The sequence below is a fragment of the Erpetoichthys calabaricus genome, chromosome 1 (assembly GCF_900747795.2).
Source record: "Erpetoichthys calabaricus chromosome 1, fErpCal1.3, whole genome shotgun sequence".
Classification (NCBI taxonomy): Eukaryota; Metazoa; Chordata; class Cladistia; order Polypteriformes; family Polypteridae; genus Erpetoichthys; species Erpetoichthys calabaricus.
Genome location: NC_041394.2, coordinates 184,880,073 through 184,932,175, shown reverse-complemented (window position 1 = coordinate 184,932,175; position 52,103 = coordinate 184,880,073). Strand labels below are relative to the sequence as shown.

At 39.7% G+C, this 52,103-nt stretch overlaps 1 protein-coding gene and 1 long non-coding RNA gene across 2 annotated transcripts; both read right to left on the bottom strand.

The window, feature by feature from the left end:
• Positions 1-21,691: 21,691 nt before the first annotated feature.
• Positions 21,692-24,367, bottom strand: LOC127526729 (uncharacterized). Its single transcript, XR_007934168.1, has 2 exons — positions 22,430-24,367; positions 21,692-22,359 (listed from the first exon to the last, which is right to left on the bottom strand). It is a non-coding gene; the product is annotated as an uncharacterized LOC127526729 (long non-coding RNA).
• A 7-nt stretch (positions 24,368-24,374) lies between these two features.
• Positions 24,375-35,148, bottom strand: LOC114646339 (microtubule-associated proteins 1A/1B light chain 3C-like). Its single transcript, XM_028794497.2, has 4 exons — positions 34,922-35,148; positions 30,642-30,697; positions 29,055-29,161; positions 24,375-25,013 (listed from the first exon to the last, which is right to left on the bottom strand). The coding sequence occupies exons 1-4, from the start codon at positions 35,004-35,006 to the stop codon at positions 24,851-24,853; spliced, it is 411 nt and encodes a 136-aa protein (XP_028650330.1). The 5' UTR covers positions 35,007-35,148; the 3' UTR covers positions 24,375-24,850.
• Between the last annotated feature and the right edge of the window lie 16,955 nt (positions 35,149-52,103).

Sequence of the window (52,103 nt, the reverse complement as noted above, 5' to 3'; positions counted from 1 at the left end):
GGATTCTAGAATGTCCAACCCCAAAGAGACTAGTTTCCCAAACCCAAACATGTGTAAATGTATAGGTCACCTTCCTACTGTAGCACCAAAGAGAATGAAGAGATGCACACACTTAGTTTTAAGTATAAATGGAGACTCTACTAAATGAAAGAGTTCACTTCCAGTTAAAGTGCACGAGTATGTCCATCAGAGTCAGCTAAAGTTCACTTACAACTGTAAGATGAGTGTGGTGTTTTAGGAGCCTCTTTGGTCTGTAGTTATGTCATCTCCTCATTAAGACTTTTGGTTAACAGATGAGATTGAGAGACAAGCAGACAAAATATTGACTAACAGTGGAAAAGCAGAATCGGTCAGTCAGTCAGTTTAGTATACTCCGGGAATGCTGGCAGAGTACAGATAGTTGGCTTTCTTCATCTCTGTCAAGTCTGTGCTTTCAGATGAGACGTGAAAGACCTAACATGATCCACAGAGACACAAACATCCAATCAACGCACATTATAGGAAGAACAGCACAGCAGGTGGCACATTCCAGAGAAGTACTTCAAAAAGAGAGCTACATCTAAGAGTTTCATACATCTCCATGTCACTAAGTGCCAGTAAAGTTTGTACCTCACTGGTCATTTAGAGTAGTAGTAGTTATAGTATACTCGTCAGTCATTTTCCAACCCGCTATATCCTAACACAAGGTCACGGAGGTCTGCTGGATAGACAGGGTGCAAGGCAGGAACAAACCCCGCAGGGCACATACACACCCACACACCAAGTGCACACACTAGGGACAATTTAGGATCACCAATCCACCTAACCTGCATGTGTTTGGACTGTGGGAGGAAACCCACGCAGACATGGGGAGAACATGCAAACTCCATGCAGGGAGGACCTGGGAGCGCTACCACTGCACCACCGTGATGCCTTAGTATACTTGTCCATCCAGCCATCCATTTTCCAACCCGCTGAATCCGAACACAGGGTCACGGGGGTCTGCTGGAGCCAATCCCAGCCAACACAGGGCACAAGGCAGGAACCAATCCCGGGCAGGGTGCCAACCCACCGCAGGATACACACAAACACAGCCACACACCAAGCACACACTAGGGCCAATTTAGAATCGCCAATCCACCTAACCTGCATGTCTTTGGACTGTGGGAGGAAACCGGAGTGCCCGGAGGAAACCCACGCAGACACGGGGAGAACCCGGGAAGCGAAGCCAGGTCCCCAGGTCTCCAAACTGCGAGGCAGCAGTGCTACCCACTGCGCCACCGTGCCGCCCTAGTATACTTGTGTACGGAAAAATTCTTACTTGTTTGCCCAACTACTGTACAACAAGTTGGAGAGGGCTGGTGGGGCAGTAATTTTCCCTCCACTCCCTGATTGGAAGAACTGGGACTGTCTCACCCCTTTATGGCAACTAATTTTGCCTGATTCTGTCCTATCTTTAATGAGCTTCATAGGGCTAGAATGGATTTGAACACTACAGGCTGCTGGAAGGAGTTGCAGTCTGCTGCTCTGCAGTCAAAGTAGTTCACCTTGTTCCTGGAAGTAACCTCAGGGTTTATTTAAAGGAATATCAAGCCTGGGGGAAATTTAGACTTAAGACAGGAAAATGTTGTGTTTCAGGCTTAAAAAGTACTGAATACTTTACTGTAAAAAGAGGCATAAAGCCTAAAACAAATTGCCAAAAGAGAGAGGGGAACTGCCAAACCTTTAACAACTTTAAACAACTTGTGGAGCCTTGATGAGGAAGAGCTGTGCCAACTGCCTTTGTGCATATTATATAAAACAAGGGGGCTCCACCCCCTGCTTGCTTCGCTCGCCTACCCCCGGCGTTGTTCCTAACATTATTCCTAACATCACTCCGCAGTAGTGCCACACACAATATGGCACTGACGCCTGCGCCTTCCGTACTTTTATGGACCCATGGGGCCTCCGTACCCTCTTCCGTTTGAATCTGGGCTGCAGCGCAGAGTCCACTTTTTTGTGTGGCTGTCAGTAGTCGTTGGCCATGGACGCGTTGTTGCTTCATTTCTCATTCACGTCAGTTGAGCTCTTTCGTTTTTGGGCCGTGACTCCTTCGTGCGCGGTGGATACAACTTTGTGTGCGGTTTATGAGATGCGCGCTGTACGCGCCTGCGCAGTACGTCTCATGGTCCCATCGCCGTGTTCCTGTGTCCATGCCATTCGGTTTACCATTCTCGGTTAGTAATATGGATTAGCATATTCCCTCTTCAAGTTCTCCACAGCTTTCCTCTCACACACCTACACTCACAGGATTTGAGCTAAAAAAAAAAAAAACTTGCAAGACATCTTTCCAAATGTAGATGTTGTTTTCAGGCTTTACCTGACATTGCTGGTCACAACTGCAAGTAGTAAGCAATATTTCCCCAACCTCAGGCTACTGAATAATAGGCTTAGATCCACAATGGGACAGGAAGGACTGAATCATTTGACTCTGATGTCAATTAAGTGTCATCTGGTTCGGAAACTGAATTTTAGTGATCTGATCAGGCCTTTACTGCCAAGAAATCCAGTAAAGTTCACTTTTGAAAAGCAATCATTTGTCTGTGTTAATATACAGAATGGCCTATGCAGTTTAAATATTCCTGCCATTGTAGGCATTTGCAATGGGGTTTTGTAGCTGACTTGTCAATTGGTTTGTGATGATTACTTGGTCACTTGTCATCTGTGCAGCAGTGGCAATTATAATTAAAGATACCAGCTTTGGTACAGCATACATTGTCTCCCACAATTTCAGACAGTAAGCATATTTTGATTTTCTGTGCTTCCGATTTTTGTCATTCATTTTAAATCTGTAGAAGACTCTGTAGAAGTCATTTACTTTACTATGTGTGTCTCTGAGACATTGACGTTGATGTGCACTTGTAGTATTCATAGGGCCCTACAAATGCCTCTAGCCCAGGGGCTCCCACCATCCTTACATATGAAATTTGACAGACAAGAGGAGAACATTCAGTCCATCATGCCCATTTTTTTAGCTAATAGCTATGCTGCCCAATATCTCACCTAGATTTTTAATAAAGGTTGTCAAGGTTTCTGCTTCAACAACATGTCTTTGTAGTTTGTTCCAGAGTCCCCCAACTCTTTGATTAAAGAAATGCTTCCTGGCTTCAATTTTAAATGCACTTCCCTTTATTCTTAAGTATGTGATTCACTCTTAAGCTGAAAGAATATTGCTGGATCTGCTTTATCCCTAACCTGTTGTAAACGTGTATTACTATTTTGTACTCTTTACCTAAAAGAGTCAAAAGCTCAAAACTACAATAAGTACTACATAAGCCAACTCTTGGCTAAATTTTCCTACATGACACAAACATCTACCAATTAGCACTTTTGATCTGCCACGAAAGAAAAATTAAAATCGACCATCATGACATCTTGGCTATTCAAAGTCAGATAGACTGAACAGGTTAGCGCCTAAAAATCTTGCATAAACAATATGGTGGCTGTGTGCCCACTCATTCAACCATGTCCACATGGCCTACACCACAGCCATGAAATGTTACTTTGGTTTGGCAACACAAATATACAACTCTAAGTTTAGGTGCTCAAGTTCACTAATATGTGATGGAAAATTACTGGTTTTCTTCCCCACTCCAGTCTTCCTTAGCCAAGATATGCATGAAGATCATATCTTCCATTCTGTAATACATAAACAGACAATTAATGACAGTGAAAGGGGGCTACAAATGGCTTAACTTTGGGCAGAACCCTGAGGGTTTTAACACCCCTGTCAATAAGGTCCACAGGCAACGCACAAGGTGCATTCCTACTTCTGAATTCATTGTAAAAAAGATTTCCAGCAAACATATTTCACCTTTTGGCGATGAGAACTTCTGCCAAATAATTAATTGCGCCTTTTATTTATTTATTTTCTAACTGTGTATGTGAATTAACAATAAAAGTCCAAAGCCTCCATGTTCAGCTGTTGCAAACCTCAGACACATCCTGGCCAGAAGATGGCAGTCAAATAACACATAAGCATACTACCGGCAAATGCTTAATGGTATTGTAGCACCAGACTCTTAGTTTGTCTTATACTAGCAGATGCTTACTTGAAAAAATAAGGAAACCTTTTACTTAAAGTGTATGAAAAGGTAGGACGTTGGAACTCACAAAATCTCCAACAAATGAAGTGCGGGGCGAACACAATGACGCGAAGTCGAGCTTTAGTGGCCCGCTGTGTTCGACTGCTCCGTCTTCCTTGCCTGCGACACACAGTCGTACTGGGATTGCTGTCCTGCATTTTCAAAGGCTATAAAGCACAAAAACCTTTTAGAAAGCCGCAACTCATCGACCCAGAGGCCAACTTTTCGATCGAGTGCCGTGAAAGCGAAGGGGGTTGGTGTCTGGAGAAAGGGGGCGTGTCGAAAAGACGCACTGACCCCTGGTCCTGAGGAGAGCGAGTAGCATCCACTTGCAGAGTCACAGCACCATACGTCACCGCAGTTTCAGACCCGCAGTTTTAGACCCGGAAGTGCCGTCACCATCGTTTCAGGACTGACTTCGTAAAATTACTTTTGGAAGTTACTTTTGGAAGGTTTCGGCAGGTCTCGGCAAAGCCTGGAAAGTAACGTCGGGTCAAAGACCCGTTTAGAAATCAAATAATACGTATCATTGTGAAGTTCAGAGGGTTTCTGCCATCACGTCGTGTCATACATCAAACTAAACAATACGGATCGTTTCTGTGAAATACACTATTAACATTTACATTGTGTTCGGGTCTGTGCGAACCATTTAACATGTCGACAAAATTAAAATCATCAAGATCTGTGTTAATTGAAAATTGTTTTTCGTTTACATTCATGAAACGAACTATACAATATAATTATAATGTTTACACCACGTTAGAGTTTAATAAAACGTTAATAATAAAAGTGATTACGTTTTTTAAAATGGACTATGCATGTGTACAATATTGTTCTAAACCAATTTAGAATAAACATTTAAGCCAATCTAATATTTTTAAACATGTATGTGAAGAAAACGGCAATACATATTCTACACTGAATTCTGCTCCAGCTTTCTCCTGTACTGCTCCTTCACTGCCCAGAGCTGGACTTGGAGTTCCTTCTGCACGCGCTTGAGCTCATGCTGTTTACAGCAATCCAGTATTTTGTTTGTTTGTTTGTTCATTTTTGTTATTATTAGATTGTAAGGGCTAAACAGCCCAGGGATATTTAGCTAAGTTTCATCTCAGCCGGATACGATTCCACTGCAGAAGTTGAAGGCAGTTCACAACAACACCCCTGCCACACAAATGGAACCTTCCTAAAGTAAAAGGGCATGTTCGGTTGGGCACGATCTCAGTTCTCTGAAATGATCTCTGGAAGGTTAAGGTATTTCTTTTGGTTTCCAATAGCGTTTCATTTGTTAATTTAATAATATTTATTTTAATACTAAATGTAAATATACTTTGTATTACAGAACATGCAGGTGATTAGACCATGTTCATATTTTGTATTGCAGGTATTTGTTATATTTAATTTTTTCATAAATTTTATTAAAAAGGTCTGTAATGGCTGATGTGAAAGTATACAGATGAGGAGACCCTGCACATATTTTCTAATGCAGCAAAATAAACCATTCCAGATGTGTTAGACAAAACCTTTCATGGCCTCTGCCTTCAGCCTGAAATCATAATCTGAGACGAAGGTGACACATGTATGAAGTAGCCCGGAGCATGTGGAGCCACAGAAGGCGAGTGTTAAATCTACTTGTCCATCACTTCCATCCCCAGGTCATTGCTGTACACACATGCAACTCAACTTTGAATTTATAGTTGCTGGGCCGATGTTCTGCACCCTTAATTTTCATTCACTGAAAGCCAGGCCCTAAGGAATATTGTAGAGTTGACAGTTCTCTTGCCACAACTCAACATATTTGTTCTCCTTCTCACACATCTACAAACTTTTAGCAGTCAGGCATCCAAAAGTATAAACACGTACTACTAATTTTCCCCCAATGAACGTGTAAAATTCAGCCCAACAACAGCAGTGTTTAGTTTTGTTAAATACAGTTAGGTCCATAAATATTTGGACAGAGACAACTTTTTCTAATTTTGGTTCTGTACATTACCACAATGAATTTTAAATGAAACAACTCAGATGCAGTTGAAGTGCAGACTTTCAGCTTTAATTCAGTGAGGTGAACAAAACGATTGCATAAAAATGTGAGGCAACTAAAGCATTTTTTAACACAATCCCTTCATTTCAGGGGCTCAAAAGTAATCAGACAATTGACTCAAAGGCTATTTTATAGGCAGGTCCGTCATTATGTCATTATCAATTAAGCAGATAAAAGGCCTGGAGTTGATTTGAGGTGTGGTGCTTGCATGTGGAAGATTTTGCTGTGAACAGACAACATGCGGTCAAAGGAGCTCTCCATGCAGGTGAAAGAAGCCATCCTTAAGCTGCGAAAACAGAAAAAACCCATCCGAGAAATTACTAAAATATTACGAGTGGCAAAATCTACAGTTTGGTACATCCTGAGAAAGAAAGTAAGCACTGGTGAACTCAGCAATGCAAAAAGACCTGGACATCCACAGAAGACAACAGTGGTGGATGATTGCAGAATCATTTCCATGGTGAAGAGAAACCCCTTCACAACAGCCAACCAAGTGAACAACACTCTCCAGGGGGTAGGCGTATCGATATCCAAGTCTACCATAAAGAGAAGACTGCATGAAAGTAAATACAGAGGGTGCACTGCAAGGTGCAAGCCACTCATAAGCCTCAAGAATAGAAAGGCTAGATTGGACTTTGCTAAAGAACGTCTAAAAAAGCCAGCACAGTTCTGGAAAAACATTCTTTGGACAGATGAAACCAAGATCAACCTCTACCAGAATGATGGCAAGAAAAAAGTATGGAGAAGGCGTGGAACAGCTCATTATCCAAAGCATACCACATCATCTGTAAAACACGGTGGAGGCAGTGTGATGGCTTGGGTGTGCATGGCTGCCAGTGGCACTGGGACACTAGTGTTTATTGATGATGTGACACAGGACAGAAGCAGCCAAATGAATTCTGAGGTGTTCAGAGACATACTGTCTGCTCAAATCCAGCTAAATGCAGTCAAATTGATTGGCCGGTGTTTCATTATACAGATGGACAATGACCCAAAACATACAGCCAAAGCAACCCAGGAGTTTATTAAAGCAAAGAAGTGGAAAATTCTTGAATGGCCAAGTCAGTCACCTGATCTTAACCCAATGGAGCATGTATTTCACTTGTTGAAGACTAAACTTCAGACAGAAAGGCCCACAAAAAAACAGCAACTGAAAGCCGCTGCAGTAAAGGCCTGGCAGAGCATCAAAAAGGAGGAAACACAGCATCTGGTGATGTCCATGAGTTCAAGACTTCAGGCTGTCATTGCCAGCAAAGGGTTTTCAACCAAGTATTAGAAATGAACATTTTATTTCCAGTTATTTCATTTGTCCAATTACTTTTGAGCCCCTGAGATGAAGGGATTGTGTTCAAAAAATGCTTTAGTTGCCTCACATTTTTATGCAATCATTTTGTTCACCCCACTGAAATTAAAGCTGAAAGTCTACACTTCAACTGCATCTGAGTTGTTTCATTTAAAATTCATTGTGGTAATGTACAGAACCAAAATTAGAAAAAAGTTGTCTCTGTCCAAATATTTATGGACCTAACCGTATACCATATGTGTGCTGTGTCACTGAATATACTTGTATCATGTACAGATAGAGTCACTGATAAAGCATGTGGTGTGTGTTCATGCCAGAAGAACAGAGGCCCTTATTTGGAAAGAAACACTCCAGGACTTGCCAAGTCAGAGCACTGCTTGATTTGATCAAGACGGTGGTTGGTTTTGCTTTCATTCCTGATTATTTTCTAATGCAGCAGTAAATATACATCGGGGAAGGCAGTTTCACTTTTGATTTTTATCAGAAACTGTTTGATCAGGCAATCAGATTAACAGTTGGAAAGGTCAGGAATGTGTATGAGTGTGGAGTTCCTCCTTTAATAAAATGACACATTCTGCATTTCTCCACATTCCCACAATGCTGTGGTACAATCTTTGACCTAAGATGTCCTATTCTGAGCCTGGTATTCCCCCATGTATAATAAGCTGAAACTAATCACAGCTGTTAACCAGTTGGACATGATGCTCTTGTATCAAAATAACTTATTCCATATTAAATACAAAATATCTCATAATTATGGAAAACAAAATTTATGGTACATTTATGTTGATCTTAGGGGAATGAAACAAAATCATTGGTTGATGTTTATCAAACAATTAATTGATTATCAGCTTTGGAAATGTCAATAATTAATTAGGCCTACTGGTAAGGTAAGGTAGGTTGAGTTCCTGGCCATTAGACTTATATCATGGTAGCTGAAGCTTGCTAATGTTAAGAAACAGTACTAAAATGTATTGATAAATAGAAATTATAGGAATATGATAACAGCATGTATACCAGCATAAAAGATGGAATGCAAGACAGCTGAGGCTGCTGTTAATTAACATAGAGCTAAAAGGGTTTCCTGATTTTGCAATCTTTTTCACCTAGCGTTTCGTTTTTGAAATTTTAGTATGACATTATTTGTTCTCCTTGTTACACATCAATACACTTTTAGCAGTCAGCCTTGTAAAAGTATAAACACAGAGTTGCTTCTTAATTGGTCAATGGAAACTGAAACATACTAGAAACAACTTGAATGACCCCTCACTCCTGATCAACTCATGTTGACAGTGTCTGAATTTTTTTTTACTTGTGAGAAAACTTTAGGAGCCCAGAAGCCACTCCGATTGAATCTGTACTTATCTCATACCTTACAAGCCACAAAATTACTTCTTTCTTGAGATTTTTGCCAAATTAAAATAACACTCGAGAGCCTGTATACCCATTCACAGACATCATTTACTATTCTCTATGAAAATCAAGAAACCAGTAAGACTCCTAAAAATAAAGGTTCACAAACAAAAACATTTGTTTTCTCAAAGCCGAGAAAGTTATTCTTTTTTTACTTCCAATAACATGGCATGGACACAGAACTCACAGCCATTTTAACTTAACACAGGGGTTTCCTCCATTTTCAACTCATAACTCACTAACACCATGCTGCCTGGGAATGACGTTTAGTTTTCTTCTATTCTCAAACATGCCTTATCCAATTCAGGGTTGCAGGGGCCTACACTAACAACTGTAGCCACAAGGTAGGAGTCATCCTCAGGTGATGGACTAATAGCCACCAGTTAAGTGAATATATATTTAGGATGTGAAAGGAAACTAGAGTAGTGTACTTGGACTAGACAATACAGCAAACAAATGAAATTCTTTGCTTCTGTGATTTTCACCAGTAAACATCCAGTTCTGCTGTGTCCTTAATGAAGTAATTTTGCTTACTAAAAGTGCACCTCTAACGAATCATCAAAACCATACACACTAACAGCAGTCCTGGCTTTATCTGTGTGCGTGCAGATACAACTTTCACACCAACTTTATGCTTGAGCACATGGTGCCTCCGTGTGATCTTTAGCACTCTGGTGTGAAGTGAGCAGAGTGTTGGCACCCATCTGAAAATCGGCCAGTATGGCTTGACTCCATGAAACTGGCTGGATTCCAAATGACCTCCTTGACTTGGCCCTTCAGGAACGAAAGTGATCCTACTCTCCTGGCAAGCACAAATCTGTTGGCACATTCAGCACCACATATACATGAAGTGTGCTTCATTAACACTGGAAGGTTTGTGTCCAGCTTTTTCCTACTGTACCTAACAATTCATATAATGTGTTCCCTACAGTCTGTCACCTGTACTCCAGAAGTCTGAAGTGATGTTTCATTTTGCTGTCTCAAGTAAGTTAAAAAAAACATCACCAAATTTTGCATTTCCTCTTAGTCATTCTCAAGGCATAAGACATGTATTTATGAAGGGCTTTGCTACAAGCAAGATGAGGGAAATACTTAGCTGACAGGCACCCAGTTAGGCTGGTGTTTCTTCTGGGGTGTTATAGGTCATGTAAATCTCCTTTAAGGAGGAACAATAATTACAAAGTACCTGTGTCCAACTAGAAAGCACCAGGCTAAAAATTGTTGCTATATTTCCAAAGGTGGCATTGAGGTCCTGTCAGGCGTAATACCCAGGAAGGAGAGGATCGACAGACATCCTTAAACAGCTTGTGATATGGTAGCATCATCTCCTTATAACTTTCTTTAACGGTGTAACTTCTCCAGATGAATGGATGAGCATCCCAGCCAAGAGAGAAGAAGCTTCCTTGCCCAGAAGGGTAGCGCCAGTTGGATGGTCAAGAGCCCCGACCAGATTTACTTACAATATCTCCCCTGGCTGGGATAAAAGGGAAGGGCAGGAAAGAACTGTCTGAAAGGACTGTTTACTCTCGAAGGAAGCTAGATGGCAGTAGCCCTGGATGTTGATACCTGTTTGGACACCAGTTGGGAATGCCAGGAATTGTAGTCTAGTAGCACAGCCTTGCTGGGGTCTGCAGGTGCTACAAAAGGACGCTGCAAAGACTTACATGCCCTACTATTTGGGAGTTCCATATGACCCGGAAGTGCTTACGACGGGCAAAGCGCTGGCACCGGAAGTATTCATGGGTCCTCAATAAAAAGGACCGCGCTTCCTTATTTAGGCGAGTCAGAGATGGTAGGAATGAATACAACACTCAACAGGAGGAAAGCAGTGCAGTAGAGAGAGGAGAGGAGGAGAAAGAGAGAAAAGACAACTTGTTCTTGTGCTTATGTATACACAGTAATTGTAATAAAACACCATTTATTTGAACCCAGGACTGTGTTGGTGTGTTCATGATTTGGGGTTTGGGGCTCACTGGCACTCCCTAGCCTTCACAACAGATATGAAATATTTTAGGGTGTAAGAGATACAGCCCTGCTCTGACCAGAATCGTAAAGCTTGGTACCATAGTCCAGCCAAGCGTATTTTTTTTCTGAACTATTATGTATTTGCAATGTCAGCTTGTGTCTTGAAATCACTGTACTCAGAACAGCCTCAGTCATTCAGGTTAATATGTTAAATATAGAAGACAAGATGATGAGTAATACAGTCATGTAAAAATGTAAGAACTGTTTTTTCTTTTTAATATGTGGACATATCAATATTTGATCTTCATTTAAACACTATAGGTAAAACTAATAGTATACAACAAACATCATGGCACAGTTCCATTTTGTATTCCATTGTATAATTTAAATAAACATAAATGCAAATTTCCCATACAGAAAAATTAAGTAAACCCCTACATTTATCACTACCTCAAGCACCTAAAACAGAGATGGCGAACAATTTGGGCTCGATGTGTCAAAAATTCTGAAAATGCCTAACTTGACTCTGCTGGTGTGTCACCACACTAAACAAAAAAGAAACAATTCTTTACATATTTATTTACAGTACATCCAGAAAGTATTCACAGCGCATCACTTTTTCCACTTTTTGTTATGTTACAGACTTATTCCAAAATGGATTAAATTCATTTTTTTCCTCAGAATTCTACACACAACACCCCATAATGACAATGTGAAAAAAGTTTACTTGAGGTTTTTGCAAATTTATTAAAAATAAAAAATCTGAGAAAGCACATGTACATAAGTAGTCACAGCCTTTGCTCAATACTTTGTCGATGCACCTTTGGCAGCAATTACAGCCTCAAGTCTTGTTGAATATGATGCCACAAGCTTGGCACACCTATCCTTGGCCAGTTTCGCCCATTCCTCTTTGCAGCACCTCTCAAGCTCCATCAGGTTGGATGGGAAGCGTCGGTGCACAGCCATTTCAAGATCTCTCCAGAGATGTTCAATCGGATTCAAGTCTGGGCTCTGGCTGGGCCACTCAAGGACATTCACAGAGTTGTCCTGAAGCCACTCCTTTGATATCTTGGCTGTGTTCTTAGGGTCGTTGTCCTGCTGAAAGATGAACCGTCGCCCCAGTCTGAGGTCAAGAGCGCTCTGGAGCAGGTTTTCATCCAGGATGTCTCTGTACATTGCTGCAGTCATCTTTCCCTTTATCCTGACTAGTCTCCCAGTCCCTGCCACTGAAAAACATCCCCACAGCATGATGCTGCCACCACCATGCTTCACTGTAGGGATGGTATTGGCCAGGTGATGAGCGGTGCCTGGTTTCCTCCAAATGTGACACCTGGCATTCACACCAAAGAGTTCAATCTTTGTCTCATCAGACCAGAGAATTTTCTTTCTCATGGTCTGAGAGTCCTTCAGGTGCCTTTTGGCAAACTCCAGGCGGGCTGCCATGTGCCTTTTACTTAGGAGTGGCTTCCATCTGGCCACTCTACCATATAGGCCTATTGGTGGATTGCTGCAGAGATGGTTGTCCTTCTGGAAGGTTCTCCTGTCTTCACAGAGGACCTCTGGAGCTCTGACAGAGTGACCATCGGGTTCTTGTTCACCTCCCTGACTAAGGCCCTTCTCCCCCGATCGCTCAGTTTAGATGGCCGGCCAGCTCTGGGAAGAGTCCTGGTGGTTTCGAACTTCTTCCACTTACGGATGATGGAGGCCACTGTGCTCATTGGGACCTTCAAAGCAGCAGCAATTTTTCTGTAACCTTCCCCAGATTTGTGCCTTGAGACAATCCTGTCTCAGAGGTCTACAGACAATTCCTTTGACTTCATGCTTGGTTTGTGCTCTGACATGAACTGTCAACTGTGGAACCTTATATAGACAGGTGTGTGCCTTTCCAAATCATGTCCAATCAACTGAATTTACCACAGGTGGACTCCAATTAAACTGCAGAAACATCTCAAGGATGATCAGGGGAAACAGGATGCACCTGAGCTCAATTTTGAGCTTCATGGCAAAGGCTGTGAATACTTATGTACATGTGCTTTCTCAATTTTTTTATTTTTAATAAATTTGCAAAAATCTCAAGTAAACTTTTTTCACGTTGTCATTATGGGGTGTTGTGTGTAGAATTCTGAGGAAAAAATGAATTTAATCCATTTTGGAATAAGGCTGTAACATAACAAAATGTGGAAAAAGTGATGCGCTGTGAATACTTTCCAGATGCACTGTATATAAAAAAGTAGAAGAAAAATCAGTGATTGACAATAGAGAAAATGATATGCACACTGATAATTGGGCTTAAAATAATGCACTAAAATATTACATATTGCATTTGATTTGACATCAGTTAATGTTTTTTTTTTTGTTCCTTAGTTTTAATAGATGAATCTGAAATTGAAGGTAGGTACTGTGTGCACTTCAACCCCAAGCAAGCAGCACTAACTTCATCTGTTAGTTGGTTTCTTTTGTCCATTTTAATGTTGTTTAGTACTGAGAATAAGGTCTCGCAAAAATATAACACAGAAAATAAGGCAGTTTTAGAAGGGATTACGAAGGACGGTTGAGAGAAATGTAAAACAGCACACACTTAGAAATGAAGACGACTTGTCCTTTGCAGAAGTGTAACCACGGAGAGAAAACAATGTCAGCACTTGACTTTGCAGACTCTTATCGGGACAGTATACCAAAATAGTCTTTGAGGTTAATAACTTCCTTACCTCTACATCAGTGTTGTTTAGGGAAGCTCTGAACCGTACAATGAAAAAAAATTATGGGATAACCCTTATCTCGTATGTATCCCATATGTACTGTGACAAATAAGAGTCCAAGACAACATAAAGGTTTGGGGCAGCCACCCGTATATTGTTTTTCCCAGCTGCAAAAGGGTTTTAAATCAGAAGCACGATGTGCATATCACAGATTCCAAAACAGAACTGACTATAGTAGCCCAATATGGAGGCTTTAAAGGTCTGGAGAGGAACTGATGTCATCAAAATGGCCAGAACCAGAAGTGACATCATCAAAGGGGCCGGCTTCGGGAGTGATGTCAGCAAAGGAGCCGGCTTTGGGAGTGACGTCATCAAAGGGGCCAGAACCTTGCAGGATTTCCCGGGAAAGGTCTGTAGGGAACTGAGAAACATAGTCAGTGCACTTCGCCGCCCCCTGGTCGGATGTTTTATTACACTTACTCAGACCCTTTAGCTGCCTCCTACTCGCACGTGTGTGACAGTACATAAAAATACTTAGCGAGATAAGGGACAGTACATAAAAATACTTAGCGAGATAAGGGACAGTACATAAAAATACTTAGCGAGATAGGGGGCAGTACATAAAAATATTTAGCAAGATAAGGGTTATCCCATAATTTTTCTCCTTGTGCGGTTCAGAACCTCCATAGTGAACTGGCTCCTGGCACAATATTATTCAATGCACTTCATACAAGCAACAAATGTAAAAGCTGATTTCACACAAACGCTGATGGTGTGCTCATTTTGGAGACTGCAGTTCCACATCTCACACTTGTGCCATGAAAATGAGCTTCCGCTGCACAGGTTAGAAGTCAACTGAACTGTGAGGCTTCCGTGATGAAAGATAATGTGCTTATATGGATGGTGAGAATCCATTTTAAGTTCTGGGTGGTGCAGTGGCTTATATTTCTTATATTTTTGTTTGTTTAGTTTCTTTGGTAACTCTGGTCTTGGTGAACCGGTGAATGTCATGCAAAGTGTTATGGTGTGTCATAGGTTCGCCATCACTGACCTAAAATTACAATCAGGTGCACCAGATCAGTTACAAATGATATGAACATCATTACAGAGGCTGTTGAAGGAAACTGTCTTATTTAAACCTCAGGCATTTACTTTGGTTTGTCCTTTGTTGTTAAAGTATTTGTTATCTTCATGCTTAGATTTCTGAGGCCTTCAAAAAGAAGGTTATAGATGCCTAGGTGTCTGAGTAGGGATATAAAAAGATCACCAAACAATTGGAAATCCACTACTCCACTGTCCAGATGATGATCTATAAATGAAGAAGATTTCAAGTAACTGCCAACTTGTCCAGGGCAGGCTGTCCCAGCAAGTTCTGCCCAAGAGCAGAATGCAAGATGCTTAAAGAAGTCTCTAAGAACCCCTGAATTTCATCACAGAACCTATAAGTAGTACTTGCAACTATTGATGTTAAAGTACACAAGTCTACCGTTAGAAAGAGGCTGCCCTAATTAGATCTACACAAGAGATGTGCCAGGAGGAAACCATTGTTGTACAGAAAGAACGCCAGGACAAGATTAAATCTTGCTCATGAACACTTTGACAAAGACCAAAACCTCTGGAACAATGTGCTAGGTGGATAGAGGAGGCAAAGATAAGAGTTGTTTGGCCACGGTAAAAGAAGATATGTTTGGTGAAAACCAAAGGCAGCATTTGATTAGAACCTCCTGCTGTCAACTGTAAAGCATGGTGGTGGAAATGTAATGGCTTGGGGCTGCTTTGCTGCATCAGTACCTCAGCAGCTCACCATCATAAAACCCACTATGAATTTTTTAATTGAGCCAGAGGGTGAAGGATAATGTAAGACCATCAGAAGATTGAAGCTCAACCAAAAGTGGACCTCGCAACATGACAATGACTTTAAACATATTGGTAAATCCACAAAGGAATGGTTGAAAAGAAAGAAACGCAGGGTTCTGGAATGGTCAAGTCAAATCCCACAATGAATCCTGTCAAGATGCTTTGGGGGGGGGACTGGAAGCAGGCCATACATGCAAGCCACCCTTCAAATATCGCATGGCTGTAAGAATTTAGCATGGAGGAGTGGGAAAAACTTTCTCCCAGCTAATGTCAGAGACTGCTGGACAGGTACAGCAAATGCCTACTTGACACCAGCTTTTGGAGCCAAAGGTAGAATTACTTTTTCCACAGAAGGAAATGGTATTTATCATTGAATAAATTATAGCAATGTCAATTTTTCATTGTATTTATTAAAATGATCTTTAATTTTAAAGATACCGTTTAAACAACAATCAAGCCTTGATATGTCCACATATCTTAAAAAAAGAAGAAACATTTCATAAGGTCTACTTACTTTTTCACAGGACTGTATACTATAGTATGTAGGCTATAATACTCTCACACAGACTTTACTGACAAAGTCCTATACAAATCTAGCACGTGCATTTATCCCACTTATAGGAGATAAATAATACTTGCTCCCTGTTTTTTATTTGTACAACCTTGAGAGTTACACTGTATTGTTGGAATCCGGTGCTTCTAGATGTGGTCTGGCTTCCAAGCTGTACTCAGTTATTTTTGCATTTATTATTAGACAAGGTGACATAAGGACATTTATGGTACAATCAGTTACATTTCTTCTTTGGTTTTGCTATTGGAGCACAGGCAGGTCAGGTGACTCAGTCAGGGTCACACAGTGTCAATAGTGGGATTTGAACCCACAACTTCATGTTTTAAAGGCCAAGGCCTTAACCACTAAACCACCCTGCCTACAATTAACTCATAATATACTGCATTATTTGATTTCACAAGTGATTCACATAAGCACACACTTGTAAGTAGGAGAATAGACAACCAGTCCACTACAGGCCATCACAAACTTCTAGTAGTTTTTTAGGTGCCTCACTTCTGTATGCCCTATAGAATCCCCTATAACAGCAATGGACACCTGTGATCTTTGTCCACACCACTAGCCTTTGAACAGTTACTATTCATTTCTTGCCACCCTACTGTCTTCATCTTCTGTTGGCCTTTCAGGCTGTACCGAATGAGAGCTCAGAACAGATACGATTAAGGGCTTTTTCTAGGATTCCCAGGTCCCTCAAATTTCATGAGAAAGCTGCTTTCTGGTAGTTCCAGCCATCAATGCACTTCATACAAAAATCAATAAATCCATTCATTTTTTATCTGAGAGGAACAAAACACATAATATAACACATAGTTCAGGCAAAGATGCATTCATGTACAGTAAGTGCAACCAGTGTGTTCCAAAAAATAATCACTTTCCCATTTATGTTATGAAGGGTTGAATAGAATTTTGCCATATAAGCAAAGAAGTATTTCAGCAAGCACTGTAATAAAGAACTGCAACAGATTTTAAATTTCGGTGTAATCCCATCTGGTGTTGCTCCAAATGTGCTGTTAAGTGATTTTAGATCGGGGAGGTAGTCAAAATTATTAAACCAAAAATATTCTCAGTGTGGAGCATTACCAAAACATGTGACCAAGTAAGATAGGCACGTATTTACTGACAGTGTTCAGAATCTTGGTGCTGCTTTAGAAAGCTGTAAGTAAGATATTTGTGCCTGCTGTACAAAACTTTAACCAGAATTATAATACGCCTTGCACAGATTGAAGGACAATGCACTTTCTGAAGAGCTGGGTTCCATTTCTTATCTTAAATTCTAACAGACAGATCCCTTTCCCTTTGTCCCTGACATTGTCTAGGAGTACTTTTTTTAAATATGTGGATAAAATCTAGAAATACTGTCCATATCTTCATCAAAACCAGCTAGTATTGCCTGAGGGACTATGTTCCCACACTTCTGATGTCCCCTGCAGTATTTCAACATCCACAGAATGTAAGGAATCTGAAGCACACTAGAAAATCAATTTAATTGTATGCGCTCCCTCCCCATTCATGCCACTGCTGGGTTGCAAAATGTGGCTTAAAAAATGTGAAATGTTGCATATTTCCTTTCATCCACACATGGAAGGGACTCATTAAACTATAACAGGCAGATGTATGATGAATAGAAAATGAAAATGAATGAAATGAAAATGCACATTAACATAGGTATAGGTGCCAGAGAGAGTTGTAGAAGATTAGGGAAATTCTGTATGTTATTTTTACTGTTTTCCTGTAACATTTGTTCCCAAACAATCCTTCAGAATAATTACTCGATAATATTGACATTTTCTTAAGTCACGTTGAATAATGGCATTTGCTAAGCAAATAGATGTAAAAGTTTAACAAAACCAGTATGCAGAAAAATCTATGTTTCTGGGATATTATACTTAACAGTTCGAAAGACACAAAGACATCTATAAAAATATTTCTAAAGTGCTGGATACCTACTGACCTCCATAACTGAAAACTTGCTGGTTGGACTTTGAGCTACTTTTTGTATGAAAATGTGCTACATAAATAAATGTTGTTGTTGTTGTTGGAATATTGCTAAAGGCTTCCCTGCCTTAAAATAATCTTGTGTTAATGGTGCACTGTGGGATTGCTAGTAAACTAATAGCAATTAGAATTAACTCAAGCTCATAGCAAGCCATGCAAAGAGAATTTTGAGCAAGATGTAATTTTCTCGGCTAGCCAAACAGTTGTAGTTTTATTTGCCCCCTCCAAAGTTTCAGGGTAGTATGTTGAAAACTTGGTAACAGAACAGAAAATTAGGTAGCACCATCCCATCATTTTCTTTGGGTCTTTTTAATCTCTGGTTGTTTTGAAGTTCACATAAATGAACAGAAAGATGAGTCTTTTTAAAGAAAGATTTTTGAAAACAATAGAATACTTTGGAAAAATATTCATTTTGACAATTGTGACAATAGATAGATAGATAGATAGATAGATAGATAGATAGATAGATAGATAGATAGATAGATAGATAGATAGATAGATAGATAGATAGATAGATAGATAGATAGATAGATACTTTATTACTCCCAAAGGGAAATTCACATACTCCAGCAGCAGCACACTGATAAACAACAATATTAAATTAAAGAGTGATAACAATGCAGGTATACAGACAGACAATAACTTTTTATAATATTAACGTTTACCCCCCCGGATGGAATTAAACAGTCGCATAGTTTGGGGGAGGAACGATCTCCTCAATCTGTCAGTGGAGCAGGACAGTGACAGCAGTCTGTCGCTGAAGCTGCTCCTCTGTCTGGAGATGACACTGTTTAGTGGATGTAGTGGATTTTCCATGATTGACAGGAGCCTGCTCAGTGCTCATCGCTCCGCCACAGATGTCAAACTGTCCAGCTCCGTGCCTACAATAGAGCCTGCCTTCCTCACCAGTTTGTCCAGGCATGAGGCGTCCTTCTTCTTAATGCTGTTTCCCAGCACACCACTGCGTAGAAGAGGGCGCTCGCCACAACCGTCTGATAGAACATCTGCAGCATCTTATTGCAGATGTTGAAGGATGCCAGTCTTCTAAGGAAGTATAGTCGGCTCTGTCCATTCTTACACAGAGCATCAGTATTGGCAGTCCAGTCCAATTTATCATCCAGCTGCACTCCCAGGTATTTATAGGTCTGCACCCTCTGCACACAGTCACGGGGTCCTTGAGGGGCCTGGTCCTTCTAAAATTCACCACCAGCTCCTTGATTTTGCTGGTGTTCAGTTGTAGGTGGTTTGAGTCACACCATTTAACAAAGTCTTTGATTAGGTTCCTATACTCCTCTTCCTGCCCATTCCTGATGCAGCCCACAATAGCAGTGTCGTCAGTGAACTTTTGCACATGGCAGGACTCCACGTAGATGTAGATGGCGCTATACCAGCACTTAACCCGACACAGACAGACACTGAAGGCACACTAATCAAAGCACATGTGTTTACTTTACAGTTCACACAGCACAATGCACCATAAACAACTCACAGTCCCTTTATCTTCTTTATTCTTTTCCTCTAATCTTCTCTTCTACTGCCTCCACTCCTCTCCCACAATCTCTGTCCTCTGCCTCCCAACTTCGACTCTCCAAATGGAGTGAGGCGGCCCCTTTTATAATCCCCCCTGATGACCTACCTGCAGCACTTCCTGGTGTGGTGGAAGTGCTGCAGTCCATGGCTCCAGAACCACCCAGGCACACTCTGGCGGTGGCCACGGACCACCACAGGGTTGAGCTTCCAAGCTCTGTGGCCCCCCATACAATCCAGGAGGGCTGCCCGCTTGCATCCTGGAGAAGGAATTGCCCCTCTCCCGGACCTTTGCTATGCGTCCTGGAGGAGCAAGGTCCCCGTTCATCTGTCACACAATGTTAATTCTCCCTGTCTAGAGGGGAATGGAGAAATGACCATCTATTAATGTCTTGTTTAATACTTTCTATAATACTGGCAAAATTAACTTTAAGTCGATCTAAGTTTCCTTGTAACAATTACCCCAAAATAGTTAAATTGTTTGGACACAGTCAACAAATAGTGATTGTGGTTAATCTGTCATGCAGAATTGTTTACCTGGGAGAAGGGGGTCTTTTGTTTAAGCCTTAACCTCAGAGATTCCTCTTACAGATTTGATGTAAATTGCAGTGATGAGAAAAAGCACCATATCATCAGCATTAAATTATATTTTCTGTTCAACCCCATCTCTTGTGATTCCTTGTACACTCAGTATATATCTGAACATGAATAGTTAGGTATTCAACAGCAATCTTAAAAAGCATCAAACATCACGTTAAGAGGCATCAAAGTTCATCTGTCCTGTCCATCACTGCTTTTTTAAAAAGGTCAGAATTTTGATTATTCATACTCTTACAAACCATACCTTTCTGGATGAGAGTACAATAATGTGTAACTCATATACTTATGTTTATTGGAGATACCCCCAAATGCACACAAGACAGTAAATATATATAATTCCATTCGACCCTATCAAAAGATTTTTCTGCCTCCAAAGACATCAGGACCTGCAAAGAGGCTCAAGACACTGCTGGTAATATTTTACATTAATCAACATTTAAAGATACTGTATACATTTCTATCTTCTATAAATTCATTTTGACCTTGAGATGTTGTGGATGGCAGCAGCCTCCCTCTGTTCTTCTACTACTTGCACCAGGATCTTAACATTATCTAGAATTGAAACTGGCCTGGAGGATGCACACTCAACTGGCTCTTTACCTTCCAGTGAAAAGACACCGATTGGCACATAACAATTTTATTGTTTTTGGTAGAAGTTTACGTTTCTGGCTTACAGAAACTTTACAAGCGCAGTGCTAATTTAGCAAAACCTTCTTTTTCCATTATGGGTTCATATCAGACCAGATCCCATCCTGTAGCTTCATGTGAATAATGCACCAGTGAAACCACATCTGGAGTATTGTGTGAATTTCTGGTCATCATGCTACAATAAAGACATAGCAGCATGTCAAGCTGTGCAGAGGAGAGCAACCAAGTGCATCCCAGGACTTTAGAACATGTCCTACACTGACAGACTCAGAGAATTAAACCTGTTTTGTCTCGTGCAGAGGAGACTGTGCAGAGACCTAATACAGGTCTTTAAAATCCTCTAAGGCATTGATAAAGTAGATCCAGCGCAGCCCTTTCAGCTTAAGGGTGAATCACGTACTTGAGGACATCAGTGGAAATTAAAGGGAAATGCATTTAAGACTGAAGCACTTCTTTATGCAAAGAGCTGTGAGGATCTGGAACAAACTACAAAGACAAGTAGTTGAAGCAGAAACCTTGACAGCCTTTTAAGAGGTTTCTGGATTGGGACGGTTTAGCCATTAGCTAAACAAACAAGCTTGGTGGACTAAAAGGTCCCATTTGTCACATTTCTTATGGTCTTATGCAAGATTGACCTCAGTTTATCAGAGGGCGCACACATATCTGAGGGTGTGCCCATTTTATGGCCATGCATACACCACACTGGCAGTGACTAGGTAGCGTGCTTCCCATTGTTAATCATCCTTTCTCTATACAAACTGACTAACCTTTTAACCTTCCACTCCTGCAGAAAACAATTTCTGGGCAGTACTTCAGTTTCCCTGTTAAGAATATGAACAAGAATGAAACCATTTATATTGTTTTGAGTTAGGAGGAATATCAAATGTAAAGAATCCTTGATGGTGGCTGAACCTTTAACACACTACATACAGAAGGCAACTTTCAGACCAATTAAGTAGTAAGACCAGAAACTTCATTTTATAAAAGATTAACTGCTTTATTTGAACATTCTTTTAGGAGCAAGCCATATGTAAGAGCTACAGGTTTGACAACTGCATCCTCTGCATACACATTTTCAATTTGTATCATCCAAGTGCAAAATACAATCTCTCCTTTAAAACAACCTTAAACCTGAGAAAATGTGAGCGATGCTATGATCTCTGGCCATTGCACCATCCACAGGGTCCATGAAACATCTAAACAAGTACCGACATCCTGACTCAAGGATCAGTTAAGCTAAGCTGTGGATTCCTCAAGGCAGGTAAGCTCTAAAATCCACATCTTGGGGGATTTTAATGCAGAAGAGACAGCACCAGGGCAGAAAATGGCAATGTTAACTCTGGAGGAGAAAATCAACCAGGACGAAAATAAAAGAACATGGAATTCTTGAAGCTGCATTGCTGACCACAATGCATTTTACAATTCTGAGCACTGTTAATATAAAAACAAAATAAAAGTAACCCTGGTCAGTTAAAATTAAAAGTTTTTTTATTTAGCTCTTGGGTTCACGGAGCCACGAAAGCTTCAGAATGAATTGTGTAATTTATATTGCGTTTTGTAACATACTGTCAACATTATTAAGTAAGAAGTATGCCTTATAAACTATCTTTAGTAAACCAAGGCTGGGTTTATAATTCACGCTGTGTGATGTGTGCGCCAGTGGACTCTAATGCTATGCAAGCAGTGGACTATTTATACTTGCGTGCATACTTTATGTAAATCTGGAGGATTCCATCGGGTGGTAGTACGAGATATCGTCATGGTGAGAAAACAATGTTCGGTTTCGCTGTGGAGTGAATTGCCCAAAACATCCATTAAATTCCCAGGACACCTTGCCAGAATATCTCTGAAAAGGATGGCTGTTTAACGATTATATCCATCAATCCTGGGAAGTGCCCATTCCAGCTAGCATTGAGCATGAGGCAGAAACAATCCCTGTATGGGGCATCAGCTTACTGCAAGGTGAATACAAGCACTCACATACAGTAGTGTCATTTTTGCATCACCAAATCCCGAAACCTTCACATCCTTGGAAGGAAACTGAAGCACACTGTGGAAACCCACCAGGAAAACATGTAAACTCCAGTCATGGAACACCAGAGACGCAACTCCCTACTGCGAGGCAGAAGCACTACTGCCCCTGCACTGTGCCGCCCCATATGTGTAATTATTAACAGTATTTATTATTTAAGTGAAGTTAACGATTTATCTGTAAAATGTAACACACATGCTTTAACACATTTCATCATGAAAGTGATATTAAGTATAAATCTAAGGATTTTAAATGTGCGGAGAGCTGGAATATCATACATTTAATGTGTTCTGTGTGGTAATCACTGCCTGCCACTGCTGTCAGCACAGAAGGAAGACCCAGGAGCATGTAGTGATTAACAAATGGGTCGGTTTTAAGATGATATTTTACTTTAATGACAAAATAAACAGAGATTAAAGTCGAAATTTCTACATTACTCACAAAATGGACCTATTTTTCTTCACTGTGTCCCAAATTTTTTTTCTCTGTGACTCAAATATGCTTCTATACATTGTGATGCTGTTGAGAAGGTGCAAAAACAAAAAAAAAAAATCTCAGAAGATGGTATACGAGACCTTTAAAATATATTACGTCATTACAATGGGGAATATGCAACGCTTGTATTACCTATGCGATAAATAGATGAAGAAAAGCACCACGAGTATATTTGTAGGTCAGCATTTAAGTTTGATGATTTGCTTCACCACATCAAACCATTCATCAAACATTGAAGCACGCACATTGATCCTGTAGGAGACACTCTGACATCATGTTCCAACTTGAACACACTTCGCCCAAACCTCCCCGCAATATTTTGCTGGTACTGGTACTGCAACTCGCACAAGCATCTCATTAATTTCTGATGACATTCTCAGAGGACATATCAAATGAACGCTGGAAACACATGACAGCCATGATGTGTGCATATACGTCCTCTGAGCGATGAAGTATAAATCGGCCCTAAGGATGACATGCCAGACGCTTTACCAAACACATATATCTTTTGCTTAGAGAATAAAATCAATGTCATTAAGCATCTTAATTAACATGTAACACGTTACAAGACATTCCAGTCATGGACAAGAAACAAAACTTCACAAGCCCTTCCTATAGTATACTATAGAGTACAGTATATGCTGAATAGTACCGCAAACAAATCAGACCAAATATTGGTACAACTCCTGACAATTGTATTTTATCATTTTTTTCCTATTCTTAAGAATAACCTTAGAATGTTGTGAATGTTAAAAATGAAGTTGTATTACCACAGCAGACTTCCTTAGAAATGTAGATAAAATAAAAAATATTAAAAATCATCCCTTTTATATTTTCAAACTTTAAAAATACTCCAAAACGTGTAAAAGTATACATTTTCTTTTCCTGCTTTCTTGTTGGAATCTGCCCATCATAAAGAAAGGAAATTTTGAATGGTACAATTAAATAACGAAAATAAGACACATGTGCTAACAATCTGAAGTGATTACTCAAGTAACACTCTTAAAAAAAATAAATAAATAAACAGCTAGTTCCGTCATGAGCACATTGCTAGCTGTACTTACTTTGGTTAAGTATCCTGAAATTGTGCTACCACTGGTAACCGGAGTTGGAGATTAGCACAGTATGTTGTGAATTGAAAAATATCTGAATGAATGAAGTTCTCTACTCTAGGATTTTAAGAAATCCCATTTCACAGAAAGCCAGTCTGCTGAGGCCGTCTTAAGTGACAATTTGATTAACATGAACCATAAAATTAATGTTATAACATTATGAAAAGTAAACCTCACCCTTTATCAAATCTAAACAACCTTGCAAGCCAGAATGGAAAGTATTTGCCTGCAGTTATAAAAACAAAGTGATATGAGGGTCTCCAGGGATCCACGCCAGATTTTTGTGTGCTGAAAATGCCAACAAGTGCTTCAGCAGGCAGTCACACCCTGCAGTCATTTGTGCCTAGCCCATATCAAACTCGAGACACAGTCAGGTCAGCAGATCCTGGTCGATGAGAAACACAGCCACGACAATGGCAGTGGAATTAAGCGCTGTCAGTGACCATCAACCTTAAGATAAACAGTTCTTCCTTGGAGAAAGAACATAGTGTCTCAGGCGCCAAACATTTCCTGAGAGGCATACGTAATGTAGAGAAAGCCATCTTCATCTTTGTTTAAGGAGTATATCTCTGCCATGGTGAGGGTCATGCTGGCCAGGCTGCGGTTGTTGACAAGCAGATAGAAGGCTTGTGTGGAGTTGATTGCAATGCGATTTCTGTCAAACAGAAAGGTAAATGAAAAGGAGGAAATGAGTTAAACTGTATAGGGAACAAACGCAAATACATTTTTCCAAACACTGGTTTGAGGGTTTAACTCGAACAACCCACATCATTTTTTAATTGTAAAACTTATGTACCACAGATTGAACTCTGATATTGGCCTTTCTATAGATGTTTTTGCTCGATAACAAGCAATAAATGGAGTCATTTGAGGTGTCAGCAATGCACTGGCATTTTGAGTCAGGATGAACATGCAAAACAATGGGAGTCGAGCGCTGTGTGGTTTTATAACTGTATCCGATAACTTGAACTAAAAAAGTCCTGGCTTACCATAAACCACTATGAAGGATATCTTCATTCAGGCAGGATAAAAAAATAAATTCAAGTTCAAGCATGTAAAGATGTTCAATGATTAGTTAAAAACCAAGAAACAAAAGATAAGGCAGGCTCGAAGTCTGAAGGCACAGCAATGCTACATTCATTCATCCACTGCGGAACTTGCATAATGCAGTGCAGGGTCATGGCAAGTTCAAAATCTGAAGGTGGGAACCAACACTGCACTGGGTTCCAGTCCATCAAAGGGCACACTCACACACACCATTGGAATTTAGATAAGCCAATTAGCTTAACAAATATGTCTTTTGGATGTAGCAGAAAAAATTCACACAGACATGGAGAATGTGCCCACTGAACACAAATAGGAACCAGGCTGAGATTTGAACCCAGTACTCTGGAGTTGAAGCAGCAGCACTGGCCACTGTGCCAAATGAAGTCTGAAATAAATACAGTTATCACAAAATATGTAAAGTACTCTTTTGATCCTAATTTGTACGTTGGTGCTTCAGATTTGTAAATCCACTTTAGAGGACCATGAATAGAATGGAAGTGGATATTTGTAAAAGGAGAAATTACTTCAAAGCAAATGTGCAGCATAGGACTGCATACTGCATCTCCTTTTACTCTCAATACTTTCTGAAGACAGCACTGATTGTATGCAACACTTTGTGCAGCCCACTTCAAACTGGATTTCAAGAAGTGGAATTAGGACACTCAGCCAGTGCACTATTGGGATGCTTATGAACAAGCACATGATAGTTTTTTATCCCAGCAATGAGCCACATCCACCTCCTCCTCCTCCTCCTCCTCGCAATATGTCGTTTTCTTCCCTAAAGCCAAATTTGATCTCAATATATCTATTTAGTGGTCTGTAAAAATAACATTGTAGTTACTCTAAATGCATAACATTTTATGTTTAATTAAAGAATTAGATTTATGAAAATTTAGCATTGTACATGGTATTGTGCTTTGCACTTTTTTAAGTAGTAATAGTGTGTCATATGTACTCTGTTTTGGAAGAATTCATAGAGATGCCAAGAATGTTGAAGAAATAATCTTGAGAAATCTTAAATGCCATTTTTTCTTTTATCTGTTTATGTACTACCATAGCAAAATGCCTGTTTATTTAAACAGGATTAACGGTACAATGATAAGTCTGTCTGCCATGCATTTACAAACTTCTTTGCCTTACATCTCTTTCTTTGTGCTTCTTGTTGACTTTCTTAATCGAACATTCCAGCCCTGTTGTGAACACCAGACAGATGGACACACGCCTCTGGGTTTATCTTACGCTGACCACTTGCCCACGTACAAACATTGCCACCCTCTTGTGGATGCCAGCAGACATTACATTTGGACAATGAGCACGGATATCAGATAGACAGATGTCTTATCGCTTTATATATAGGGAGAGCTATTATTAGTAGTTTTTATACAGCACTGCTGTCTTTTAGAGTCAACATTAGGATTTTAAATCCACCCTTGACCGTTGTCAGGCTAGAGTCTCCACTTTAAGCCAGGAGTGGGAAGATTCAGTCCTGGAGGGCCGCAGTGGCTACAGGTTTTTGTTCCAACCCAATTGCTTAATAAGAAGCACTTATTGCTCAAGTAACACTTCTGCTTCATTTTCGTTGTCTCGCTCGTTAAGATTTTGAACCCTTATTGCTTATTTTAGTCTTAAACAACCTTATTCTCATTTTTAAATTGTTCCTTATTAGCAATAAGATGCAAATGACAAAAAAAAACCAGCAGTTCTCCGTTTAGCTTGTTTCCAGTTACACCTGTGTGGATTTATTATGCACTGTTTGGTTTAATTAAATACTTGGAAGGAAAGTGAAGAGAAAAAAGTGAAGGCCTGAGAATTACTCATCCAATTTTGATTTCAAACCATTTGGATGACATGCTTACAAAGGAAAATGACCTGACATAACAGATTTAAAGGACTTAAAAAGCCATGAAATTAAACTATTGGCAATAATTGTTTTCTAATTAAACAATTGGGTTGGAACAAAAACCTGCAACCACTGTGGCCCTCCAGGAACGACTTTGCCCACCCGTGCTTTAAGCTGAATCTGCATGGATTTTTTGACGTTTTTGTGATTTTTCACCCAAAAGATGTGTTTTAGGTTAATTAATTATTCTAAATTGAGCCCATGTGAGTGTATATGTCAGCTGACCAATTCAATGTTAATAAAATTATTAGGACAATTGAGAACAGTAGTGCATTAGAACAAGTGCGATAATAAAAGGCCATTCAGCTCAATAAAATCGACCATCCTATTCTCCTATCCATCTATCCATTATCCAACCCGCTATATCCTAACTACAGAGTCACAGGGGTCTGCTGGAGCCAACCCCAGCTAACACAGGTCACAAGGCAGGAAACAAACCTCGGGCAGGGCGCCAGCACACACACACACACACCAAGCACACACACACGGGACAATTTAGGATCGCCAGTCCACCTAACCTGCATGTCTTTGGACTGTGGGAGAAAACTACAGAACCCAGAAGAAACCCATGCAGACACGGGGAGAACATGCAAACTCCACGCAGGGAGGACCCAGGAAATAAGCCATGAGTCTGTGGTTTTTTGTGTGAAGAAAAACTTTCTAACATTTGCGTGAAATATGCCCATAACAAATTTCCAAAGCATGTCCCTGTGTTCTCGTTGAAAAGACCATTTTAAAATAACAGCTGAGATCCACTGTTCTAATTCCTTTCATAATTTAGTCATCTCACCTGTTAATATTTGTTTGCTTAAAAAAATAAGATTATTTTTAAAGTTATTTTGTAATTTATTATTCAATTTTATTTTTCTCTTTTTTCCTAATTGCACTGCTTTTTTGGGTTTTTTTGTTTTATTAATTTGGTGGAAACAGGTTCAAAGAGAAAGTTTTATTTATAGTATCAGAAATTGTGTCTGCAAGTCTACTTCTTTACAGAAAGTCACCATTGCTACCCAATCTGTGACTTGTGACAAATGGAACCTAAAATTGGTCATGTGTTCTTTTGCTCATTAGAATACTTTTCCCTGAGAGTTGAGCTTCCCATATTCATGCTTCATTTGATGCAAATTTACTGTAAATTTTAAAGACTTGCGAAGATAACACTACAGAAAATGGGCAAAATTCAGTTCATTATCAAGAAGGCAGAAACTTTGAGGACAATGCTAATTCTAAATGTCAAGAAATTAAAACACAAATTGTTTTGACTTCCTTTACATGGATATGTTTAATGCAAATCAACCATTTCTGCCCAGATAATTTCATAATCAGTGACTGGTAGTTACAACTTGGTTGTCTGGTGACTGGGCATTCTGGGAAACCAGAATCTGACAGGATATGTGAGACAGGCACATATAGCAAACATAAGTGTGGTCACTACAAAGAAGAATCAACAACTTATATATAAGTAAAAATTAAAAATCAAGCTGAAGAATGAAAAATGCTGGAATCTAAAGTGTTGAAATGAATACAAACCCTGAGCAGTTGAGTATAAAAGTCCCCAAAACTAAGGATTAAAAATGGTCTAGTTTATGAGTTAGTTAAACGCTAAGTAAAGGTGAGCATGCACTCTCAGTCTTTACTAAAGGACAAAAGCTTAACAGTGAAAGTGTCTTAAAGAAAAAAAAAAGGCATTTTGTAAATATAATCAACTTGAGACTTCACAAATTAAATTTTGTCCTTTCTGGGTCTTACCTTATGATGGTGACAAACTGGCAGAGAGGGAGATCAGGTGGCACCAGGAATTTTGTCTTGTCCAGAGGAGGAAGCACTTTCTCCTTGTTGTATCTCTCCACGATAACCTAAATGTGGAAAAGAAAAGCAATAACTGTGAGTCTCTGACCAGTCACAACTACAAAGCAGGGGTACGCCTATGCCTTCTGTTCATCTTCTACACCCACCTATTCTAGCTCAGGATAACCAGGAGCCAGGACCTATCCATGCAGAACCAGGCACAAGGAAGGCATCAGTTATAGCCAGAGTGCCAGTACATCATTAGACATGTTAACATGACATAGTTCAGAGTGACCAATCATTTTAACCTGCACATTGTTTACCATTCAATTCTTGGGAGGTCAAACTAAAACAAGGAGTATTCAGGGGGGAAAACACACACACACACACACGCGCACACACACACACACACACATACAAAAAAAAAAACAAAAAACAAAAAGCAGATGTAAACTTCACATAGAACTGGCTGAGGTTTGAATCCAGTGTGTCCTGAGCAAATGACCTAGTGCATGTGTGTGTTTTTCTTATGCCATGTCATTGATGCCTCCAGGACAGACAGCTCCTTGTGACAATAAAACAGAAATGCAGTGACAAACGTAAGGTTTGTTTAAAGGTGTATAATTTTTTTGCTTCAACATCCGTCCACCCTTTTCCTGTCAAGAGGGGTTGGTTATTTAATCTAACTGCTGAACAGAATATTTTGAATCATCGCTTACAGTACTTATTATCATTTTAGTGTCAACCAGGAATGCTCTGGTGTATTCACCTTAAAATTGGTGACACATGCAGAGCCTCTGAAATTACCACCCCCGGCATATTGTACTTAATCTCATGTTCAACTCACTGCTAGATCAATACATACTTCATAGTAAAACCATTACAAAAATAATTTTCATGAAAGTCCCTATGCAGTTCAAAGTTGGGTATGATACAAGGATTACAAAATGCTGCCCAATGGCCACAATGTTAATGTTGCTCTTCAGCTATATTTAGGAGCAAGCCTGGGAGAACAGCTTGCCCTAAGGAAAACAATGGGGCTATTGTTTTGTGTCAGGTAGCACTGTGCCTAATGGTAATACTAAAAATAACAATGTCTTTTATTCAGCTAGTAACAGGACAGCAGTACAAAATGAAAATCTATGCACCTATTAAAACAAGCTTTGAGCCATGCCAAAGGTTAACTAATGACGTAACTGGTCCTGTTTATTTCTGGTTGGTTCCTGCCTTGCATCCACTGAACCTGAAAAACAACACATTAACAGCGGCAAGGCTGTTAAAATCCACCACCCATTAAAGTCTGTGATCCTATTTCCTTTTGTTTTTCTGGTGTTATTAAATTTTCACCATTTTTTTCCTTTAGTAAAAAAAAAAAAACTACAAAGAAGTGATGTAGCTGTGAGGTGGATATAAAGGTACAAAGAAGTTCCTAAAAAATATTCAAAAACCACAGTCACCCTGGAACTGAATTGAATGAAATTATAAGTTGCGAGCATCTGGTAAGTAGATCTTACACCCTTCAAGAAAACAGCAAGAACAGCCACTTACAGGGAGCTTGTTGGGAAACTTGAGTCGTATATTTGACACCTCGTGTTGTCTGGTTGCTAAAAAGAAACAAAAAGCACAAAAAAAGAATACATAAGATACATCTAAACTACAGTTGACCCACGTAAGCTAAACATGTTTTCCCCAAAAGAATGTTTTAGCAAACGTAGGAGGAAGATCACTATGTAACTCAACAAGTCATTCTTTTTTCTGTTTTTCAATGACTTAAGTGAAGAAAAATGTATGAACAATGGAAACAGCAATTTTGTAAGCATTTCTGTTTTTTTTTTCCTTTTCTTCCGAGTCTAGATATGCCCTGTGGGAGTGAGTCATGAGAATGAAAGAACATTCAAAGCCCACTAGAACTCATCTGTAGTGCTATTGAACAAAAGGATACGTGATCTGCAGTGACAGGTGTTGCTTACATCACCAAGGTCTGTTTTGTGTAAAAAAAAAAATATGCGTCATTGTTTTTTTTTTTGTTTATTTTAGGGACAAAAAAAAAACACTTTTATCTTGTCTTTTGTAGTTGTTTCCATTCATTTTGTAGTAATTGTGGCTTTATGCAGTATATAACAGTTTTAACTGCCAACCAAACCCTGACATTCCTAGGACATGGAAAAAGATTTAGAAGAAAACAGAACATGTTAAATATACTGTGTGGACATGTCATGTATTCTTTGTATTATCTGGCAGGTACTGCATCACATATCTATGATCTGTTTCTTGCAGCGGAGAGGACGTGGCTGATGTCTGCCAAATGGCCGACCAACCCCAAGTGTTACCTGGTAAGGTAACCATCCAAATAATCAGATTGTGATTCAGTCCTATGAATGCAATACTCCGATCTTCAACCTGTCAAGTTAGTGAACCAGCTGCTGTGGCGAAACATGCATGGCTTCGCATCAGGCGCTGATGTCCGAGGTTCAGTCTCTGTAAGAGGAAGCAAAGGTGTGCACACCAGAGGAGCCCCAATTAGGGCGAAACATGTGTCGTGTACTGAGAAACTCTTTAAAACAAGCGTTTTCCACCACCACAGTCATAAGTACAGGCAATAAGCACTGTATAGCACAATAAAGCAACTTTCCACCTGACTCTGGCTCCTCCATCTCAGACAGGCAGCTCCATTTATCTCCCACCCAGGTACTAAAGCATTTCTGGGTGAGATGGAAACCCCATAAAATAGGGCTCCCCAGTCCCTGCACCACCCCCTGCTGGCATCCAACATGGCTCAGTTGAAGAACTCCACATCCCATGCTGCCCTGTGGGAATCCGAGGCACTGCTGGCGCTCGAGGGGGCTACCATCCAGCTCTCCGGGGAAGATAATAATACCTTGTGCATGCTCTATCCCCAAGTCCTTCCATCTCATGAGCATCCCAGCCCCTTACAATATTTACATATATATTCACGCACACATACAAACATATACATATACAGTACATATGCCACACACAAGGTGCCAGTACATTGCATACAAATCAGGCCAAATCAGAGTTACCAAACTAACCAGTTTGTTAACAGTTTTTAGCATGTGGGAGAAAAACTGGAGTATCTGCTGAATAGAAACCCATGTGGACAGATGGAGAAAGTAGAGTTAGATGATGGTGGTCTCTGTAGTTAAGGTTCCTTCCTGACAGATACAACATCTTAGGTCTGACTCATGTCATACAGTTATCTGTGGGGAGTTAATGTGTTATTACTGTGTCTGCATGGTTAGGAAACTTAGTGACTCTAAACTGGCCCCACAGCTACAAGGATATATTCTCTCCACCCACCAACCTGAACTGGCTTAAATGGGTTTTTTGACCATATCCATGTACAGTGCATATGTCTATATGTGTTGTAGTATAACTGGAAAATCTACTGCATTGCAGTTTTCCCAGGCATTTTACAGTGAGCCTTAGTAACTGGAAAGGAAAACACATATTTTGATGATAGCCTACTGTTAAAATTGCTCAGCATGCATTATGTTTCAGTTAATATAACCCCCATAAAAATGCTTGGGCCAACTGTAATGACATAGACTTTACAATCTGACTACAGTTTATACAATATGTAATTTTTTTTCTCATCCTGATCTCATCTTGATCTCTCTCTCATCCACTTTAATAAAAGGAAAAGTGTCTCTGTACCTGTCTGTCTCTGTGTGTTGATCCAGTTGCTATCTCTTTCAATATAATACAGCACATCACAAACATTTTTAGTAGATAGATAGATAGATAGATAGATAGATAGATAGATAGATAGATAGATAGATAGATAGATAGATAGATAGATAGATAGATAGATAGATAGATAGATAGATAGATAGATAGATAGAACTTTAGCAATAAAATGCATGGCACTTATTATTCCAATAAATGGCACATCACAAATATTAGCACTGCTTTTACGAATCCCATACTAAATGGGATATAACAAAGACATTTGCAAACATTAATGGTGATGTCTATGTTATTACTTAGATTTCAACTCATCTTACCAAGTAGTGCAGCTTGTGTATACATATTATGACAGACATAATGGATGGACTAACATTCCAAATGGGATGGAGAGTGGTTCTTTAGCTGGCAGAAAGGCTATTATGGAAGGACAGCACAGACGGATTTGTACCCTGACTGGAATGGTTACTATTCCCTTTCCCAAGCGGGAAGAAGATATCATGGGTGGACCAGGGGAGACTGCCTGCCAAGAACAGTTTATCCCTCAGTATGATAGGTGACAGTGCTCCTCTGGCATGTCTCTAGTTTAGACACCTGCAAAGTTACAAGGGACTTATAGTTTGGAAGGGCAGCTCTATTGGGGTCCCCGAGTACCACCAGAGGACACTGCCAAAAAAGGGCTCCTCTGCTTTATGGAGGTAGGGCCCCATCCAAGAGTGCTTCCTGGTTGCAATGTTGTGGTACCAGAGGTACTCCTGAGTCCAGCATAAAGGGACTTGCCTCAACCTCATTCTGGGAGCTGGAGTAGTGAGGAGGTGGACTAAGCTAGTCTGGAAAGAATGGAAGAAAGCAGAGTAACTGTAAAAGTATTGTGATTAAATTGTATTTTTAACCTGGTCTAGTGTCTGTGCGACTGTGTCTGAGGTTTGGTGCTCTGAGATGCCCTCTACAGGTCACAATATATACTGTGTATAGCACCACATTTGACAACACAATGTGTTGTTTTTCATAATTGTTTGTATTCCAAAATATCCTGACAAGATGAAAGGTTTGGTTCATTGTCAAGGTTTTTCTTTTTTGCTATTTTTTAAAATATTTAATTTATTTTTAAGTAGCAGTAATCACTGATATGGCTTAATGTCAATACATTTTGTTTTTACATTGCAGCTCTTCCTTCTGTTCCTGATTCAGAGTTACTGAGACATTTCTGGCAATATAAATCTCAAAGCTCAAGAGTTGCAGATGTCTGAACCAGACATAGGAGGGGACCAGGGTTGTGGTCAATCAGTGACCTCCAACCTTTTAGACTGATAAAGCCAGCTGGACTAAACCGGTTTTCGAGAAAGTCGGCAAAAACAACAAACACAGCTGATTTGCTCCACGTCACACTATTGTGCACAGCTGCGACATTGTAACTAGGGAAGCACGCCATGGTTACCTTCTGCGCTTTTGGGGAACAGATGGACCTGCATATTTTTTTAACTAGTAGAGTCTTTATACGTGTAGTGTTTTGATAGCACAGCTGATGTTCCTCATTTTTTCACATCGTTTGAATTCATACTGTCGTTTAATAACTTATTCTCCAAACTACACCCCGTTCTAGAATGCACCCAGCTACAGGTCTCGAGTAAATGATCACTGAAAAGTATGCAGGGCTTTAAAAAATATATCCCATCATTATCGCACAAGAGGTCATATTTGCCTAATATTATTGATTTAATCAGTCAACCACTCCCGTCGCCGCCAGCATTCAGAATGCGTGCAAATATTCCTGCAAATTTAAAGACTGTCGTGTGTCTGTTAACCTCCGCTTGTACATTCAACATTAATGTCTCATTTCTGTCTTTGTATTATTTACTGCATTTAAACATACTCGTACAAGCCCAGTAGTACAACACATTTTAATATGCATTTTATTCCCGGGATGTAACGGTCTTCTGCAGGACAAACTAGTTAAATGCAAGCTAGCCATTGTCTCAACTAAACGCGGCCCCTATGCACGTAGTCTTGTAAATGGGCGAGCGATGACGGACAGTGGCTTGGTGACCAGTCTCGTCGCACGAGTCCTATGCAGGTAAGTAGGCTACCCCCCGACCCCAACCGTACCGGTCCGCACCTACCCAGACACTTTCTCTGCTTGAAGGGCTTCATCTCCTGCGACTTCTCGAGGGGGGGCATGTTGATTGTTCTTGTCAGGCTGGACATAGACTTGCAGTCTGCTACTGCGGTGTCTTTATAGCTTGTGGTCAACGAAGGGAGGGGAACGTGCGAAACAGATTAGCCAACCTGGCTAAAACCGAAATGAACCGGCTTGACAGGTCGGGAGGGGACGTGCAAAGCACTCTCAGCCCCACCACACTCACACGCGCGCGCATGCACGCACACACACACACACACACACACAACTTTACATGAGTGACCCTCTCATTTATTGTCACCCAAGTTAAGAGCTTCGGACAAACAGCACTGCGGATCGCCTCCTCGACCTCCATAAGGCAGTTGTGACGTCTTAGCGTTGCCGATTACTTGCAAAGTGCTTCGGAAATCATTATTATAAGAAATTTCACTGTAACCGCAGAATAATTTGGAGGAAGAATGCAAACTTGTTTATCTTCCAGTTTATTATTTACACGTGCTTTTTTAATCTAGGTGTGTCAGTATACGATGCTCCTTTCCGATATAAATTTGGGTAAATGAGAAGCCTGAGGTTTTATTATTCTATCCATCCATCCATTTTCTCAACCAGCAGGCCAGCATATCCATGATCCAAGACAGAGTCGCCTGTCCCAGCCATTCATTTTTTTGGATGGAAACGAAGAAATAATTCATCTAAATTCCATTCCTGGTTTAAAGTTATGAGTATGTGATTAGTATTTATTTATTAATTATTGTATTATTTATTTGTATTATTTATCCTCTTATTATTATTATTATTAAAGTATGCTTGAGCATATCAGTCATAACCTATATTTGTTATTCCATGCAAATAATTATAAACCTAATTTTGCCTACCTCTGTATATATATATATATATATATATATATATATATATATATATATATATATATATATATATATATATATATATATATATATCTTACTCTCTATATATATAAAATCCTAAGCCTAAAAGTGCAACGATTTTGTGCAACGATTTTATGTGACATTTTTATGTCACTTTTTTGTCACACTTTAAATCTGGCTTATTTTAAAACTTACATATATATGTTTGGTATTATTCTTTTCAGAATTTATGAAACTTTAATGTGATGTTGTTAGATTTTCATATTCTTATTTTGTTTGTAAATTATAAACTAAAAAATATCAAGAACTCACGTCCCACGAGAGGAGAGTTTGTGCCAAGAGATTTAACCACTCCTGGGGCCAGAAATAAAAGACAAAGAGTAGATGACAAAGATAGCTGCTGTACAGGCTTTTAAATTCTCGAAGCACTGCACAAGATGCAGATCATGCGGCATGGCAGCAACAGCAATCCAGCAGCTGATCAAGCAAAGAGGAGGTAAAAAAAATTGTATTTGTTTCCCATTGTGTCACCATGTAAGAGGGGGTGTCGGAGGAGCGATCGCGTCTCCTTGGGGTACGTTCAGCCCCCCTTTTCACAACACGCGCAGCAGAGATGCAAAGTGGCTGGCGAAGCAAGCAGGGGGTAACCCCCTAGTATATCACTCTATTATAAAAAAAAAATCTTGGGAGAGAGATTAGGGAGACGAGACGTGATCTTCTCGGAAGACAATCTGAAGTCCCGCGAGAGACACCTTAACATCACATGAGACAAAGCAGTGAGACAACATTTAAAACAAGCTCATGGACATCTGACCTAGCAGTTGTAGGATTGCTTTTGGCAGAGACACTTGCTCTTAAAACAATGAGAAGCAACAAGCAGAACATGCAGCTCACCAGCAGCAGCAAGCCAGCAGATCATCCGACCGCTTCTCCTTAGCATGTGTTCAGCCCCCCAACACCCCCACTTCACAATGTGAGCAGCAGAGACACGAAGTGGCAAAAGGACAGCTGCTGTACAGGCTTTTAAATGATTGATGCGCAGCGCGACAAGCAGAATGCGCAGCTCGCCAGCAGCAGCAGAAAGACAGCAGCTGAATGAACAGCATCTCCTTAGCGTGAGTTCAGCCACCCCCCATTCACAACGCAAGCAGCGTTATACGTCCTGCGAGAAAGAGATGTAACCACGCCCAGGGCCAGAAATAAAGGACAAATATTGTTTTTACAAACGTTTTAAAGTAAAAGTCCTGCGAGACAAGACTTTGTGCCAAGAGATTTAACCACGTCCAGGGCCAGAAATAAAAGACAAAGAGTATATGACAAAGTAGAACATTGTAAAGAATTAAAAAATGTTGGCACGATACACATGCAGAGCAGGATAGAGATAATGGAAGTACGAAAATTCGAAAGTCTCAAAGAAAGGATAGTAAGATCACATTAGTGCAAACAAATGGAAATTATTACTCTGGGAAATAACAAAACAGCGAAAAGAGATCAAATATATTCGGATTTAAAATTTAAGTCAGAGACTCGTAGATCATTGCCATCAGGGAAATGTAGTGTTTCTTCCCAATGAAGAGGCGTATCCGTGAGAATTAAAAGATCTGTTGTTTTGTGAAAGTGAAATCCCGCAAGAGAAAATTTCAAGCCCTGCGAGACAAGAACTTATGCAAAGAGATTTGGAAAAGTCCTGCCCACATCTAAAACATTTACAACCACGCACACGGTTCAGTCATTTCTCATTTGTGTGAATGCTATTGTCAGACACAGTTCATGTAGGGAGAAAGAAATGATATTCACTCACGGGCAGTTATACGGTGCGTTGTCACGATGTAAGTCCAAACATGAAATCAAAATTCAATGCGATATTGACGAAAAGGTAAAAGTGAAAAGAGAGCAAATATATGGACATTGGTGATATGACAGAAGTGTGCCACATGAGTTGCAGATCACGCGGCACGGCAGCAGCAGCAAGCTAGCAGCTGATCGAGCAAAGAGGAGGTAAAAAAAAACTGTATTAGTTTCCCATTGTATCACCGTTTAAGAGGAGGTTTTGGAGGAGCGACCCCAAGTTAAGCCCCCCTCTTCACAATGCGAGTGACAGAGACACACATAGCACAGGCTGGGGGGCAGGGTTTGGTAGGGGGTGGGCGAGCGAAGCGAGCAGGGGGCGAAACCCCCTAGTATATATATATTACCAATCCGCATATAACAGTCATCCATCACACGGTGTGATCCTGAAACCCTTCCTTACATTAGGCCGTATTACTAAACCTAACCTGCATATCTTGGTGATATAGGGGGAATGAATGCCCATAGAGACAGAGGATGCATGCACAAACTCCACACAGACAGTGCCCTGCACAGGGATTCAAACCTATAGCCAGCAGTACTAATCACTGAGCCACCATCCCAACTTTAGGGAATACAATTACTGGGTACTTTCTGCTTCAGTAATAGTGTTCTGAGTGGAAGTAACATATAGGTATCTTTCATTTCTTGTTTCATTTCCTGCGGTTCAGATGGTCCCCTGAGGTATTTCTTGGGTGAGCTGCATCTCAACAAGTAAGGAGAACAGGCTTCTGAGGCATCAGGAACTCTAATGCTCTTACTTGTAGCATCTCCTGTACTTCTGAGGGGTTTGCATGGAGAGAGGTGTGGAGAACCCTGGCAATTATTTTTGTTGGTTGTGAGAGCTGAGGTGAAATTTTACTGGACTCTTATTTGTACAAGCTATCAGCAAATTCGAGAATGACAGTGCATGCCAAAGAGGTTTCTAGTCAAAAACAACAGTGGTGTGTGCCAGATGAGGTGTTCACAGTTTACATCAAGCAATTGAAAAAAAGAATCACAGCCAGTTATGGAGAGCTCACAAGCACATAGAACTGGAGTGTCAGTCACCTTAAAGCCCAGCAAGGTTATGGCATCATATACAAGAAAGCCTTTAGATTATAAACCAAAAGCAGGATGTGTAAAATATCAGCAGGAAGCACTTGATGATGCCTTTTGCACAATTTGGAAAAAGGAACTTGCTTCATTTGTGAGACAGCATCGTTCAGCACAGACAAGTTCTTTATGTGGCAGCACTGAAAGGCTACACAGAGATCACCATAATCTGTAACACCAATCAAGGATAATTGCTCCACAGCTCTGTATTGCAAAGGACAAATTCTACAGGGAGACTACATTCAACATTACAATGTTACTTTAAATGTGAAAAAGGCATAGTGCTGTACTCTATCATATATTTAGTTTATATTTAGTGTATACAGTATATACCCACTCAATTACTTAGGTTATGGTAGAAAAATGTGTTTTAATAAATGTTTCACACAAATAAGCATCATTGTTAAGCTGCTCAAAAGAAATGGAACAAGGACATTTTTCAATGTAAACAGCCAAACAGAGAAACAATTGGGATTGATTAACTACAGTATGCTCCTACATAAGGTAGCGGTCTTAGCCAGAATTTGCTAGACTGTTCTAAAGAGATCAATGTGGGCGGGAGGGAGAGAGGAGAGGAAAAGGAAAGCGAGAGGGAGGGAGGGCATGAGTAGAAAAGCTTGGTTGTTAGCTTGAGACAGGTTCTTGATGTGGCAACACTGAACGGCTACACAGAGATCACCATAATCTGCAACACCAATCAAGGAGATTTGCTCCACAGCTCTGTATTGCAAATGACAGATTCTACAGGGAGACTAGAGTCAACATTACAATTTTACTACACGTAAATGCAAAAAAATGCAAAAAATTTACACACATATATTTAGTTTATATATAGTGTATATATACCCACATAAGGCTTGTCCAAGAGAAAAACTCTTTCTTGAGGACTGTGGAATACACCCGTCATTCAATGTAAAGTCATATGTTGATCTCGTCACCTTTACGCAAAAACTCTGCATAAGAAAACAAAAGGTAGTCCAGTTAATGTTTGACTTTGTTATGATAGAAGCAATCTTTCAGAAAAAGCTTCCGTACTGACAATCATCTGCATTTAAATAAAATAAAGTTGTATATATTACCCCCATGCAAGCATAAATGAAAACAATTCTTCTTGTATGAGACAGCAAGAATATCACAGCTAATGAACAATATAGCACCTTTCACTGTTAGAAAGACAACAAAGGAGAACAGTTCAGGATTTAATTTAATGTATCAAGGGAAAAAACAAAGTATTGATCTTGAAAATTAAAAAATGACAATGTCATATAATTTAAAAAAAATACTGTCACGTGTTTTCTAAGTCTAAGTCTAAAATCAGTATCAAATACTTAACTTATTTGTACAAGAGCATTGACATCTTTATCTTAAAATCACTTAAGACAGGTGGAACACAGAAAAATGAATACTCACACATACACATATCATTCTCCAGTGTATTTAACTTAATTTCAGATTGCATATGGCCACAGTGTAGCCTGGCAATATTAGGCATAAAGTATGAACCAATCCTGCATGAAGGGATCAGTCCGTTTATTGTAGGGCCAATAACACACACATCCAAACTCACGCTGGGCCAGTTTAGTATTGCCAGTTAACCTAACCTGCCTGTCTTTGTGAATGTGCGAGGAATACCCATGTGGACTTGTTGACAGTGTGCAAATTCCACACAGACAGTGGTAGGACATAAGAGTCATGAGGCAGCCGCAAAAAACACAGTGACCAGACTAATTTTTTTATTAATTATGATCAATACTATTTAATAATCTTCAATATTTTATCTACTGTATGAGGCAAAGTACACAGCCATATTTTATTTTTATCCTTAAACCATAATTTTGTGAAAACAGAACAATATTTAAACAAGAAATAATGCAGAAAAGTTACATTTACTGTAGATTGTATATAGTATTAGTCAGGGGCATCTTTGCTTTTAGGGCAGGTGGGGGTACAGCCACTCCATTTACCAGCAGATGGCAGTTTTGTGGAAAAATTAAATAATTAGTTGTTATGGTTGAGCCAGGGCTCCGTCTCTGCCTTTAGTTTCTTTAATTTTTCCTTGTTTCAATTTTCTGCTTTTTTTTTTGTAATTTATATTTGGTAATACAGGTTGAGTATCTCTAATCCAAAATGAATGAAACCAGAAGTATTTTTGATTTCAGATATCTTCGAATTTTGGAATATTTGCATATACGAGTGGGGAGTCAAGGTAAAGTTAGAAAACGGGATTTATTAGAAAAGGCAACGAACCTTAACAAAACTGATAATGTCATTTCTCAATGCAGTCTCCACCCTTCTCAATGCACTTGTGCCACCTGCCTGGATTCCACCAGAATAAAAGGTTTTATCTTGTTCTTGCAACCAGTCGTGAACCGCTTTCTTCATGTCGTCATCTGTCTTGAATCAAAGACCATGTTTTTTTAGCGGTCCATAAAGGTGGAAATCATAAATCTGGCAAATAAAGAGAATGTGGTAATACCACCAACTTCAGTTTCTCCAGACAAGCCTTGATGTTCCTAGCAGTGTGTGGCCTGGCAGGCATTGTCTTGGAGCAAAAGGATTCCTTGAGACAGCAGTCCTCACCACATGGATCAAATAGCAGGGTTCACATTGGTCAACAAGTCACAGTAAGTTGTACTAGTGACTGTAGTACCCCTTGGCATGTAGTGTTCCACAATAACTCGGGTGTATGAGTGGTTGCGAGGACAAGACAAAATTGTGCTGTGCAGAACTTTTGAACGCATGTGTTATTATGCCACTTCAATAGGGGCAAAACTCATTGACTGTGTTTTTTTGTTCAGCAGTGCTTGATAATTCATTGTGTATCTCCCACTCTCCTATCCATAACCCCAACATCACTGATCACGTGTAGTTGCTTCATGGCACTCTAAGCTTTAAAGGGTATTGCCCCCACCACCATCTCGCTCTGAAAGAATAAATATGTTTTAAATTTTAAATATATGCTATGTTATGCTGCTGTTTGTGGATTACAGTTCTGCTTTTAATACCATCATATCCAACAGACTGTTTTCCAAGATGTCCAACCTACGCCTTCCACATAATACAGTATCTGCCTGTGGATACAGGACTTTAACAAAGCGGCCACAGTCAGTCAGGATGGGTCCCCACCACTCCCCCACTTTGTCACGCAGCATAGAAGCACCGCAAGGCTGCATGCTGAGCCCTTTCCTTTACTCTCTGTATATATATGACTGCATACCAGTCGACAACACCAATGCCATCATTAAATCTGTAGATGATACAACAATATTAGAGCTGATCGCTGATGGAGACAAGTATGCCTACAGGGAGGAGGTATGAACGCTGACAGGCTGGTGCACAAAGAATAATTTGATACTCAATACCAAAAAAACTAAAGGATGATCATCGGTCACTGTATCTAAACAGTGACAGAGTGCAAAGAGTCTGTAGCTTTAGGGTCTTGAGTACCTACATCTCAGAAGATCTCACATGGACAATAAACACAAGCTCATTAGATAAAAAAGCACAACAGCAACTTTACATTTCTCAGGAAGGTTGATCTGTCACAAAAGCTTCTAGTGTTCCACTGAGAGTGTCATGACTCATGGGATACTCATATGGTATGGCAACAGCTCAGCAGCTGACAAAAAGGCTCTGCAGAGAATTATAAAAACAGCAGAGAAAATTACCAACACACTTTTGACTAGCTTGGAAGACATCTACACCTCTTGATTTATACAGAAGACATCCAGCATCATAAAGAACTTGTATCACCCAGCACATGAACTGTTTGAACTTCTCTCCTCAGGGAAAAGAAATACAAGTCCATTAGAGCATGGACCACAAGACTGATGAACAGTTTCTATCCCCAAGCGATCACTACACTAAATTCCATACTGAAATCACACACATTATAGACAAAATTGTGAAATATCATATTCATCATTATTATTTTTTCTTAACTTGTGCAATATTTTAAAAAAAAACTTTTTTTTTGCATATGCTGATGATTGTGTAATGTGTGAGATATTAGATGTATGGTTTTTAAAAGTATAATTTTGAGTACTGAAATCTCTTTGTATGTGTTATGCAAAGACAATAAAGGAATCTTATCTTATCATTTGAGCGTAAACATATTTTTATGCTCGAATCCAAGTAAAGTTTTATAAAAGAGACCCCTGGTATGGAATTTTGCACTGGTAGCATTATGTTGGTTCTCAAAAATATCAGATTTTGGAGCATTTTGGATTTTGGAATTTTGTATTAGGGACACTCAACTTGTATAAATGTTTTTGTTAATTTCTTTACTTTGATATTTGTTGTTTCATTGTGAATTACTGTTCCTGTATGTATGATGTATTACAGAGAAACCAGACATATCATACACTAGGAGTTAAAATAAATGAGAACATACAACTTGAACAACTTAAATCAATATCCACACAGCAAACTTTGTATCGGATTGCTCCCCTTGAGTAGTTACAGAGTTCATATTTATTTCATCTACGGCAAGCTAAAATACTCAAGATCACTGGGGCAGTTTTGTAGGTCAGCCATATTCGCAGTCTTTTCTTCTTAAGCAAGTTGACATGTTTGTGAAACATTGGGACGTTGTTGCAAGTGGTAAGCTCAAAATGATATCATAGAAAGAGTTCTCAAACCCTCACTTTAATACAGTGCCTCGTTGAGGTAATTGCTTTTTGGAAAGTACTGATAAACTGCATGATACAGCGAGTCACTGTAAGACTAATGATTTGTCAATGGTCTTGTTATTTGTCAGTGAGTTTACTCTTATCATTGCATGACTTGCTAAACTAAAAAGTCCCAATCACTTAATCTATATCATCTTACAAGTGCACACACACTGGTTGTTTATTTCACTATGCAAGTGTTTGCTTTTGGATTTGCATAGCTCCCATTAGCCTTCAAATTGTTTAATATGCAGTATGCATGCTGACTAACATCCTGCCTAAAAACACTAGCCCACCTTAGTTATGTCTAAAACTGAAATATTAGGAGTCTTATTTCAACATAATGTAAAAGAATTATTTTCATCTCAAGACAGCACCTTTCTGTTATTCAATCATATTGTGATTTTCTTTGAGTTTTGTATTTTATTTCATCAATGTCAATTGTTATTTTCCTTGTTCTTTGTATGTAGAGCCTAAAGAGCAGGACTCCTAACACTGCAGCTATGAGCACCAGCCACTATATAAGACCTACATTTGAAACATTAGTGTCACTTATTGTTGTTTACCTCTTAAATTTAGATTTTGGATTTCGACTTTTGCATTTTGTAGCGTCTCTTCTCTGGTTCTTTGATTTTTGACTTTTACTCATGTTTTTAGATTTTGAATATTGAATTTTGGACCTGATTTTGTTGGCAGACTCTTTTAACTTTTTCATAATTGTTTTGATTTTTGAAACAGTTGCAAAGAAACTGTAAAATTATTCTATTAAGGAACAATGTTTTGTTTTTTGCAGTGAGGGTTTTTACTGTTCCCCTCTCCCTTGAGAGTTTTAGATGCTTTGAATCGTTTTGGTGTGCAGGCCAGTAACCTGCTGCTTGAATTTGAGGCCAGGCTTACTTTAGGAAGGTGAAGCATACACTATTTGTTCAGACCAGTTCATGAGTACAGGTCTGATTCTTATTTTAAGGACTTTTTGATGAGCCAGCCAGTTCACAACAGCAGTAAACCCCCTTTAATAATTTGACGTATTGTTAAAATGTTTATACCAATCTCAACTTAGTCATTGTAATCATTTTTTTCAATTGTCTGTGATAAGCTCAATGCAGTTTTTTATATAGAAAATATTATTTTTTTGAGCGTGTGAAATTTTCTTTATACCTGTACACTATCCTGTTTCTGGGTTGCTTGGGCAGGCCCCTTAACATGTCAGCTTTCTAGATATACTTTTACCTTAGAATGTGTGCAGCTGTAATGTTTCAGTTCTACCCCAGGGCTTGAAAGCTATAGCCCTTTTAAGTGACCCATAGATCGATTTATTGTGACACAATTTACAGGGTGTGTAAACTTTCACATCTTGTTATTTTGGAGTAGTCATCATTATCATTAATTATGTTGATTACTTATTTAAATGATTTTGCACTACGCCCATTGAACAAAAATTGGAAATTTATGAATATTCATTTGCATTCCTGCTTTTAGTATTGAGTATTTGATGTTCATTTAGAGATACCTTTAATTACTGTCTTTTGGTTATTGTATGGTATAATGAAGTGATTTTTTGTGGCATTATATGGATGACATTATATATCATTGGTACTGATAGTCTAACAGTGTTTCTAAAAAAACTCTTTTTAGTTGCAGATTGCCGCTGTCATCGTAGTATTTACTTGGAATGGGTTGTGTATGGTTTGTGAAGTTTGATTAAGCAATTAACATTGCTCTGCAATGACAATCAGCAGTGATTCTTGAACGGTAAAACTGCTATATTAGTTATCGTCAATTCTCCATTGTAGACACCCCCCCCCACACCCCCACACCCCCCCCCCCCCCACTATGACGACTAGTGGCAATTCTCCAATCTGATAATTATCATTGAATGGGTTTCAAAGACACTGTAAAGAGCAATATTGTGCCATGAGAAAAACATTTTGAGAAATCCTGGCCTAATACGTTGTGAAATGCAGTGTTTGTCCATCGCTTCCTCATGTGATGTTTACTGGATTCTGTGTCCTTCCTTGACCACCCTCCAGTGCTGCTGCCCCTCTCTAATCTTCCACAGATCTTTCCATGCAGCTGCAAAGATCTTTTCTCTGCTTCATTTACTGCCTGCACATTCACACCACCATCTCAGAGCCAACATCAGCTGACTCAAGTCAGGATTAATTCCAATGGATTTAATCGGTGCAATGGATCATAGGTGCTGATCTTTCAGTGCTTGACCATCTCTCTCTCTCTCTCTCTTTCTCTTTCAAACACAAGATGGCTCTGTCCTTTCTGATAGCGATTCTCTCAAGGTCCATGTTGTCGTATTAGAATTTTTATTCAAATAATGCTATTGACAAGTCTTTATATTGTCTAATATAACTGTGCATTTACAGCAGAAACATGGAACAAATCACATTAAAGAGAAGCAACCTTCAATATTCATACTGATCATTAAATCACCAATAAAACTCCTGAAATTGCTCACAAATAGAAAAAGAAAATTCTTGTATGTGGAGTACAGCAAATGTAATCTAGATAATGGTGATATTCAGTTTAGTAGTATCCAGTGTTTTGGTGTTTATTCTGTTCTCATTTTATTTATTAATTTCTGTTTTCCTTCATACATAAAATATTGATCATAATAAAAAATTAAACTTGTATTTCCATGTTAAATACAGAACTTAAGTTCAGTCGTAAAAAAACATCATTGCAGCATCACCGCCTAATGGCTGGTCTAATATTGTGTAGGTCCCTCTCGTACCGCCAAAACAGCTCTGACTCATGAAGGAATGGACTCCGCAAGTCCACTCAGGGTGTTCTGTGGTTCCAGGCACTAAATTGCGAACAGCCAATCTTTTAAGTCCTGTAAGCTGCGACGTGGAGTCTCCAAGGATTAGACTTGTTTTTTCACCACATCCCACAGATGTTCAATTGGACTGAGATCTGGGGAATTTGGAGGCCAGTTCAACACCCTGAACTCTTTATCATGTTCCTCAAACCCTTCCTGAACAGTTTTTGCAGTGTGGCAGGGTGCAGTGTACTGCAAAAAGTGGTCACTACTGTCAGGGAATACCATTGCCATGAAGAGGTGTACGTGGTCAGCAACAATCTTTAGGCAGGCAGTACATGTCAAAGTAACATCTACATGAATGCTGGGACTGAAGGTTTCCCAGCAGAACACTGCCCGGAGCATCACACTGTTTGCACTAACTTGCCTTCTTCACGTAGTGCATCCTGCTGCCATCTCTTCCGCGGGTAAACAACGCACAAGCACCTGGCTGTCCACGTGATCTAAATGAAAATGTGATTTATCAGACCTGGCCACTTTCATCCATGACTCCATGGTCCAGTTGTGATGCTCACATACCTACTGTAGATGTTTTCAACGGCGGACAGGGATCAGCATAGGTACTCTGACCAGTGTTCAGCTAAACAGCCCAATATGCAGCAAGTTGCAATGTACTGTGTTTTCTAACACCTTTCTCTCATGCCAATTTTTCAGTAGTTTGTGCTACAGTAGCTCTTCTGTGGGATCATTCCAGATGGGCTAGATGAGCTTCCCACATGTTTGAATGAGCCTTGGGCAGCCATGGTCCTGTTGTCCTTTTCTGGACCACTTTTGGTAGGTTCTAATCACTATATACTGGGACACTCCACAAAATCTACCATTTTGGAGATGCTCTGAATCAGCTGTCTAGCCATCACAATTTGTCCCTTGTCAAAGTCACTCAGATCTTTACACTTGCTGTCTAATATATCCAGCCCCTTGACAAGTGCCATTGTAACAAGAAAATAAATGTTATTCATTTCACCTGCCAGTAGTTTTACTGTTGATCTGAATGGTGTGTGTGAGATCAATTAAACAGGGAAATGATCAAAATGCAGCCAAAGTCAAAAGAATAGTTTTGGCAAATCAGGACATTACAACTTGAAAAAACTAACACAATGTACCAAAGTGAATTGCTTTAGTTCTACATTTTAAAGGTGGTGACACAAAATACTGATATATTTTTAAATTGAAAGCATTATCCCAGATACCAATATCTGTGCTTTTGTCACCATTTACATTTGTTTCATTGCACCTCTGACTTATGTTGTAATAAGAGGTGTATGTTATATTTTGTCATTTCTCACTCCCATGTTTTGAGTTTGGACAGTTTTACTAATTTTCAAGACACTGGGTCCACACCTCATGTCAAAAGTGGAGTAAGTTCAGACATAGCCTCTGTTTTGTATCATCCTCACTCTGATAGCTCCATCTGGACATCCACATATCTAAAACTGGGTGTGTTTCACTGGTCTTCAGGATGCCATTCTTCCTTCAGTAAAGATAAGAAAGAACAAAGCCTAAGAAATGAAGAAGAGGGAATGAATGGCTGCTCTGTGTGAGGTCCTGAGCCGACTTGCCTTTGTAATTTGCTTTGTAATGTTTTGTTTAACCTATGAAAAACACAAAAAAGTAACCATTGACAAAATCTTTGTATAAGTTGGAGCTAACAAAATAACTGGAAGTGGGAATGTATGGCATAAGATTAGAAGCATGCCAGTCCAAGAAGAAACAAACCCTTATACATTTTAGTGCAACAAAGACATAAATCTTCTGCACAGGTCTAAGCAGTTTGAAAATTACTATATTTAAAAATAAAACTAATTTCACATACAGTACATTCTTTTGTTTTTTTGCTGATCAGTAATACGTAGGACACAGTTTGTTTTATAATTTCATCCTACTAATCTACATAATACCTCACTGTGACTGTGACAGCCAAGTCAGAACATTTCTTTTTACTTTTTAATTTTACTACTTTATAGTAATTCAGGTGTGTATTCAGAACAAAGTTTGTTTGTATATTTATTTATTTACTTATGTATCCACCTATTTATTATTTATTGAGCTTCTGTATAAATCCAGATTTCCCTCTGGGGACAAATGAGGTTCTATCTATCTATCTATCTATCTATCTATCTATCTATCTATCTATCTATCTATCTATCTATCTATCTATCTATCTATCTATCTATCTATCTATCTATCTATATTTGGTAAACAATCCCAAGTTGTGCTATACATTTCACTGTACAAAAGACATGCTTAGCTGGATTACTTCTGCCAAAGGCCAATCCTTCTGTTCTCTACCTTGCTTTTGCTAGACTTTCTACTTAGCCAGCATTGTCTAATTCTTCTTTACTACAGAATCCAGGAGATACAGACCCAATAATAATTAAAAAAAGCAAAATTAGATTCCATTCAGGCAGATGACAGACAACACAATAGTCCTCAAATGAGAAGACATTCAAAAGATACTGCTAATCCCTGTGCAAAATGCCATGGATTCCAAATGTAGACAGCAGTGGTTGATTTTTATGTGCTTCAATAAAACTTTGTGAGTGCTGTGCTGGACCCTCTCCCGGTTGGGATGCCATAATGGAAGGACATTATGGAAGGAGGCATAACTTATTCGGGATGGAACTGAAGCAACATCCCTTTTAAAAGGATAACTTAATAGATAAGGTGAGGGAGTTGTATCCAGAGCATTTCCTTCACTAGTATGATAGAGGGCAATGGCATGGACCCAGTAAGGACACCAGTACGGATTTATGGTAGTTGTAGCCCTGAGAGACAACCTTCTCGGGGTTTATGGGTGCCATCAGAGGGTGCTGCAGGGAGCAGGACTCCCTGCTTCAGGAGACTTTCATCTGACCCAGGAGTGCTTCCATTGGGCTATGCCCCAGTACCAGAAGTACTCCCAGGTGTGACATCAAAGCAAGCTGTTCAGCATCCTCCAGTGAGTCAGAGTCAAGAGCTCACATGGAGGAGGAAAGGGAGGATTGTGGATACCTGTGTTTGAGGTATTTTGTGAAAATAAAACTGTTCATTTTGCACCTGGGACTGTTTGGTGTGAGGTGTCCGGGATTTTGGCGCTCAGTGCCACCCCCCCTGTCTTTCACAACTTGTATACAATTTATGTCGGAATACCAAATGACTGCTGCTTAATTAGAAGCCAAGTACTGCTAAAGCAACATTTTTATACTTTATTTTAGATGTCACGCTTATTAAGATTCACAGTTCTTAATTGCTTCTTTTAGTTTTAAACAAATTCATTGATTGTTTTAATTGTTTTCTTGTTTTAGCAAGCTGACAATTAACAATAGGGTGTAAATAACAAAGGAACAACAGCACACCATCTAATTTGGTCCCATTTGTGTGTGTTAATTTTGTTTCTTTACTTCTATTAAATAAACCAACTTCTTCGATTGTTTGGCTCTGAGATTTGTTAATTGTCTTTGCAAAATCTATTGTAACGGGAAACTGTAAATGTTTTAATACGAATGGCATATCAAGATCTCCTTTAGTGTCTAATGTTATCCATGTAAGATGTACTACATTATCTTTCTTGGATACATCCTTCTTTCTACATTAACTAGGGGGTCCGCCCCCTGCTCGCTAGGCTCGTCAACCCCTGGTCTTGGGTAACACGAAATACATCCGATAGAGATTATTGTCTGTCTTGGTAATTGTCATTGTCTGTCTTGGTAATTGTCACATATGTATTATGTTCAGTGCCACGATATCTGTAGGTCTATGTAAGATATGTAAATGACAATAGCAGTGTAATTGTTATGTTATGTAGCTATAGATGTGTAGATCTATGCATGAGATATATTGGAGTGGTTATTATAATCTTAACGTTAACATTACATGAATGCCGAACTCTTGAGATGGCAACATAAAGTTGTCCATGTCTAAATACAGGCTCAGAGAGATAAAGGCTGACTCTGTCCATGGTCTGTCTTTGGGATTTGTTGATTGTTATGGCAAATGCAGCTGTAATGGGAGATTGGCGTCGTTTAAGTGAACAGTATCGTTAGCAACCATTAATAATGTATCACTGCAATGTGTTTAACATATGCTGTGTAGTTTGGACGTTTGGGGATTCCATCTGTATAATACGGAGCGTTCGTTTATTCATATTATACCTGTGATATCGTGTGTGTGTTCTCTGTGGTTGTCATTGTAGGCGCATGCACCCTCCGTATTATGTCGGGTTTGACTATGCTGTGGTTTGTGGACGTTTGGGGCCTCCGTACTTTCTCTGGGGGCGTCTGTACTATCCTGGGTTTTTGCTTGCGGTGTTTTAGAAGTGCGTTGTACGCGCCCGCACCTTCTGTACTATGTCGGGTATGACTATGCTGTGTAGTGTGGACAGTTAGTGTTCCGTATTGTCTGTGGTCGTTGTTTTATTTCGTAGTTCTGTTAGTTGAGCTCTTTCGGTTTTGGTGGTGTATCAGAATTCGCTTGCGGTGGTTAGCTATGGTTCAGAAGCGCGTTGTAGGCAACTGCGCTTTCCGTACTATCTCGGGTTTGATTATGCTGTGTGTTGTGGACCTTTGTGGACTCCGTAATATTTCTCGTTTCACTCTGGGGCAGTGGGCTGAATCCTCTTTATTGTGTGGCTGTGTCGTTACCTATGGGCGCGTTGCCTCATTTCTTATTTACGTTAGTTGAGCTCCTTCGTTTTTGAGTTGTGACTCCTTCGTTCTCGGTGGATCAGACTTCGCTTGCTGTCGGCGCCTGCGCACTATATCTCCTGCGTCCATGGGCATGCCATGTACCTGCGTCCATATCCGGCTTACAATTCTCGGTTAGTAATATGGATTCATGTGGTGGAAGACCAGATAGTGTAACGGTTGTAGATATTCTTTGGGATACAATAATCCCTCGCTATATCGCGCTTCGCCTTTCACGGCTTCACTCTATCGCGGATTTTATATGTAAGCATATTTAAATATATATCGCGGATTTTTTGCTGGTTCGCGGATTTCTGCGGACAATGGATCTTTTAATTTCTGGTACATGCTTCCTCAGTTGGTTTGCCCAGTTGATTTCATACAAGGGACGCTATTGGCAGATGGCTGAGAAGCTACCCAACTTACTTTTCTCTGTCTCTCTCTTGCGCTGACTTTCTCTGGTCCTGACGTAGGGGGATTGAGCAGGGGGGCTGTTCGCACACCTAGACGATACGGACGCTCGTCTAAAAATGCTGAAAGATTATCTTCACGTTGCTACCTTCTGTGCAGCTGCTTCGTGAAGCGACATGCTGCACGGTGCTTCGCATACTTAAAAGCTTGAAGGGCACGTATTGATTTTTGATTGTTTGTTTTTCTCTGTCTCTCTCTATCTCTCTCTCTCTCTCTCTGCTCCTGACGGAGGGGGTGTGAGCTGCCGCCTTCAACAGCTTTGTGCCGCGGTGCTTCGCATACTTAAAAGCCAAACAGCCCTATTGATTTGTTTGCTTTCCTCTCTCTTTCTGACAGTCTCTCTCTCTGACACGCACTCCTTTGAAGAGGAAGATATGTTTGCATTCTTTTAATTGTGAGACGGAACTGTCATCTCTGTCTTGTCATGGAGCACAGTTTAAACTTTTGAAAAAGAGACAAATGTTTGTTTGCAGTGTTTGAATAACGTTCCTGTCTCTCTACAACCTCCTGTGTTTCTGTGCAAATCTGTGACCCAAGCATGACAATATAAAAATAACCATATAAACATATGGTTTCTACTTCGCGGATTTTATTATTTCGCGGGTGGCTCTGGAACGCAACCCCCGCGATGGAGGAGGGATTACTGTATTGTAAGTTGATGTTTTCATCTTCCGCACCATCACCACCAACTGTTTCAGCA

What these genes read in the sequence shown, in the direction of transcription:
- LOC114646339 (XM_028794497.2), bottom strand. Translation starts at nt 35,006, where the DNA reads ATGTCCAGCCTGACAAGAACAATCAACATGCCCCCCCTCGAGAAGTCG. An exon ending in AGTTTCCCAACAAGCTCCCT is followed by an intron (nt 29,162 to 30,641) that starts GTAAGTGGCTGT and finishes TTCCACATTTAG; the next exon opens with GTTATCGTGGAGAGATACAA. An exon ending in CAGTTTGTCACCATCATAAG is followed by an intron (nt 25,014 to 29,054) that starts GTAAGACCCAGA and finishes TCTGTTTGACAG; the next exon opens with AAATCGCATTGCAATCAACT.